The sequence below is a fragment of the Pelophylax lessonae genome, assembly GCF_965119305.1.
Source record: "Pelophylax lessonae genome assembly, chromosome: 10".
In the NCBI taxonomy this organism is placed as follows: Eukaryota; Metazoa; Chordata; class Amphibia; order Anura; family Ranidae; genus Pelophylax; species Pelophylax lessonae.
This window is the reverse complement of record NC_138777.1, coordinates 210,840,720-210,912,808: the sequence shown is the minus strand read 5'-3', so window position 1 is coordinate 210,912,808 and position 72,089 is coordinate 210,840,720. Positions and strand designations below refer to the sequence as shown.

The window sequence follows — 72,089 nt, the reverse complement described above, 5'->3', positions numbered from 1 at the left end:
TCTGATCAGTCTTCTTCTTGTATGAGCTGAAAGTTTAGAGGGACGGCCAGGTCTTCGTAGATTTGCAGTGGTCTGATACTCCTTTCATTTCAATATTATCGCTTGCACAGTGCTCCTTGGGATGTCAACATTGGATCATCCTCACTGAACTTCTGGAGAGAGTTTGCTGCACTGAAAGTAAAGGGGCTGAATAATTTTGCACGCCCAATTTTTCAGTTTTTTATTTGTTAACAAAATTTGAAATATCCAATAAATTTCGTTCCACTTCATGATTGTGTCCCACTTGTTGTTGATTCTTCACAAAAAATTACAGTTTTATATCTTTATGTTTGAAGCCTGAAATGTGGCAAAAGGTCAAAAAGTTCAAGGGGGCCAAATACTTTCGCAAGGCACTGTATATGGTTCTACCAGAGATAAGCTGAAACCAAGTTGCTCCGGGTCTTCTTCTAATGTAGAGGAGCTACTATTGTCTACAGGCTGCACACTCACTAGGGAAGCAGCATTAAGTGGCTAAGCGCTGCCTGCAGAGGTGCCACTCCTCCTGCGGCGATTCCTGACTGGCACAGCTAGGGAGTTGCCCTGCTGGGATAACTGAAGTGAGGTTAGAAATTATTGCACCCCCTTCTTAAATGAGGATGACACGTGGGCATTCTCCTGTTCTTTATCAGCTGCAAATTCTTCCAGGCAGCCGTTACAAACTAACTTATTTGGCATAGGTACTGCGATACCCAGGCCCAGCAAAACCTTTGCTGGGGCACTGGCGTTGCTCAGGAGAATAGGAGGTATGAAGTCTCTTTTTGAATTTCCTCCTAGAGTGGGAGCAGCAGGGCTATGCTCCTCTGAAGAACATCTGTCCTCTCTAGCTCTTGATCTTTGAAAGCATGAGCACGCGGGGCTGAAACAAATCAAAGAAACCCGCATAAGAAAACTTACAGATACAGTGGTCTCCACCTTAGATGTTGATGGTCTTTGGCAGGAGGGCCCATGCCTACCGGACGCCAGGGGTCTGTGGCGACGTCGGAAACATTTTGGAAACACAGACCACGGAGTCTGACGCGTGAGTGAGTCAGAGGGCCTCTCGCACTAACCCTGCGGCACAATTAAGGTGAGGGCCGGGGCGCACCGGCTGAGGTGGGATCCCCCCACCGGCTGTCCAGCTGACCAGCTTTATGGAGATGCTGTCCAGCAGGACTTGGCACCTGCCCACACTGCCAAAAGTACCAATACCTGGTCACATGATCATGGTATCACTGTGCTTGATTGGCCAGCAAACTCGCCTGAACTAACCCCCTTAGAGAATCTGTGGGGTATTGTCAAGAGGAAGATGAGAGACACCAGACCCAACAATGCAGATGAGATGAAAGCCGCTATCAAAGCAACCTGGGCTTCCATAAACACCTCAGCAGTGCCACAGGCTGATCGCCCCCATGCCACACCGCATGGATGCAGTAATTCGTGCAAAAGGAGTATTGAGTGCATACTATACTGTACATGGAGATACTTTTCAGTAAGCCAGCATTTCTGTATTCAAAAGCCTATTTTTTTATTGGTCTTATGTAATATTCTATTTTTTTGAGATACTGAATTTTGTGTTTTCACTAGCTGTAAGCCATAATCATCAAAATTAAAAGAAAGAAATGCTTGAAATATATCACATCTATATGACATATATGAGTTTCACTTTTTGAATTGAATTACTGAAAAAAAATTAACCTTTTTGATGATATTCTAATTTTATGAGATGCACTGCACACACACACACACACATATATATATATATATATATATATATGTATGTGTGTGTATATGTATGTGTGTATATATATATATATATATATATATATGTGTGTGTTTTTGTATATATGCTATACCTGCAACAAGCAGCAGAGAGCGCCAGAGGGAAGTCTGCCTGTGCAGGGACCAGAAGCCTAGAGCTATGGTAAAGACTCCTATCATAGCCTATAAACATATACTGTACATAATAAAGCCATTTAAACTGTCCTGGGAGAAAGAGAAACCTCCCCCAGGACTCCTCCCATTAATGGCAAGTAGGCACTTTTTACCCTCAACCTAAATGGTGCCCGGCCTCCAGGCTGGCCAGTGGGCATGTGTGAGCCGGCACACCCCAATTAAGTCACCGTGTGTGCCCCTGGCAGAGAAAAACAGAGCTGGGGGGCTGCGCTCGCCCTATAGGGATGCCAAGCTGCCTCGAGCAGCGAGGAACAGAGTCTCCGCTGAGGAAAAAAAGGTAATGATTTACCGCAGGTGGAAGTGAAAAAAAAAAAAAAAGACTATGGTGTTGGTATGCTGCCATGTTGGCGCCAGGAAAATGAAATTCAATGAATAAAAGGGGCGGGCGAGAGATGGTTTAGTAGACTGGGGTGGAAAGGGCTAGATAATGCTAAACATCCTGCGGCCAGGAAATGAGGCAGGGCTCTATCTGACTTGCTGCAGCTTCTAATGCACATTGTGAGAAGCTCACAGTGTGCAGTGAAATCAGAGTAAACCATTTCAGTCCAGGAGAGGAGCCGCTACAACTGTGCAAGACTGAAAGATAAAAAAAAAACAGCTATGTGGTGGAAGGACCTGTGTGATTGAATACATATTGAATGGGTAGATCAGGTAGGTCCTCACATTACATAAAGATTTTCTAAACCTGGTGCACTAGGAATCTATGCATGGTAGCCAATCAGCTTCTGACTTTAGGTTGTTCAATTAAGCTTTGACAAAAAAAAAAAAATCTGGAGGCTGATTGGCTACCATGCATAGATGCACCAGATTTTGCGCTCTCCAGTTTTAGTAAATCAACCTCTATAATTTTTACAGGTTGTACAGAGATTGAATGGTCAGATTGGTGGTGTGCTATAGACAATGTAATAACTTGTATCCATGATAGAAGTGATAGACCCCCCTGGTGATCTCTGTGCTGGTCTCCTGTCTCTAGGTCTTCAGATCGGTCACAGAGGTGAAGAGACGTCCTCTGGACACCTGAAGGTCCCGGATATAATCATCACCCCTCCCACCCCAACCGGCACCATGAACTCCAGGACGTCAACTCCGCAGGTGCGGCCCGCCTTACCCACCATGAACTGCTGCTGATCTGATAACTACAGTCATTATGATGTGTGACAGCCATGTGAAAGGTGACAGTTCAGATCCGATATCACAGACTGATTGATTGCTACAGGCAACAAGAAATCACATTTTTGAAAAACTTTTCCTACACGACTGACAAGGAAGGAAGAACACTAAGAAGTCCGAACTGTGTTCAGAAGTCGGCACACTGGAAGGGAAGACGGATGTCATTCACACTCGGGGGACTTTCCCTTTAAGTGACATTGCTGCACTGAATTTTAGATGTCACTTTATCACAGAGTGGAAGGATCTGAAATGTGACAAGATCCCGAGATGAGATGACAAATGTCACTTCCCTATAATACAAATCTCTGTACTGGGGGGATGGGAAATGCAACAAAATAAAATGTGAGACATCAAATATATTACAGTGTTATCTATTTCCTTCTTTGTTTTTTACTTTCCCCTCGTCACCATCTTTCCCTCTATCTTTCTCTCTCACCCCCACTCTATCCTGGATCCTTTTTTTCCCCTTCTCTGTTTCTTTTACCCTCCCCCCCCATCCCTAGCTATCTCTCCCCCATCCCTATCTCTCCCCCATCCATATCTCTCCCCAATCTCTCTCTCTCTCCCCCCCCCATCCCTATCTATCTCTCCCCATCCCTATCTCTCCCCATCCCTATCTCTTCCCATCCCTATCTCTCCCCCACCCCTATCTCTCCCCAATCCCTATCTCTCCCCAATCCCTATCTCTCCCCAATCCCTATCTCTCTCCCCAATCCCTATCTATCTCTCTCCATCCCTATCTCTCCCCCATCCCTATCTCTCCCCATCCCTATCTCTCCCCAATCCCTATCTCTCCCCAATCTCTCTCTCTCCCCATCTCCCTGTCCCCCCCCCCCTCCTCTTTTTCTTGCTTCCCCCAATCTCTCTCTCCCCAATATATTTCTCAAAATTGTACCCCTCTGCCTTTCTCCTTTCATCCTTCTCTCCCATCCTCTTTTTTTTTGTCTCCACCTCTTCCCCATCTATCACTGTATCTTGCCCCCCCCCCCAATCCCTCACTGTCTACCTCTCTCTCTATCCTCCCATCTCTCTCTATCCTCCCATCTGTCCCTATCCTCCCATCTCTCCCTATCCTCCCATCTTTCCCTATCCTCCCATCCCTCTCTATCCTCCCATCTGTCCCTATCCTCCCATCTTTCCCTATCCTCCCATCTCTCCCTATCCTCCCATCTTTCCCTATCCTCCCATCTCTCTCTATCCTCCCATCTCTCTCTATCCTCCCATCTCTCTCTATCCTCCCATCTCTCCCTATCCTCCCATCTTTCCCTATCCTCCCATCTCTCTCTATCCTCCCATCTTTCCCTATCCTCCCATCTCTCTCTATCCTCCCATCTCTCTCTATCCTCCCATCTCTCCCTATCCTCCCATCTTTCCCTATCCTCCCATCTCTCCCTATCCTCCCATCTTTCCCTATCCTCCCATCTCTCTCTATCCTCCCATCTGTCCCTATCCTCCCATCTTTCCCTATCCTCCCATCTCTCTCTATCCTCCCATCTGTCCCTATCCTCCCATCTTTCCCTATCCTCCCATCTCTCTCTATCCTCCCATCTGTCCCTATCCTCCCATCTTTCCCTATCCTCCCATCTCTCTCTATCCTCCCATCTTTCCCTATCCTCCCATCTCTCTCTATCCTCCCATCTCTCTCTATCCTCCCATCTGTCCCTATCCTCCCATCTTTCCCTATCCTCCCATCTCTCTCTCTATCCTCCCATCTGTCCCTATCCTCCCATCTTTCCCTATCCTCCCATCTTTCCCTATCCTCCCATCTCTCTCTATCCTCCCATCTCTCCCTATCCTCCCATCTCTCCCTATCCTCACATCTCTCTCTATCCTCCCATCTCTCCCTATCCTCCCATCTTTCCCTATCCTCCCACATCTCTCTCTATCCTCCCACATCTCTCTATCCTCCCACATCTCTCTCTATCCTCCCACATCTCTCTATATCCTCCCACATCTCTCTATCCTCCCATCTCTCTCTATCCTACCACATCTCTCTATCCTCCCACCCCCCCCCCTATGTCTCTCACTCCCATCTTTCTTTCTCTATCCCTTCCTTTCTAGCTCTTGAATTGTTGCTCTACATAAAGATGGCCTAGGGCTAGGCTATAAGCAGATTGCCAAGACCTTAAAACTGAGCTGCAGCACAGTGGCAAAGACCATACAGCAGTTTAACAGGACAGGTTCCACTCAGAACAGGCCTCGCCATGGTTGACCAAAGGAGCTGAGTGCACATGCTCAGCGTCATATCCAGAGGTTATCTTTGGGAAATAGACATATGAGTCAGTGCTCAGACCATACGCCGCACACTGCATCAAATTGGTCTGCATAGCTGTTGTCCCAGAAGGAAACCTCTTCTAAAGATGATGCATAAGAATGTATACAGTATTTCACAAACGTGAGTACACCCCTCACATTTTTGTAAATATTTTATTCTATCTTTTCATGTGACAACACTGAAGAAATGACACTTTGCTACAATGTAAAGTAGTGAGTGTACAGCTTGTATAACAGTGTAAATGTGTTGTCCCCTCAAAATAACTCAACACACAGCCATTAATGTCTAAACTGCTGGCAACAAAAGTGAGTACATCCCTAAGTGACAATGTCCAAATTGGGCCCAATTAGCCATTTTCCCTCCCCAGGTGATGTGTCATGTGACTTGTTAGTGTTACAAGGCCTCAGGTCTGAATGTGGAACAGGTGTGTTACATTTGGTGTTATCGCTCTCACTCTCTCATACTGGTCACTTGAAGTTCAACATGGCACCTCATGGAAAAGAACTCTCTGAGGATCTGAAAAAAAAATCGTTGCTCTACATAAAGATGGCCTAGGCTATAAGAAGATTGTCATACCCTTAAACTGAGCTGCAGCACGGTAGACAAGACCATACAGTGGTTTAAAAGGACAGGTTCCACTCAACAGACCTCGCCATGGTCGGCCAAAGAAGTTGAGTGCACGTGCTTAGCGTCATATCCAGAGGTTGTCTTTGGGAAATAGACGTATGAGTGCTGCCAGCATTGCTGCAGAGGATGAAGGGGTGGGGGGTCAGCCTGTCAGTGCTCAGACCATACGCCGCACACTGCATCAAATTGGTCTGCATGGCTGTCATCCCAAAAGGAAGCCTCTTCTAAAGATGATGCCCAATTAAGCCCGCAAACAGTTTGCCGAAGACAAGCAGACTAAGGACATGGATTACGGGAACCTTGTCCTGTGGTCTGATGAGACCAGGACAAACGTATTTGGTTCAGGTGTTATCAAGTGTGTGTGGTGGCAACCAGGTGAGGAGTATGAAGAAAAGTGTGTCTTGCCTGTCTTGTCCTGTGACATACTGAAGCAGAGCATGATCCCCTCCCTTCAGAGACTGGGTCGCAGGGCAGTATTCCAACATGATAACGACCCCAAACACACCTCCAAGATGACCACTGCCTTGCTAAAGAAGCTGAGGGTAAAGTTAATGGACTGGCCAAGCATGTCTCCAGACCTAAACCCTATTGAGCATCTGTGGGGCATCCTCAAATGGAAGGTGGAGGAGCGCAAGGTCTCTAACATCCACCAGCTCCGTGATTTCGTCATGGAGGAGCGGAAGAGAACTCCAGTGGCAACCTGTGAAGCTCTGGTGAACTCCATGCCCAAGAGGGTTAAGGCAGTGCTGGAAAATAATGGTGGCCACACAAAATATTGACACTTTGGGCACAATTTGGACATTTAGGGGGTGTACTCACTTTTGTTGCCAGCGGTTTAGACATTAATGGCTGTATGTTGAGTTATTTTGAGGGGACAGCTAATTTACACTGTTATACAAGCTGTAACACTCACTACTTTACATTGTAGCAAAGTGTCATTTCTTCAGTGTTGTCACATGAAAAGATAAAATAAAATATTTACAAAAATGTGAGGGGTGCACTCACTTTTGTGAAATACTGTATATATAGGGGACATGTTTACCATCTTTGGTGGGTCTGATCGCGCAAGGAGGAAGTCAATAATCTTCCTTCTCCCCCCTCAGTTCTCCCCCGCTTCTCTCTTCTCTCCCCAATTCTCCACCTCTTGGCTGGTGAATCTGGGGGTGTGAAATCTGGCACAGATCGCCAGGGAAGTGCGGAGTTCACAGCTTCATAAACTGGCCGTGTCTGTGTCTGTCAATGACAGATTCTCTGTGTGTGGAGTTGATCAGCGGAGAATATGTTCTCCCCGGATCATCTGTTTTATAAACCAAAAATGATCCGAGATGAGCTGCGATCATCAGGATCGCTGCTCATCTTGGTTTCAGAAACGGACACCTTTATCTTCTGTTTCTCACTCTACCTCCCTCTCCAATCCTCCACCCCCATCTCTCTCTCTCTATTCTTCTCTTTCTCTCCCCTTTCTCCTTGTTACATCGACCATTTCTATCTCTCCCTTCGTCTCTCTCTCCTTTCCTTCCTCCTCTTTTTATCTTTTCTTCCCTTACTTTCCTCCTCCCTCCTTTCCTCTCTCTTTACTCCTTTCCTCTCCTCCATTTCTCTCCCTTTCCTTCCCCCTCAATGTCCTCCCTTCCTCTCCCCATCCCTCTTTCTCTCTTGCTGTCTGTTCCCCTACTTCATTCCTCTCTCTCTTTTTCTCTTTCTGATTCTCTCTTTCCTGCCTTCCTCTCGCCCACCTATATCTCCCTATCCTTCCTCTCTCTCTATTCCTCTTCCTCCTTTCGTCTTTCCTTCTCTCTTTTTCTTTATCCCTCTCTCTCGTTCCTCTGTCTCCCTCTCCCCCCCCCCCACATCCTTTCCTCCCTTCTTTCTTTCTCTTTCATCCCTTCTCTCTTTATTTTCCCTTCCCTTTCCCCCATCCCTCTCCCTTTCCTCCCTTCCTCTCCCCCATCCCTCTCTTTTTCCTCCCTTCCTCTCCCCCATCCCTCTCTCTTTCCTCCCTTCCTCTCCCCCATCCCTCTCTCTTTCCTTCCTTCCTCTTCCCCGTCCCTCTTTCTTTCCCTTTCCTCCCTTCCTCTCACCTATCCCTCCCTCTCTCTTTCCTCTTCCCTATCCCTCACTCCCCCCCCCCATCCCTCTCTCTTTCCTCCCTTCCTCTCCCCCATAGCTCTTTCTTTCCTCCCTTCCTCTGCCCCATCCCTCTTTCTTTCCTCCCTTTCTCTCCCCCATCCCTCTCTCTTTCCTCCCTTCCTCTTCCCCATCCCTCTTTCTTTCCTCTCCCTATCCCTCTCCTTTTCCTCCCACTTCATTCCTTTCTCTTTCCTCCCTTCCTCTCTCCATCTCTCTCTTTCTTCCCTTCCTCTCCCCCATCCCTCTCTCTTTCCTCTCCCCTATCCCTCTCTCTTTCCTCCCTTCCTCTCCCCCATCCCTCTCTCTTTCCTCTCCACCATCCCTTTCTCTTTTCTCCCTTCCTCTTCTCCATCTCTCTCTCTTTCCTCCTTTCCTCTCCCCCATCCCTCTCTCTTTCCTCCCCTCCATCACTCTCTTTCCTCCCTTCCTCTCTCCCATCTCTCTCTCTTCCCCATCCCTCTCTCTTTCCTCCCCTCCATCCCTCTCTTTCCTCCCTTTCTCTCCCCCATTCCTCTCTTTTTTCTCTTCCCTATCCCTCTCTCTTTCCTCCCTTCCTCTCCCCCATCCCTCTCTCTTTCCTCTCCCCCATCTCTCTTTCTTTCCTCCCTTTCTCCCCCAACTCCCTCTCTCTTTCCTCCCCTCCATCCCTCTCTCTTCCCTCCCTTCCTCTCCCCCATTCATCTCTCTTTCCTCCCTTCCTCTCCCCAATTCCTCTCTCTTCCCTCCTTTCCTCTCCCCCATCCCTCTCTCTTTTCTCCCCTCCATCCCTCTCTATTTTCTCCCCTCCATCCCTCTCTCTTTTCTCCCCTCCTTCCTTTTCTTTTCTTCACTTCCTCTCCCCCATCCCTCTCTCTTTCTTCACTTCCTCTCCCCCATCCCTCTCTCTTTCCTCCCTTCATCTCCCCCATCCCTCTCTCTTTCCTCCCCTCCATCCCTCTCTCTTTCCTCCCTTCCTCTCCCCCATCCCTCTCTCTTTCCTCCCTTCCTCTCCCCCATCCCTCTCTCTTTCCTCCCTTCATCTCCCCCATCCCTCTCTCTTTCCTCCCCTCCATCCCTTTCTCTTTTCTCCCTTCCTCTCCCCCATCCCTCTCTCTTTCATCCCTTCCTCTCCCCCATCCCTCTCTCTTTCCTCCCCTCCATTCCTCTCTCTTTCCTCCCTTCCTCTCCCCCATCCCTCTCTCTCTTCCTCTCTTCCTCTCTTTCATTTATCTCAATAAAGGGACAATTTGCACAAGGAAAATTTGTAATCAGAATAAAAATCCATTTCCTTATCATTGCAGCAGATTGTTGCTCCCCCGCTGGGAGAGCTGATGGTGCCAAACAATTTCATTACAGATACTAAATTTTATACTGGAATTGTGCAATGTAAGAACAAATATTCTGGATCCTTCCCAGCAGTGAGGTTACAGATGACCTCATTGACATTATCCATAGGTCACAAATCTTCTGGCTTCATGGGGGAAAACATTGAAGGGTTAAATGTGCTACATCTGAATACGGTTACATCTCGGTACCCAGAAACATCAATTTCTTCACATGTAAGAGACCCTGGAAAAGAACCCCACCATTTCACATACATTACATACGTTTCCAGGAAAATATATATGTGTATGTGTGTACGTTATGTGTCCCCTTGGGGAGATTTCCTTTCACTTCCTGTCTCAGAGACACAAAAGGAAGTGAGAGCAAATCTCTCTAAAGTTAGGAAATACCCCTTTTAGACAGTTGTCACCAGAAAACGTCCCCATTGGAGGATTCCCCTCTGGTGCTGTTTCGGGGGCACTTGTTACATTTTGGATTTCCCCCACTTTCTGAGCGGATGGTCACCAGGACAAAAAGGAACAGGAGAATCCCATAAGTGGGGGCACAGCAATACCTAACCTGTACACACTCCATCCACAACTAGACAAAATGTTGGCCTTAGATGCTCTAAACGATCATCTTGTAAAACAAATTTTGATGAAAATTTTTTTTAATAAATGAAAGGCAAAATATATGTGTATAGATATATAAAAAAAATCATAAATACCTTTTTTTTCCCTTTTTTATAAGTGATCACATTCCCTCTGTTCTCAGCTGCATATGAGCTGAGGGGAGGAGAAGCAGCAGTACACTGCTCTTCCCAGTGAGAGGCTATGCAGAGGGGGCGTGTCACGACAAGTCTGATCATTGGAGGAGAGCAGCCTGAGTTCCCAGCACAGCTAGTGAACTGACAACAAGTGCTCTTTCCTGCCTAGTGTGGTCAGTTTTTAATTGGAAAGCAAGGGGACTGTCAAGAACACCAGAGATTTCAGATAAAGGAAGCAATAGGTACAGGAGACTTTCTCATACAAGTTCATGTCACAGCAGACACAGATCATGAATATGAAATGTTTGGGTAACAAACACTTTAAAGGGTAACTCCACTTTAGTGGGGGGGAAAAATTAGCAAATAAAGAAAAAAAAAACAATATAGCGTATACAATTATGACACAAATCATATAGTAATAGAATGTTATTAAAAAATGACTTTTCCTTTTCAATCTGCAGCTGTTGTAATTTTCTGAAAATGCAATGCAATATGGCCTCCTGGAGCTGTTCTGTACACAGAATGTATACTGACCACACCCCCAGAAACATCATTTCCTGATTGTCTGATTGGCTCACCAATTTTCCCAGAAGTCTGCACTAAGATACAAGTCAGATTTCTGGCATCCCCTGCAACACAAATGTCATTTTTGGTGAGATACTCCCAATAGGAACACGTCTAAAGGGATGCAGGCCCAGCAGATTTCCTCATTAGTACCCTGCAGCTGCACAGCTGATAGATAATTATGAAACCACTCCCATTAGACCCACTCAGCACAGAGGAACAAACAATGATTTCTTCAGAATAACAAAAGGAAGGAATCTGCAACAAAGTTTGTTATAATCCTTGTAATGTACAGAGATCACCCAGAGGGGAAAGTTTTTTCTCAACAAAAGTGGAGTTACGCTTCAACTCTGACCTTCAGTCTTGCACAGTTGTAGCGGCTCCCCTCCTGGACACAATGTGCATTGAGTGCAGGGGATCTATTTTACTGCTTTTATTGTTATCATTGTCGAATTGCTTAACACCACGAAATTATACTTAGCTCCGTATTCTCTAAAGGGGACGGTACTGGAAGGTGTGTAGGGGGTGGAACCAAGGGACGGTGCTCAGGGGTGGGCAGGGGGCGATGACAAGGGGTGACTCAGCGGGGTGAGGGGGGGGGGCTGGGTTGGAGTACCTGCACCTATTCCCTGAGAAAAAAATCTCTGATTAGGTGTGCAGTTTCCGACAGTCCTTATATTCATTACATATACAGGCATACCCCGCTTTAAGTACACTCACTTTAAGTACACTCGCGAGTAAGGACACAGCTTGTTCAGCTTGGCATGACACTGCTCCCGGTTTTTAACATTGGCGTCTATAGGAAATCTTGGTCAGCTTGACATGTGACTGCTCCCAAACCATAAGTGACAGGGATACCAAACTTAGGGAGCACCGAGAGGGGACCCAGGACTGCAACATATCCTGTTTGTGGCTGGCCAGCTTGCCTAGGTAATCTACCATGTCATAGTCCTGGATCCCCTTAACATGCTCCCCAAGCTTGGTGTCCTTGTCACATGGTTTGGAAGCAATGCCATGTCAAGCTGACCAAGATTTCCTATGGAGCTAGTGTATATACATGCATTGAGAAATGAAAAAAGGTATTGCTTCACTTTAAGTACATTTTCATTTTACATACATGCTCTGGTCCCATTGTATACTTAAAAGTGGGGTATGCCTGTATTAAACATTGTGTTTGGTGACATCAGGGACCACTTTTGAGGCCCCCTTTAGCTCAAAACTTGACAATCACTGATGTACAATCTGATCACTGGGGGAAAAGAGACTGAGGAAATGCTTACCCCTACCCACAGCCAGAGTTGTATAAAGTACTCAAAACCCAAACTTGAGTAAAAGTACAAGTGCTCGATCAAAAAGTGACTTGAGTAGAAGTGGAAGTGCTTGATCAAAAAGTGACTTGAGTAGAAGTACTAAAGTATTCAACATTTTTTGTACTTAAGCGTTGCAAGTAGTTTTTTTTTTTTTTCAATTTTGCTACTCAAGTACTGAAAGTAAAAGTACAAGTACTGTGTTATGTAGTTATTAAAGAAAGAAGTCAAAAGTTTATTAAAGTTAAAGTTAAAGTTATTAACCACTTTACCACCGGAGGATTTTGCTGTCTTACGTCCAGGCCACTTTTTGCGATTCGGCACTGTGCAACTTTAACTGACAATTGCGCGGTCGTGCAACGCCGTACCCAAACAAAATTTACGTCTTTTTTTTCCCACAAACAGAGCTTTCTTTTGGTGGTATTTGATCACCTGTGCGATTTTTACTTTTTGCGCTATAAACAAAAAAAGAGCGTAAATTTTGAAAAAATAACAATATTTTTCACATTTTTTTATATGAAATACCCCCCCAAAAAAATGTAAAAATCAAAATTTTTTTAAATTTTTGGCCAATTTGTTTTCTGCTACCTATGTTTGGTAAAAAAAATCACAATAAGCGTATTTTGATTGGTTTGCGCAAAAGTTATTGCGTTTAATAACTAAGGGAAAGATTTCTGTCATTTTTGGTGTTTTTTTTTTAACGAGTAATGGCGGCGATCTGCGTTTTTTTTGCGTGACTGCGACATTGCGGCGGACAGATCGGACCCTTGTCTGACATTTTTGACACTTTTGGGGGTACCAGTGACATTACTACAGTAATCAGTGCTAAAATATGCACTGTTACTGTAAAAATGACACTGGCGGGGAAGGGGTTCATTTTATTGGAGAGGGAGGGGTTAATGTATGCCTGGTGCTTACTAACGTGTGTGGGGGGAGGTGACTGAGTGACACAGGGACAGATCGCATGTTCAGCTATGCTGCAATCTGTCACTGTCTGTCACTTAGGAGATCCGCCTGCTTGTGTTTACACAAGCAGGTGGATCTCCAGACTCGATTCCCCGACGATCGGGGAAGAGCAGCGGCGATCGCCGCTGCTCCTCCCCTGGCCCGACTCCCGCTGTGAATGAATACAGCGGGAGCGAGCCTCCGGCGGCACGCGAGCGCCGCCCACAAGGGGAGGAGTCCAGCGACGTAGGTCTACGTCGCTGGACGATAACGAACCACTGTGCCGCAGTAGAGGCACAGTGACTGGTCGTAAAGTGGTTAAAGAAAGAAGTCAAAAGAAGTCAAAAGTACACATGACATTATACATATTTTTTTGAGCTTCATAAAACCTGCCATCTACTGTTCTGGCAGTGGTAATTTTTATAATTGTAACGAGTAACTATGCAGCACAAAAAAAAAAAATATCGGAGTAGAAGTATTGAAATCATCGAAAAAATGTAGTGAAGTAAAAGTGGAAGTAGGAGAAAAAAATTCTACTCTAGGAAAGTACAGATACCGCCTTTCGGTACCTAAGTACAGTAGTGAAGTAGTTCTACTTAGTTACTATACATCTCTGCCCACAGCAGACTGATGACATCATCTCAGCCTAGGCAAAGTCACTGGACTTGAGCTCAAGAACACTTTTTAATGATAAAAGTTGGATCTTTCCTGAACAATGATCCTGTTTCTGTACTTTGTGACATGTTAGGAATTTACTCAGACTTGTGAAGTTAGTGACAGGTCCACTTTAAACTAAACCCGAGCGTTCCTTTAATGTAGTTCAGGATTTTAGTGCCGGGAGATCATCCGTCATTCGCGGCGTGTAAAGATGGTGGCAGCCGCTCCCCGTTTATAATAATTACAGCAGAGATGAAGCGAGCGCATTATACTGAGTGACGCCGTTCGCTGGGAATTCAGAGGTGGCGGGGAGATAAGATTGCGCAGCAGATGGGTGTTCAGATTTAATGATGAGAACAGCAGATGGCAAAAGACAACAGAAATGCTTGCTGTACGCCGGGTCATTCACAGGCGAGCTCGTCACATCTCTGACTATGCGTTATCATTGTGCAATGTTATGTGTGCGCGGCGCCCACGGAATTATCCTGCGAGGGCGGCTCGCTCGCACCCGTCACAACTGTTGCATTGTGTCTTTTCTTCTATTTCTGATTGTGATGTTTGGAGAATCAGCCTGAATATGTTTGAATTCGAGGGGAAAAAGAAAGCCCAACAAAATGGCAAACTGCGCTTTTTATAACTAGCTATGGAGGTTCAAAGAGGGGAGAGGGCCACAACAGGATATCAAACTCCCCAGAGCCCCGACCTGCCTGCAACAGAGGACCTAATAAAGCATAACTTCTATTATATTAAAGTAAGGTGACCAGATTTTTAAAATGAAATCCGAGGACATTATTTGTTATTGACAAACGTGGGTTTTGAATTGTTTTTCTCACAATCCTGCGAGCTGTTCTGTCTGATATTTTTCTTGATCTTCCAGATCTTGCTTTAACTTCCACTGTTCCTGATGACTGCCATTTCTTAATTACATTCCGAACAGAGGATATTGACATCTGAAAACGCTTTGCTATCTTCTTATAGCCTTCTCCAGCTTTGTGAGCGTCAACTATTTTCAGTTTCAGTTTTCTAGGCAACTGCTTAGAAGATCCCATGGTGCTGATTGTTGGGGCAAGGTCAGATGAGTCTGGGCATTTAAAACCTTTGAGAGTGACATCACCTGGTCTTCCCAGACGATGATTGAGAACAATCCATGACACTGGCAGGTCTCAGCCTTGCAAAAGGGGCAGTGCATGGTAAAAATTCTGCAGGGTGCCCAAACTTTTGCAGACACCATTTTTTTGTTTTCTGTAATTTTGAAAGTGTCAATGATGGAAATAAAATCTAACTTTTGTTGACATATTATAAGAATGTCTAATCTGTAATTTGATGCCTTTTGGAGATTTTTCCATCTTTCCTTGGCTTCTTTTTTGCACATTAATACAAATTTTTACTTGGGTTTCCCAAACTTTCGTTCCCCACTGTCAGTGTTGGGGGTAACGAGTTACAATGTAACATGTTACATTAACTACATTACTTTTTTTGGTAACGTAGTAACGTAACGTGTTACATTCCTAACATTTGTAACTGCACTACTTTACTCGGCTTGAGTAACGCGCTTTCCTGCGTTACCCAAGCCGTTGACATCTCGTGCGGGGCCGAGGAGGAGGCGGGAGGACTCGTCGAGGAGACGCGGGGAGGAGGAGGCGGGAAGACACGTCGAGGAGACGCGGGGAGGAGGAGGCGGGAGGACTCGAGGAGAGCAGGAGACTGAGGAGAAGACGCCCGCCACTGCAGGTAAGTGCACTGGTGGTCAATCTGGGGGCACACTGACTGTGGTCACTCTGGCATTGAAAGGGGACACACTGTGGTCAATCTGGGGGCACACTGACTGTGGTCACTGTGGCATTGAAAGGGGACACACTGTGGTCAATCTGGGGGCACACTGACTGTGGTCACTGTGGCATTGAAAGGGGACACACTGTGGTCAATCTGGGGGCACACTGACTGTGGTCACTCTGGCATTGAAAGGAGACACGCTGTGGTCAATCTGGGGGCACACTGACTGTGGTCACTCTGGCATTGAAAGGGGACACACTGTGGTCAATCTGGGGGCACACTGACTGTGGTCACTCTGGCATTGAAAGGGGACACACTGTGGTCAATCTGGGGGCACACTGACTGTGGTCACTCTGGCATTGAAAGAGGACACGCTGTGGTCAATCTGGGGGCACACTGACTGTGGTCACTCTGGCATTGAAAGGGGACACGCTGTGGTCAATCTGGGGACACACTATGGTCACTCTGGCATTGAAAGGGGGCACGCTGGGGTCACTCTGTCATTGAAAGGGGACACACTGTGGTCAATCTGGGGGCACACTGACTGTGGTCACTCTGGCATTGAAAGGGGACACGCTGTGGTCAATCTGGGGACACACTATGGTCACTCTGGCATTGAAAGGGGGCACGCTGGGGTCACTCTGTCATTGAAAGGGGACACACTGTGGTCAATCTGGGGGCACACTGACTGTGGTCACTCTGGCATTGAAAGGGGACACGCTGTGGTCAATCTGGGGGCACACTGACTGTGGTCACTCTGGCATTGAAAGGGGACACACTGTGGTCAATCTGGGGGCACACTGACTGTGGTCACTCTGGCATTGAAAGAGGACACGCTGTGGTCAATCTGGGGGCACACTGACTGTGGTCACTCTGGCATTGAAAGGGGACACACTGTGATCAATCTGGGGGCACACTGACTGTGGTCACTCTGGCATTGAAAGGGGACACGCTGTGGTCAATCTGGGGACACACTATGGTCACTCTGGCATTGAAAGGGGGCACGCTGGGGTCACTCTGTCATTGAAAGGGGACACACTGTGGTCAATCTGGGGGCACACTGACTGTGGTCACTCTGGCATTGAAAGGGGACACGCTGTGGTCAATCTGGGGACACACTGACTGTGGTCACTCTGGCATTGAAAGGGGACACGCTGTGGTCAATCTGGGGGCACACTGACTGTGGTCACTCTGGCATTGAAAGGGGACACGTTCTGGTCAATCTGGGGGCACACTGACTGTGGACACTCTGGCATTGAAAGGGGACACGGCGCTGTGGTCAATCTGGGGGCACACTGACTGTGGTCACTCTGGCATTGAAAGGGGACACGCTGTGGTCAATCTGGGGGCACACCAACTGTGGTCACTCTGGCATTGAAAGGGGGCACACTGTGGTCACTCTGGAATTGAAAGGAGCACACTGTGGTCACTCTGGAATTGAAAGGGGGCACGCTGGGGTCACTCTGGCATTGAAACGGGGCACTCTGTGGTCAATCTGGGGGCATGCTGTGGTCACTCTGGCAATGAAAGGGGGCACGCTGTGGTCACTCTGGCAATGAAAGGGGGCACACAGCGGTCATATATATATAAATAAAACAATAAATATTGTATTGTTTTTTTGTGCACTACAAGTAAATATGCGCCTTGGAATTTGTTCATATTTTTTTCAAAAGTAAAGTAAAGTAATAAGTAGTGAAGTTACTTTTCAAATGTAGTAAAGTAATCTCATTACAATTTACAGAAGTAACTAGTTAAATTTTTTGAGTAACTACCCCAACACTGCCCACTGTATACCATAGTCTGTGGACTCTATAGCTTTCCTACAGACTAAATAATATACACTGATTTGGGTTATTTTCACCGAAGAAATGTAGCAGAAAACGTTTTGGACTAAATTTATGAGGAACAATAATTTATTTGCAAAATTTTATAACAGAAACGGAAAAAAAATGCATTTTTGTCACATTTTTTAGTATTTTTTTCGATTATTTAGCAAAAAATATAAAACACAGTGGTGATTAACCACTTGCCGACCAGTCACTGGGACTGTACTGCGGCAAAGTGTCTCGATTCCGTCCAGTGACGTAGACCTACGTTGCTGGACTCCTCCCCCTGTAGGCGGCGCTCACGAACCGCCGGAGGCTTGCTCCCGCTGTTTTCAGTCACAGCGGGAGTCGGGCCAGGGGAGGAGCGGCGGCGATCGCCGCTGCTCTTCCCCGATCGTCGGGGAATCGAGTTTGGAGATCCGCCCGCTTGTGTAAACAGAGCGGGCGGATCTCCTAAGTGACAGACAGTGACAGATTGCAGGATTCAGCATAGCTGAACATGTGATCTGTCCCTGTGTCACTCAGTCACCTCCCCCCACACACGTCAGTAAGCACCAGGCATACATTAACCCCTGAAATGTAAACAAATCCGCGCTTAGGATAATTCTAGATTCCTGGTATTTAATATTGGCTGCAGCCCACCTTTATACTATATTACTAAGAATATAGTGAGAATGAAGAGAAAGGAGGGGGAAGGTGTATGGCGCTGCCAAAAACTGCTGATGTTTCTATATGTCCAAAATTTAGGCGTTATAGATACATACAATATAAATCACCACTATGAATAAAGTGTCCAGTGCATCCTATGTGTCTTCCTATTGAATGTGCAATACTAAAAGATAATACAAATAAATAATAAATATTTGTGCTGAAAAGTGGATATAGAATAAGTGAGAATTGGTATGATGAGAAAATTAGATGAAATGTATGAATTAAAAAATAGATAAAGGGGTGAATTGTACAGAATAAAAATAAATATATAAAAAATAAAAAATATATAAAAAATATAAAAATGGATCCACTTAAAGTATGACTTAAATAAGGTGCACAATAGGTAGATAAATATTATAGCAGCAATGATACAAGAAAAAATAAGTCCGTTACACCTAAGAAAGAACAAATAGTCCCACAATGCAAGAAAATTCCTAAAAAACTTGGCAAAAAAAGGTGACTTGAGTGCAGGTGTTCTGATGAAATATTAAAGGTGCTCAGGTATATGGTGACCGTTCAGTGCTCCCCGCACCCCTTGGACCGCACTCACCAGAACTATGTACCCCTGCAGGGGTATCAGGCCTTGTCTATAATCCTGGATCTCCTCCACTGACCATCAAAGTGGTTGGGTGGTCCGATTATCTACCCGAATCTTGTGAACCAGGTTCCTTGATGTTAGGGTCCGAAGGTGTATCGATATATGGGGGAAGAAGGCTCACATAGAGTAGTACTGCTAAGTTTTAAAATACTTTATTGTATATAAAAATTAGGTACTCACAAAGGGAATAGAGGGTAATGGCATAGAAAGCAATAATAGCGCACTTCCGGGACGCCGTGCGTTCCACAGGGCGGATGTGCGTTCCACTTAGGCGGATGTGACGCGATGACGCTCTACGTACGTTTCGTCGTGATGACGTCTTCAGGAGTAGCGTCATCACGCCATCTCCGCCTATTTATACCAGCATGGTAAACAAGGCTCGATGCGTGCTCCAATCGGAATGCCGGGCAAGACATCCAATAGAAAAAAGAGAGAGGACGCACGCTGTTGCCGGGTAGAACTATATATTTTGGAACTTAGGGAATTTGCATACTGGCAGCTGCGTACTTAAGAGATGGACATATCTGACCTCAAAAGTCCGTGGTATGCCTCATTTAAAAAAAAAAAAAAAGGAGAAAAGGAAAACCGGAGAGCCAAAAATTGGACTTTAGGAGGGTCAGGTCCTACTCTGTTGCCGTTGATACAATAACAGTGTAAAATTCTATACTTAGATATCGGGTCTGTTTACCATCTAGTGTACAGCATATTACATAAAATACATACGTTAACATTAAACTGATAGTAAAATAAATCCTAAATATAAATAATCTTACGACCAATCCCAGACTTAACCCTTTCATAAAAAGCTTTAAATAATTTAATAGGTGACCTAGAATTATGATAGTAATGAAAGATAAAATAATATTGGTGATAAAATTGGTGATTAAAAACGTGATGGTGATAATGAATTAATATTAGTGACGGGGATTCAGAAAAATAGCAATGAACTAAATATGATAAATATTCTTTTTGGTCACTATGTAAAATATTTTAATAGATGGCCTAAGTTCATGGTGATAATAATAAATAAATGAAAATAAATAGATTAGTGGCTAAAAAAAGTGAAAATAGATAGATTGGTGGCTAAAAAACGTGATCATGTAATTAATTAATATTAGTGATAGTGAATACATACAAAATGGAGGTGAAATAAAATATGGTGTATACTCTTTCTAATCCGTAATAAAGGAAAAAATATATATTGTGAGAGCTATGGTTCGTAATCATTTGCTAGGTATACATTATAGGGCTAAAAAATATATATAGCACTAATGTTATATATTCAAACATGATAGGTCTGATAACTTAATATAGGTGACTCTAATCAGTGTGGAGTCAAAGAGAACAACATATAGATGCGGGCCGCATTAAGATACAAAAAGTGCAGGTAACAGAATACTTAGTGTCTGGTCAGTGGGGGTAAAAACATCAACCCAATTAAAAGGAACCTAAATGCAGAGAATAGGAAGAATATATAAAGGAAACATAGATGGGAAAATTCTTTGACTATCTTTCCGAAAAAATTATTGAATGAGGGTGGAGAAACAACAACCTGTATGACCCGTGGGTCTGTAATTAATCCTTATAGACATATGATCAAACTTTGACGGGTGATCCCATGGTGATAACCAGAGGAAGAGAATTAAATATCTCATAGGATTAAACCTGTTGTTTTAGACTTAAAATATCTAAAATATAAATATACTGTATGTTAAAAATTAGAAATAAAACAGTTCAAATCAATATCCAGGTTAAGTCCTTTGGGCTGAAGTGAATCGAGTAAAAATATCCACTTAGTTTCATTTTGGGAGATTTTCTTCCTCTTATTTTCACCTCTCCAGTGTCCCTGGATTGAATCTATACCATAAAAGACTAGCCCTTCAGGGTTTTTATGATGAACTTCAAGGTAATGCCTGGAGAGGCTGTGTTTCGGGAAGCCGTTTTTGATATTGGTTATATGTTCTCTAATTCTGACATGAAGAGGTCTGGTAGTGCGTCCTACATATTGCAGATTGCAAGTGCATTCGACAATATAGGTGACATGCGTAGTGTTACATGTGATCAAGTTATTGATCTTAAATCTTTTGTGATTTGCTTTTGATTTGAAGTCCATTATTTTTCTTGGCTGGGTAGGATTATTCTTACAGGCTACACACTTCCTGCATCTAATAAACCCCCTCATGTCAGGAAAAATTTTTATATTTTTTATATTTCATTGCTGCTATAATATTTATCTACCTATTGTGCACCTTATTTAAGTCATACTTTAAGTGGATCCATTTTTATATTTTTTATATATTTTTTATTTTTTATATATTTATTTTTATTCTGTACAATTCACCCCTTTATCTATTTTTTAATTCATACATTTCATCTAATTTTCTCATCATACCAATTCTCACTTATTCTATATCCACTTTTCAGCACAAATATTTATTATTTATTTGTATTATCTTTTAGTATTGCACATTCAATAGGAAGACACATAGGATGCACTGGACACTTTATTCATAGTGGTGATTTATATTGTATGTATCTATAACGCCTAAATTTTGGACATATAGAAACATCAGCAGTTTTTGGCAGCGCCATACACCTTCCCCCTCCTTTCTCTTCATTCTCACTATATTCTTAGTAATATAGTATAAAGGTGGGCTGCAGCCAATATTAAATACCAGGAATCTAGAATTATCCTAAGCGCGGATTTGTTTACATTTCATCTTCTCCACCCCTGGGTGTTTACATCTGCAGCTATGGATATTTTTAGTTTCACCACCACCAGGAAAGTTGATATTGAACAGATTTTTAGTAGTGAAAGGGTGTCTACCAATTATGATGTCAACAGCCTTTTTAGGCAACTTAAGCATGCACTTGAGAAGCAAGTCAGGGTGTGGTGGGATATCACCACCCTGGAGATGTACTTAAAAGAGAAGATCACACCCAGAAGGTTACGCTGGGATGTACATCCCAATGATGGACTTAATGACAAAACCCTAATGGATAGTTGGTTCATTTTTTTCAATAGATGTGAATCAGAACTCCTAGAAACAATCATTACTAGGAGGAAACATAAACTCACGGAAGTAGAGAAACTGATTAAACAATTAAAAGAGTCCCTAACACCCTTTTCACTAACCAATGAGTATAAGGATAAAGAAAAGGAAATTCAAGAAAGCATCACCAAATATGACTTAGAAATACAAACTAAAAAACAGAAGAAATACAGTAGGGATACATTGGATTATAAAAATAACAAAATCTATAACTGGCAAACCACTATGGGAGAAGAACCTATGGAACTACAGGAAACAACCTTAGTAGCAGATTCTAGGGAAACCACACCGGAAATAGAAGATCAGGACGTGTATCCAGACACCCCCACTCAAAGGACCCCTCGGAGTGTCAATTTTGACAGAAGAACTAGGGAAGAAGAACCCCAGACCCCTAGGAACACTGGACAATACAGAGATGTTAGATTTAGAAGTGCAGGCAATAATGAGGAAAGAACAACTCAGGATTTGAGATTTACATCACCTGGATATAGAACTCCCATACAACAGAGACGCAGAGTGATGCAAGAACCCAGATTTCCCTCACCAGGTTATAGGATTCCTATACATAATAGGTTTTCCCCTCTGAGAGATGAAAGAATGTACACTCCTAGAGATGAAAGAAGAGGTGGCTACAATCAGCAGGGAAGGGATTTTTTTCAGACCAACCACTTTGGGAGGCCCCCAAGACAACAGAATTGGACAAATCAGTACAGAAGACCAGGAGGGAAGGGCCCTCAAGGATACAACTACCGAGGAAGATTTCCAGATCATATGAACAATCGTGGGGGGAGACAAGGACCCAGGAGGGATCACACATCCCCACAGAGAGAAGAATGGAGGAATTACGCACCTTACCAGCAACAGAACTGGAACCACTGGAACGGATATGGGGCAAGAGGCAACGGGCAAGAGGCAAACGAGGGGGCAGGAAGAAAGCGAAGAAGGGAGTTTTAGGAAAGGGCATTTTTAACCTTAGCAATCAAGTTTTTAGCAAAGAGGAGATGGCAATTTTGGATTTGGGACTTAAATTCGCACCTTCAAAAGATATAGATAAATTTGAAACTTATATAGATCTTCAAAAATTCATCCGGAAATTGAACATTAAGAAATTCTTTCAAATTAAAGGCGAATATACAAATCCCATATCCACACGTTTTAAGCATACGGTTTTAAGGAACAATTCAATTTTTAACCCCAAGGTACCAAACAATGACTGTATTAAAGCTTTTAAAATAATGGTGGAGGAAGATATCAAAAAATTAAAGATTCATGGTAAAGACAGCAAACGGATTTGGAAAGCCATACGGAATTTAGAAAAAAATAAGGAAGTGGTTATTAGACCAGCTGACAAGGGAGGAGGACTTGTCATTTTAAGTAAGAGAGATTATGAAGATGAAATGGAAAACCTTTTGAAAGTGCCAGATACCTATAAGAAATTAAAAAAGGATCCAAAAAGTGAATACACTAAGAAACTCAAAGAATATGTACAGAAGGGTAAAGATATTGGCATTTTAACAGAAAAGGAAGCCAAATATTTAATTCCGGCATCCTCCAAAACTCCTGTAATATACCACATTCCTAAAATCCATAAACATTTGGAAAAACCACCTGGGAGGCCCATAGTTAGTGGGGTCGATTCTTTGTTTTCTCGTCTGGGTGAATATTTAGATAAGTTCCTTCAACCTTTGGTATCCAAAGGAAGGTCCTATTTGAAGGATAGTACCCAATTACTCAAAGAAATTAAGAGTTTGAATACAGATGAATCTCAGTTTTTGGTTACAATTGATGCCAACTCGTTGTATACCAGCATCAAACAAAAGGATGGGCTTAGTGCAATAAAAAAAGCACTTTATGAGGATAACAGCTTAAAAAGAACTCAGATACAGTACATACTTGAAGGCCTTAAATTAGCCATGGAAAGTAATTACTTCTGGTACAATAAATCCTTTTATGTACAAACAAAAGGCGTGGCCATGGGGGCAAGATATGCCCCCAGTGTAGCAAATGTTTTTATGAACATGTGGGAGGAACAGCATATTTATAATCAAAACTTACCGGAAATTAAATTTTATAAAAGATACATAGACGACATTATAATGATTTGGGAGGGGACAAGTGAGTCCTTACAAGAATTTCTAGAAGAAATCAATTCCAACCCATACGGACTGACCTTCACTGGACATTGGAACCTGCAGAAAATTGACTACCTTGACCTACAAATATTTAAAGAAGAGAATCGTTTACAAACAAGGACTTTTTTCAAGACAACCGATAAGAATGGTTACATTCCGAAAACCAGCTGTCATCATCCGAAATGGAAAAATAACATTCCGAAAGGCCAATTCATGCGGATGAGGAGAAACTGTGGGAAAGTAGAAGACTATGATCAACAAACCTCTGTTTTAATGCAAAGATTTGAGGAAAAAGGGTATCAAAAGGATCTTTTAGAAAAAACCAGGGAAGAAGTTAGGAATATGAATAGGGAAAGCCTATTGGAAACCAGACTAAAGGAAAATAAGGGATCATTTGAAGGGGCTTTCATTTCAGGATACCATAGACAATACAAGGAGGTAGAAAGAATATTTAGAAGATATTGGCCAGTGCTGAAAAGTGATAAAACACTTGCCAAGATACTTCCAGAAAAACCGAAATTCATCTACCGTAGAGCACCTACCCTGAGAAATCGATTAGTCAAAAATGTGATTGACCCTCCTAAAAATATAAAAATTTTTCCTGACATGAGGGGGTTTATTAGATGCAGGAAGTGTGTAGCCTGTAAGAATAATCCTACCCAGCCAAGAAAAATAATGGACTTCAAATCAAAAGCAAATCACAAAAGATTTAAGATCAATAACTTGATCACATGTAACACTACGCATGTCACCTATATTGTCGAATGCACTTGCAATCTGCAATATGTAGGACGCACTACCAGACCTCTTCATGTCAGAATTAGAGAACATATAACCAATATCAAAAACGGCTTCCCGAAACACAGCCTCTCCAGGCATTACCTTGAAGTTCATCATAAAAACCCTGAAGGGCTAGTCTTTTATGGTATAGATTCAATCCAGGGACACTGGAGAGGTGAAAATAAGAGGAAGAAAATCTCCCAAAATGAAACTAAGTGGATATTTTTACTCGATTCACTTCAGCCCAAAGGACTTAACCTGGATATTGATTTGAACTGTTTTATTTCTAATTTTTAACATACAGTATATTTATATTTTAGATATTTTAAGTCTAAAACAACAGGTTTAATCCTATGAGATATTTAATTCTCTTCCTCTGGTTATCACCATGGGATCACCCGTCAAAGTTTGATCATATGTCTATAAGGATTAATTACAGACCCACGGGTCATACAGGTTGTTGTTTCTCCACCCTCATTCAATAATTTTTTCGGAAAGATAGTCAAAGAATTTTCCCATCTATGTTTCCTTTATATATTCTTCCTATTCTCTGCATTTAGGTTCCTTTTAATTGGGTTGATGTTTTTACCCCCACTGACCAGACACTAAGTATTCTGTTACCTGCACTTTTTGTATCTTAATGCGGCCCGCATCTATATGTTGTTCTCTTTGACTCCACACTGATTAGAGTCACCTATATTAAGTTATCAGACCTATCATGTTTGAATATATAACATTAGTGCTATATATATTTTTTAGCCCTATAATGTATACCTAGCAAATGATTACGAACCATAGCTCTCACAATATATATTTTTTCCTTTATTACGGATTAGAAAGAGTATACACCATATTTTATTTCACCTCCATTTTGTATGTATTCACTATCACTAATATTAATTAATTACATGATCACGTTTTTTAGCCACCAATCTATCTATTTTCACTTTTTTTAGCCACTAATCTATTTATTTTCATTTATTTATTATTATCACCATGAACTTAGGCCATCTATTAAAATATTTTACATAGTGACCAAAAAGAATATTTATCATATTTAGTTCATTGCTATTTTTCTGAATCCCCGTCACTAATATTAATTCATTATCACCATCACGTTTTTAATCACCAATTTTATCACCAATATTATTTTATCTTTCATTACTATCATAATTCTAGGTCACCTATTAAATTATTTAAAGCTTTTTATGAAAGGGTTAAGTCTGGGATTGGTCGTAAGATTATTTATATTTAGGATTTATTTTACTATCAGTTTAATGTTAACGTATGTATTTTATGTAATATGCTGTACACTAGATGGTAAACAGACCCGATATCTAAGTATAGAATTTTACACTGTTATTGTATCAACGGCAACAGAGTAGGACCTGACCCTCCTAAAGTCCAATTTTTGGCTCTCCGGTTTTCCTTTTCTCCTTTTTTTTTTTTTTTAAATGAGGCATACCACGGACTTTTGAGGTCAGATATGTCCATCTCTTAAGTACGCAGCTGCCAGTATGCAAATTCCCTAAGTTCCAAAATATATAGTTCTACCCGGCAACAGCGTGCGTCCTCTCTCTTTTTTCTATTGGATGTCTTGCCCGGCATTCCGATTGGAGCACGCATCGAGCCTTGTTTACCATGCTGGTATAAATAGGCGGAGATGGCGTGATGACGCTACTCCTGAAGACGTCATCACGACGAAACGTACGTAGAGCGTCATCGCGTCACATCCGCCTAAGTGGAACGCACATCCGCCCTGTGGAACGCACGGCGTCCCGGAAGTGCGCTATTATTGCTTTCTATGCCATTACCCTCTATTCCCTTTGTGAGTACCTAATTTTTATATACAATAAAGTATTTTAAAACTTAGCAGTACTACTCTATGTGAGCCTTCTTCCCCCATATATCGATACACCTTCGGACCCTAACATCAAGGAACCTGGTTCACAAGATTCGGGTAGATAATCGGACCACCCAACCACTTTGATGGTCAGTGGAGGAGATCCAGGATTATAGACAAGGCCTGATACCCCTGCAGGGGTACATAGTTCTGGTGAGTGCGGTCCAAGGGGTGCGGGGAGCACTGAACGGTCACCATATACCTGAGCACCTTTAATATTTCATCAGAACACCTGCACTCAAGTCACCTTTTTTTGCCAAGTTTTTTAGGAATTTTCTTGCATTGTGGGACTATTTGTTCTTTCTTAGGTGTAACGGACTTATTTTTTCTTATATCATTGCTGCTATAATATTTATCTACCTATTGTGCACCTTATTTAAGTCATACTTTAAGTGGATCCATTTTTATATTTTTTATATATTTTTTATTTTTTATATATTTATTTTTATTCTGTACAATTCACCCCTTTATCTATTTTTTAATTCATACATTTCATCTAATTTTCTCATCATACCAATTCTCACTTATTCTATATCCACTTTTCAGCACAAATATTTATTATTTATTTGTATTATCTTTTAGTATTGCACATTCAATAGGAAGACACATAGGATGCACTGGACACTTTATTCATAGTGGTGATTTATATTGTATGTATCTATAACGCCTAAATTTTGGACATATAGAAACATCAGCAGTTTTTGGCAGCGCCATACACCTTCCCCCTCCTTTCTCTTCATTCTCACTATATTCTTAGTAATATAGTATAAAGGTGGGCTGCAGCCAATATTAAATACCAGGAATCTAGAATTATCCTAAGCGCGGATTTGTTTACATTTCATCTTCTCCACCCCTGGGTGTTTACATCTGCAGCTATGGATATTTTTAGTTTCACCACCACCAGGAAAGTTGATATTGAACAGATTTTTAGTAGTGAAAGGGTGTCTACCAATTATGATGTCAACAGCCTTTTTAGGCAACTTAAGCATGCACTTGAGAAGCAAGTCAGGGTGTGGTGGGATATCACCACCCTGGAGATGTACTTAAAAGAGAAGATCACACCCAGAAGGTTACGCTGGGATGTACATCCCAATGATGGACTTAATGACAAAACCCTAATGGATAGTTGGTTCATTTTTTTCAATAGATGTGAATCAGAACTCCTAGAAACAATCATTACTAGGAGGAAACATAAACTCACGGAAGTAGAGAAACTGATTAAACAATTAAAAGAGTCCCTAACACCCTTTTCACTAACCAATGAGTATAAGGATAAAGAAAAGGAAATTCAAGAAAGCATCACCAAATATGACTTAGAAATACAAACTAAAAAACAGAAGAAATACAGTAGGGATACATTGGATTATAAAAATAACAAAATCTATAACTGGCAAACCACTATGGGAGAAGAACCTATGGAACTACAGGAAACAACCTTAGTAGCAGATTCTAGGGAAACCACACCGGAAATAGAAGATCAGGACGTGTATCCAGACACCCCCACTCAAAGGACCCCTCGGAGTGTCAATTTTGACAGAAGAACTAGGGAAGAAGAACCCCAGACCCCTAGGAACACTGGACAATACAGAGATGTTAGATTTAGAAGTGCAGGCAATAATGAGGAAAGAACAACTCAGGATTTGAGATTTACATCACCTGGATATAGAACTCCCATACAACAGAGACGCAGAGTGATGCAAGAACCCAGATTTCCCTCACCAGGTTATAGGATTCCTATACATAATAGGTTTTCCCCTCTGAGAGATGAAAGAATGTACACTCCTAGAGATGAAAGAAGAGGTGGCTACAATCAGCAGGGAAGGGATTTTTTTCAGACCAACCACTTTGGGAGGCCCCCAAGACAACAGAATTGGACAAATCAGTACAGAAGACCAGGAGGGAAGGGCCCTCAAGGATACAACTACCGAGGAAGATTTCCAGATCATATGAACAATCGTGGGGGGAGACAAGGACCCAGGAGGGATCACACATCCCCACAGAGAGAAGAATGGAGGAATTACGCACCTTACCAGCAACAGAACTGGAACCACTGGAACGGATATGGGGCAAGAGGCAACGGGCAAGAGGCAAACGAGGGGGCAGGAAGAAAGCGAAGAAGGGAGTTTTAGGAAAGGGCATTTTTAACCTTAGCAATCAAGTTTTTAGCAAAGAGGAGATGGCAATTTTGGATTTGGGACTTAAATTCGCACCTTCAAAAGATATAGATAAATTTGAAACTTATATAGATCTTCAAAAATTCATCCGGAAATTGAACATTAAGAAATTCTTTCAAATTAAAGGCGAATATACAAATCCCATATCCACACGTTTTAAGCATACGGTTTTAAGGAACAATTCAATTTTTAACCCCAAGGTACCAAACAATGACTGTATTAAAGCTTTTAAAATAATGGTGGAGGAAGATATAAAAAAATTAAAGATTCATGGTAAAGACAGCAAACGGATTTGGAAAGCCATACGGAATTTAGAAAAAAATAAGGAAGTGGTTATTAGACCAGCTGACAAGGGAGGAGGACTTGTCATTTTAAGTAAGAGAGATTATGAAGATGAAATGGAAAACCTTTTGAAAGTGCCAGATACCTATAAGAAATTAAAAAAGGATCCAAAAAGTGAATACACTAAGAAACTCAAAGAATATGTACAGAAGGGTAAAGATATTGGCATTTTAACAGAAAAGGAAGCCAAATATTTAATTCCGGCATCCTCCAAAACTCCTGTAATATACCACATTCCTAAAATCCATAAACATTTGGAAAAACCACCTGGGAGGCCCATAGTTAGTGGGGTCGATTCTTTGTTTTCTCGTCTGGGTGAATATTTAGATAAGTTCCTTCAACCTTTGGTATCCAAAGGAAGGTCCTATTTGAAGGATAGTACCCAATTACTCAAAGAAATTAAGAGTTTGAATACAGATGAATCTCAGTTTTTGGTTACAATTGATGCCAACTCGTTGTATACCAGCATCAAACAAAAGGATGGGCTTAGTGCAATAAAAAAAGCACTTTATGAGGATAACAGCTTAAAAAGAACTCAGATACAGTACATACTTGAAGGCCTTAAATTAGCCATGGAAAGTAATTACTTCTGGTACAATAAATCCTTTTATGTACAAACAAAAGGCGTGGCCATGGGGGCAAGATATGCCCCCAGTGTAGCAAATGTTTTTATGAACATGTGGGAGGAACAGCATATTTATAATCAAAACTTACCGGAAATTAAATTTTATAAAAGATACATAGACGACATTATAATGATTTGGGAGGGGACAAGTGAGTCCTTACAAGAATTTCTAGAAGAAATCAATTCCAACCCATACGGACTGACCTTCACTGGACATTGGAACCTGCAGAAAATTGACTACCTTGACCTACAAATATTTAAAGAAGAGAATCGTTTACAAACAAGGACTTTTTTCAAGACAACCGATAAGAATGGTTACATTCCGAAAACCAGCTGTCATCATCCGAAATGGAAAAATAACATTCCGAAAGGCCAATTCATGCGGATGAGGAGAAACTGTGGGAAAGTAGAAGACTATGATCAACAAACCTCTGTTTTAATGCAAAGATTTGAGGAAAAAGGGTATCAAAAGGATCTTTTAGAAAAAACCAGGGAAGAAGTTAGGAATATGAATAGGGAAAGCCTATTGGAAACCAGACTAAAGGAAAATAAGGGATCATTTGAAGGGGCTTTCATTTCAGGATACCATAGACAATACAAGGAGGTAGAAAGAATATTTAGAAGATATTGGCCAGTGCTGAAAAGTGATAAAACACTTGCCAAGATACTTCCAGAAAAACCGAAATTCATCTACCGTAGAGCACCTACCCTGAGAAATCGATTAGTCAAAAATGTGATTGACCCTCCTAAAAATATAAAAATTTTTCCTGACATGAGGGGGTTTATTAGATGCAGGAAGTGTGTAGCCTGTAAGAATAATCCTACCCAGCCAAGAAAAATAATGGACTTCAAATCAAAAGCAAATCACAAAAGATTTAAGATCAATAACTTGATCACATGTAACACTACGCATGTCACCTATATTGTCGAATGCACTTGCAATCTGCAATATGTAGGACGCACTACCAGACCTCTTCATGTCAGAATTAGAGAACATATAACCAATATCAAAAACGGCTTCCCGAAACACAGCCTCTCCAGGCATTACCTTGAAGTTCATCATAAAAACCCTGAAGGGCTAGTCTTTTATGGTATAGATTCAATCCAGGGACACTGGAGAGGTGAAAATAAGAGGAAGAAAATCTCCCAAAATGAAACTAAGTGGATATTTTTACTCGATTCACTTCAGCCCAAAGGACTTAACCTGGATATTGATTTGAACTGTTTTATTTCTAATTTTTAACATACAGTATATTTATATTTTAGATATTTTAAGTCTAAAACAACAGGTTTAATCCTATGAGATATTTAATTCTCTTCCTCTGGTTATCACCATGGGATCACCCGTCAAAGTTTGATCATATGTCTATAAGGATTAATTACAGACCCACGGGTCATACAGGTTGTTGTTTCTCCACCCTCATTCAATAATTTTTTCGGAAAGATAGTCAAAGAATTTTCCCATCTATGTTTCCTTTATATATTCTTCCTATTCTCTGCATTTAGGTTCCTTTTAATTGGGTTGATGTTTTTACCCCCACTGACCAGACACTAAGTATTCTGTTACCTGCACTTTTTGTATCTTAATGCGGCCCGCATCTATATGTTGTTCTCTTTGACTCCACACTGATTAGAGTCACCTATATTAAGTTATCAGACCTATCATGTTTGAATATATAACATTAGTGCTATATATATTTTTTAGCCCTATAATGTATACCTAGCAAATGATTACGAACCATAGCTCTCACAATATATATTTTTTCCTTTATTACGGATTAGAAAGAGTATACACCATATTTTATTTCACCTCCATTTTGTATGTATTCACTATCACTAATATTAATTAATTACATGATCACGTTTTTTAGCCACCAATCTATCTATTTTCACTTTTTTTAGCCACTAATCTATTTATTTTCATTTATTTATTATTATCACCATGAACTTAGGCCATCTATTAAAATATTTTACATAGTGACCAAAAAGAATATTTATCATATTTAGTTCATTGCTATTTTTCTGAATCCCCGTCACTAATATTAATTCATTATCACCATCACGTTTTTAATCACCAATTTTATCACCAATATTATTTTATCTTTCATTACTATCATAATTCTAGGTCACCTATTAAATTATTTAAAGCTTTTTATGAAAGGGTTAAGTCTGGGATTGGTCGTAAGATTATTTATATTTAGGATTTATTTTACTATCAGTTTAATGTTAACGTATGTATTTTATGTAATATGCTGTACACTAGATGGTAAACAGACCCGATATCTAAGTATAGAATTTTACACTGTTATTGTATCAACGGCAACAGAGTAGGACCTGACCCTCCTAAAGTCCAATTTTTGGCTCTCCGGTTTTCCTTTTCTCCTTTTTTTTTTTTTTAAATGAGGCATACCACGGACTTTTGAGGTCAGATATGTCCATCTCTTAAGTACGCAGCTGCCAGTATGCAAATTCCCTAAGTTCCAAAATATATAGTTCTACCCGGCAACAGCGTGCGTCCTCTCTCTTTTTTCTATTGGATGTCTTGCCCGGCATTCCGATTGGAGCACGCATCGAGCCTTGTTTACCATGCTGGTATAAATAGGCGGAGATGGCGTGATGACGCTACTCCTGAAGACGTCATCACGACGAAACGTACGTAGAGCGTCATCGCGTCACATCCGCCTAAGTGGAACGCACATCCGCCCTGTGGAACGCACGGCGTCCCGGAAGTGCGCTATTATTGCTTTCTATGCCATTACCCTCTATTCCCTTTGTGAGTACCTAATTTTTATATACAATAAAGTATTTTAAAACTTAGCAGTACTACTCTATGTGAGCCTTCTTCCCCCATATATCGATACACCTTCGGACCCTAACATCAAGGAACCTGGTTCACAAGATTCGGGTAGATAATCGGACCACCCAACCACTTTGATGGTCAGTGGAGGAGATCCAGGATTATAGACAAGGCCTGATACCCCTGCAGGGGTACATAGTTCTGGTGAGTGCGGTCCAAGGGGTGCGGGGAGCACTGAACGGTCACCATATACCTGAGCACCTTTAATATTTCATCAGAACACCTGCACTCAAGTCACCTTTTTTTGCCAAGTTTTTTAGGAATTTTCTTGCATTGTGGGACTATTTGTTCTTTCTTAGGTGTAACGGACTTATTTTTTCTTGTATCATTGCTGCTATAATATTTATCTACCTATTGTGCACCTTATTTAAGTCATACTTTAAGTGGATCCATTTTTATATTTTTTATATATTTTTTATTTTTTATATATTTATTTTTATTCTGTACAATTCACCCCTTTATCTATTTTTTAATTCATACATTTCATCTAATTTTCTCATCATACCAATTCTCACTTATTCTATATCCACTTTTCAGCACAAATATTTATTATTTATTTGTATTATCTTTTAGTATTGCACATTCAATAGGAAGACACATAGGATGCACTGGACACTTTATTCATAGTGGTGATTTATATTGTATGTATCTATAACGCCTAAATTTTGGACATATAGAAACATCAGCAGTTTTTGGCAGCGCCATACACCTTCCCCCTCCTTTCTCTTCATACATTAACCCCTCCCTCTCCAATAAAATTAACCCCTTCCCTGCCAGTGTCATTTTTACAGTAACAGTGCATATTTTTAGCGCTGATTACTGTAGTAATGTCACTGGTACCCCCAAAAGTGTCAAAAATGTCAGTCAAGGGTCCGATCTGTCCGCCGCAATGTCGCAGTCCCGCAAAAAAAAAACGCAGATCGTCGCCATTACTCGTTAAAAAAAAAACACCAAAAATTACATAAATCTTTCCCTTAGTTAGTAAACGTAATAACTTTTGCGCAAACCAATCAAAATACGCTTATTGTGATTTTTTTTGCAAACATAGGTAGTAGAAAACAAATTGGCCAAAAATGTAAAAAAATTTTGATTTTTACATTTTTTTGGGGGGAATTTCATATAAAAAAATGTTAAAAATATTGTTATTTTTTCAATATAAACGCTCTTTTTTTGTTTATAGCGCAAAAAGTAAAAATCGCACAGGTGATCAAATACCACCAAAAGAAAGCTCTGTTTGTGGGAAAAAAAGGACGTAAATTTCGTTTGGGTACGGCGTCGCACAACCGCGCAATTGTCAGTTAAAGTTGCACAGCGCTGAATCGCAAAAAGTGGCCTGGACGTAAGACAGCAAAATCCTCCGGTTGTAAAGTGGTTAAATACCCGCAATAGAAAGCTCTATTTGTGTGAAAGCAAAAAAATAATAAAAAACATATAGTGTTGCATGACTGTGCAATTGTCATTCAAAGTGTGACAACGCTGAAAGCTGAAAATTGTCCTGGGCAGGAAGGGGGTGAAAGACTATTGAATCGGGTATTGAAGTGGTTAACTAATTTATTTTTAGCATTTTGTTATATATGTTTATTATGTTGATCCTGCCAGAAATCCGGTGAACTGATAACTTCCTGTGCCGTCCATCATCAGTTATAATGTCCCTTCTAGGGACTACAGAACATCCCGCCTTCCCATATTATGAAGATGAGGAGAGGAGGAGGGGTTCTGTAGTCTTCATAATAAACTTCTTGTCCTGGGGTGACCACTCTGTGCCCCCATAGATACAGTTTAGTGAACGTTGTCACCCCAGTACAGAATAAAGTATTCAAAATCTATGAAATTTGGGAAAAATCTTAAGTGTGAAAAAAAGAGTGAAATTCAGCTTTAGTGGGAACACATTATGGGGAGGGGACATCATTAATTTGGTGAGGTATTGCCCTGCTGCTCCCCAACATCCACGCTGCAACATTGTATCCTTCGCCGTCACGTGACACAGTCCAGCGATGCGCCCACAGCTTCCGGGTTTTCCATGCGTTCCACGCCTCGCCGAGCCCGCCCCTGCTCTGGAACGCATGCGGCCCGTGATTGGCTGGAGGGGTGAGCGCGGGAAAAGAAGCTGTGGAGATGGACGCCTGCGAGGTGGAGTTCCTAGCGGAGAAGGAGATGGTGACCGTCATCCCCAACTTCAGCTTGGACAAGGTCTACCTCATCGGGGTGAGCTTCACCGGCTGGGCGGGGGTAGGATAGCTGCGCTACGGACAGTGTTGGTGACATAGAAGGCAACTATTATAATGGGAGCCCTCATAGACCTGTGCGTCCTCGCTTTGTACAACGCTATGGACTGTGCAGGCGCTATAGGGGGCGTGTCTAATCATTGTGCTCCAATACAATAATTGTGTGCCCCCCCCCCACTATATACAGCGCTATGGACTATGCCAGTGCTATAGAGGCCTGTAACCATTCTACTGCGCCTGTTCTATATCCCCCTGGGGGGTGATCAGGGATTTTTTTTTTACACTTTGATTGCTGTTAAAATTGTAAACTCTAACAGGAATGTTTTGAGCTATCATGAATTTAATTAATTTATAACCGCTTTGTTGTGATCGCATGATCCCCTGGCTGCGTCTGCTGGACGCATCGGTCACGGGAGCAGTGGGCTGTGTGCCCTTGGCTTAACCACTTTACCACCGGAGGATTTTGCTGTCTTCCGTCCAGGCCACTTTTTGCGATTCGGCGCTGTGCGAATTCAACTGACAATTGCGCGGTCGTGCGACGCCGTACCCAAACTAAATTTACGTCCTTTTTTTCCCACAAGCAGAGCTTTCTTTTGGTGGTATTTGATCACCTGTGCGATTTTTACTTTTTGCGCTATAAACAAAAAAAGAGCGTTTATTTTGAAAAAATAACAATATTTTTAACATTTTTTTTATATGAAATTCCCCCCAAAAAAGATGTAAAAACCAATTTTTTTAAAAATTTTTGACCAATTTGTTTTCTGCTACCTATGTTTGGTAAAAAAAATCGCAATAAGCGTATTTTGATTGGTTTGCGCAAAAGTTATTGCGTTTACTAACAAAGGGAAAGATTTCTGTCATTTTTGGTGTTTTTTTTTTTAACGCGTAATGGCGGCGATCTGCGATTTTTTTTTTTTTTTTTTTTTTTTTTTTTTTTTTTTTTTTTTTGCGGGACTGCGACATTGCGGCGGACAGATCGGACCCTTGACTGACATTTTTGACACTTTTGGGGTTACCAGTGACATTACTGCAGTAATCAGTGCTATATATATGCACTGTTACTGTAAAAATGACACTGGCAGGGAAGGGGTTAATTTTATTGGAGAGGGAGGGGTTAATGTATGCCTGGTGCTTACTGACGTGTAGGGGGGGAGGTGACTGAGTGACACAGGGACAGATCGGATGTCCAGCTATGCTGAACAGTCCGATCTGTCACTCCCTGTCACTATGGAGATCCGCCCGCTGTGTTTACACACAGCGGGCGGATCTCCAGACTCGATCCCCGACGATCGGGTAAGAGCAGCGGCGATCGCCGCTGCTCCTCCCCTGGCCCGACTCCCGCTGTGAATGAAAACAGCGGGAGCGAGCCTCCGGCGGCGCGCAAGCGCCGCCCAGAAGGGGGAGTGTCTGACGACGTAGTACTACGTCGTCAGACGATAACGAGCCACTCTGCCGCAGTAATATTACTGTAAGCAGAGGTAAAGTGGTTAATGATGTACATGTGTGTCTTCCAGCCTGCGCAGTAAATGCACTGTGATTGGGCTGCAGTTAGTTAATAATATAATGGGAGACTAAAGACAGATGTACCGTTACAGTGCCTTGCGAAAGTATTTGGCCCCCTTGAACTTTGCGACCTTTTGCCACATTTCAGGCTTCAAACATAAAGATATAAAACTGTAATTTTTTGTGAAGAATCAAAAACAAGTGGGACACAATCATGAAGTGGAACGAAATTTATTGGATATTTCAAACTTTGTTAACAAATGAAAAACTGAAAAATTGGGAGTGCAAAATTATTCAGCCCCTTTACTTTCAGTGCAGCAAACTCTCTCCAGAAGTTCAGTGAGGATCTCTGAATGATCCAATGTTGACCTAAATGACTAATGATGATAAATAGAATCCACCTGTGTGTAATCAAGTCTCCGTATAAATACACCTGCACTGTGATAGTCTCAGAGGTCCCTTTAAAGCGCAGAGAACATCATGAAGAACAAGGAACACACCAGGCAGGTCCGAGATACTGTTGTGGAGAAGTTTAAAGCCGGATTTGGATAAAAAAAGATTTCCCAAGCTTTAAACATCCCAAGGAGCACTGTGCAAGCGATAATATTGAAATGGAAGGAGTATCAGACCACTGCAAATCTACGAAGACCTGGCCGTCCCTCTAAACTTTCAGCTCATACAAGGAGAAGACTGATCAGAGATGCAGCCAAGAGGCCCATGATCACTCTGGATGAACTGCAGAGATCTACAGCTGAGGTGGGAGACTCTGTCCATAGGACAACAATCAGTTGTATACTGCACAAATCTGGCCTTTATGGAAGAGTGGCAAGAAGAAAGCCATTTCTTAAAGATATCCATAAAAAGTGTCGTTTAAAGTTTGCCACAAGCCACCTGGAAGACACCAAACATGTGGAAGAAGGTGCTCTGGTCAGATGAAACCAAAATCAAACTTTTTGGCAACAATGAAAAACGTTATGTTTGGCGTAAAAGCAACACAGCTCATCACCCTGAACACACCATCCCCACTGTCAAACATGGTGGTGGCAGCATCATGGTTTGGGCCTGCTTTTCTTCAGCAGGGACAGGGAAGATGGTTAAAAATGATGGGAAGATGGATGGAGCCAAATACAGGACCATTCTGGAAGAAAACCTGATGGAGTCTGCAAAAGACCTGAGACTGGGACGGAGATTTGTCTTCCAACAAGACAATGATCCAAAACATAAAGCAAAATCTACAATGGAATGGTTCACAAATAAACATATCCAGGTGTTAGAATGGCCAAGTCAAAGTCCAGACCTGAATCCAATCGAGAATCTGTGGAAAGAACTGAAAACTGCTGTTCACAAACGCTCTCCATCTGACCTCACTGAGCTCGAGCTGTTTTGCAAGGAGGAATGGGCAAAAATTTCAGTCTCTCGATGTGCAAAACTGATAGACCTACCCCAAGCGACTTACAGCTGTAATCGCAGCAAAAGGTGGCGCTACAAAGTATTAACTTAAGGGGGGCTGAATAATTTTGCATGCCCAATTTTTCAGTTTTTCATTTGTTAAAGTTTTAAATATCCAATAAATTTCGTTCCACTTCATGATTGTGTCCCACTTGTTGTTGATTTTTCACAAAAAATTAGTTTTATATCTTTGTTTGAAGCCTGAAATGTGGCAAAAGGTCAAAGTTCAAGGGGGATGAATACTTTCGCAAGGCACTGTATCTCACGTTGTACGGCGCCATGGTACATTCCAATATGACAGACGTGTGAATGCGTGGCTCTGAAAGCAGACAGTGGCATTTGGGGCCGCACAGCTGTCAAAATTTGAGCAGCAGCTGATTTGTCCCACCTGATATGAATGGGATGAGATGCATGGAACACCTGTGCATCCCCACGTAGGTAAATGCGGCCCCTCCACAGATGTATGCTGATATTGAACGGTAAACGTTGGATTTCCAGTAAGACTGACGGTTTTCCCTTTCCAGGGTGATTTGGGTCCATTCAATCCTGGGCTGCCTGTCCAGGTCCCGCTCTGGATGGCCATCAATCTGAAGCAGAGGCAGAAATGTCGCATCGTCCCCCCAGAGTGGATGGATGTGGGTAAGTGATACTTTGTATCCTTTCACTGGTAGAGAATGACTGCAGCCCAGTGCACAGATCTCCACTGGAAGTGGTATCAAACTGGCGGCCTTCCAGCTGTTGCAGAACTACAAGTGCCATCATGCCTCTGCCTGTGGGAGTCATGCTTGTAACTGTCAGCCTTGCAATGCATCATGGGACTTGTAGTTCCTCATCAGCTGCAGGGCCGCCAGTTTGACACCTTTGCATGGTTTTGATTTTAATTTCCCTAGTTGGCATGTCTGTGTGTCATTCTTTTGTAAATAAGTGAGTCTAAAGCTGAAGGATCAACCCTATGATATCCAATTGTCCTCCGGAAGTTTTACCCCCCTTCGTGAGCAGGCCATTTTTTGCGATACAGCACCGCGTTACTTAAAGTGGTTGTAAAGTCAGAAGGTTTTTATTTTAATGCATTCTATGCATTAAGAAAAAAAAAAGCCTTCTGTGTGCAGGCACCCCCTAATACTTACCTGAGCCCCTCCCCCTCTCTATCCAGCGATGTCCACAAATGCCTTAGCAATCCGTCACTCTCCCTCCTGATTGGCTCCCGCTGCTGTCAATCAAACTCAGCCAATCAGCAGAAAGAGGGGATGGGTTGAATGTCAGCTCCATGTCTGAATAGATACAGAGCTTGGCTCGGGTGCCACCACAGCAAGCTGCTTGCTGTGGTGGCCACTCAACAGGAGGGAGGGAGGGGCCAGGAGCTCCAGCCAGCCACCTGAGAAGAGGAGGATCCGGGCTGCCCTGTGAAAAACCTACTGCACAGGGGAGGGAAGTATAACATGTTATTTTAACTGACAAAAAAAAAAGACTTTACAATCACTTTAAACTGACAATTGCATGGTCATGCAACTCTGGAGCCAAATAAAATTTATGTTCTTTTTTTTTCCCCCACAAATAAAGCTTTCTTTTAGCGATATTTAATCACTTCTGCAGTTTTATTTTTTGCGCTATAAACAAAAAAAAAAGACAATTTTGGGAAAAAAAAAATATATATTTTTCCTTTTCTGCTATGAAACATATACAATAAAAAAGAATCTAATTTCTTCATCAATTTAGGCCAATATGTATTCTGCTACATACTTTTGGTTAAAAAAAAAAAATGTAAAAAGGTTAATATTGGTTTGTGCAAAAGTTGTAGCACCTGCAAACTTTTTGTAAATATATGTAGGTAGTTTCCAAGTACTGTGTTACCATAATCCCTATAGAGTTAGTGACAAAAAACCCCCTTGAGGAATGGTTGGGACTTTAAAGGTAACTATATATATATATATATATATATATATATATATATATGTCAAATATAGTTTACTTTAAAGTCCCAACCATCCTGCAAACTTTTTATTCTCATTGACAAACGCAGACTGGGACTGCCCATAGGCGTAGCCAGAACTTTTTTTCTGCCTAGTGTCCTACTCCTGTAGGGGGCAGTATAACCCTACTGATATCAATCAAGAAGTCTACGTCTCTCAATGGGCGTAATGGTGGCGATCAGCGACTTATAGCAGGAGTGCGATATTGTGGCGGATATTCTGACACTTTTTGGGGACCAGTGACACTAATACAGTAAGCAGTGCTAATAATATGCACTACTAATTACACTGGCTGGGAAGGGGTTAACATCAGGAGCAATCAAAGGTTTAAATGTCTGCCTAGCCAGTGTTTTACTGTACTGTGTGAGGTGATCTTACTAGGGGAAGAGATGGAATTTATTCCTTGCTTTGCAGGGACACAAACTCCATCCTTTCCCTCCTGTCAGAACGGCGATCTGCCTTGTTTACATAGGCAGATCGCAGTTCTGTCCTTTCTGGCTGAAGACCGTTGTGTGCCAGAGGACATTGTGTACCCTGCTTCTGTTGTGTGCTGCTGAAGGCGCGTATGCGCGTCCCCAGAAGTGTACAGTCCATATTCCCATCGCACACGTTCCTGGAATGAGCTCTTAAGGTACCGGGTGCTGTAGCGACCGCCAGCTGGATATTGGAACATGCACAGTAATGTAGATATTTGCCAGCATGCTAGGGATCTTCAATTTAGTCCAAGCGCTTTTTTTTTTTTTTTTGTTAAAGAAAGATCACATCACAAACCAGAGTAGTGCAACATTTTGGACCCCGCAGGACCCCTTCATCAGGCATGTGACAAGTGCATGCAGTAGTATTTAAGTGAAAATCCACCAATCGGAACCAGAGAGCAAGTGGCCCCTCTGAACCAATAACAACATATGACATCATCAATCCTGCTAAAAATACATATACAAATGTTATATATATATATATATATACTGAGTTTGTCAGCTGCTGAGCATTGACTGCTGTCACTTTGGAGTGCCTTGGCTTTCCTGGCTGGTTGCTTGGCAACCAGCAACGCCGACATGGCTCATTCGATTGGGCGCATCTGCCGATCAACACGTGTAGTATATGTGGAATTATTTAAAGGGCCAAAGAGAGCCGCAGCATTGCTATATTGCCATACTGCCACAGCTGACAAACTCTTTATGTATAATATATATTGTGTGTGTGTGTGTGTGTGTGTGTGTATATATATATATATATAATATAATGTGTGTAACAATTGCATATGTATTTTTGGCAGGACTGGTAATGTCATGTGGGGTGGGAGGGGCCATATGCTCTCTGCTGGTTCTGATTGGTGGATTTTCACTTAAATAACTTTGCACGACTGCATGCACTTATCACATGCCCGATGAAGGGGTCCTGCATGGCTCTGGAACGTTGCACGACACTGCTTTGTGATCTTTCTTTAATAAAAAAAAATGTTTGGACGAAATTGAAGATCACTGTGTGCTGGCGAATATCTATATTACCCGTCTCGGAAGTGTTGGATAACGTATATACGCATGATCTGGTACACAGGTTCAACCCCGTGGGCTTAAAGTGGATATTCCAGGCCCGAATCAAGTTTTTTTCCAAAGATAAATTGTTTGCCAATCAACACGTTTTCAGGGGCTCTGCTCCCTTCATCGGGGTTTGAAAGAAATTAATTGAAACAATGTCTGCGAACTTAAAAAAACTATTTATTCTGGTGTTATAACAGTGAGGGGGGTTTGCACAGCATCCATCAGCCATTTGTTAATTTTTAAATGTATCCATTTTCAGAAAAGCTGGAGCAGATCCGGGACAACGAACGTCGAGAGGAGACCTTCACCCCCATGCCGAACCTGCATTACATGGAGCTCACTAAATTGCTGCTGAACCAGTAAGTCAATATAGAGAACTCGCCTTACACTGAAGGTGATACTGTATGTGGAATTGCACATTTATCTCAGTGGGATGTTAAAGGACACTCGGTTGGGATAAAAGAAGCTTAGCAGCCGCCTTGCGTTAAGGTAAATTGTTAGTTAACCTCTCTGCACTTTAAAAACCCCCAATACACTGCAAAGCTCTGTTCTGGGTTTAACAAGCTGCAGCTTTCCCAATGCATACCTCCTGCACAGCCTGTCTTGCTACAAGCTCTAAGTGGCCATAGGTGTGACCCAGCCCTTACATCCTGCCCAGGTGATTTGATATTTGCATAACTTCCTCTAAGCGCCATCTCGCTGCTTACATTATTAGGGCTGAGGACTCGGGGCGCTGTGATATTTTCAGGAAGCTACAGTGGCTATAAAAAGTCTACACACCCAAAGTCCTCATTGGGTCTGTATGCACTGCAGGCAGATCATGGCTGGTGGGAGGGGCCAGCAAGGTGCTGTACATACAGTGGATATAAAAAGTCTACACACCCCTGTTAAAAAAAATTAGACCAAGATAAAAAATTTCAGAACTTTTTCCACCTGTAATGTGACCTATGAACTGTACAACTCAGTTGAACAACAAACTGAAATCTTTTGGGTGGAGGGAAGTCAAATTAAAAAAACTAAAATATGATTGCATAAGTGTGCACACCCTTTAAACTAATACTTTGTTGAAGCACCTTTTTGATTTTATTACAGCACTCAGTCTTTTTGGGTACGAGTCTCTCAGCATGGCACATCCTGACTTAGCAATATTTGCCCACTCTCTTCTTTGCAAAAAACCCTCCAAATCTGTCAGATTGTGAGGGCATCTCCTGTGCACAGCCCTCTTCTGATCACCCCACAGATTTTCAATCGGATTTGGTTCTGGGCCATTCTAAAACTTTAAACTTTCTTCTGGTGAAGCCATTCCTTTGTTGATTTGGATGCTTTGGGTGGTTGTCATGCTGAAAGACGAAGTTCCTCTCCATGTTCAGCTTTCTAACAGAATCCTGAAGGTTTTATGCCAATATTGACTGATATTTGGAACGGTTCACAATTCCCTCTACCTTGACTAAGGCCCCTGTTCCAGCTGAAGAAATACAGCCCCAAAGCATGATGCTGCCACCACCATGCTTCACAGTGGGTATGGTGTTCTTTTGGTGATGTGCAGTGTTGTTTTTGCACCAAACATATCTTTTGGAATTATGGCCAAAAAGTTCAACCTTGGCTTCATCAGACCAGAAAACATTTTCCGACATGGGTTTTGTGAGACTTCAGATGTGTTTTTGACAATTTAGCCGGGCTTGGATGTTTTTCTTCATAAGAAAAGGCTTCCGTCTCCCCACTCTAGCCCAGACATATGAAGAATATGGGAGATTGTTGTTGCATTTACTACACAGCCAGTACTTGCCAGATATCTCTGCAGCTCCTTTAATGTTGCTGTAGTGAACAAGGCCCACAAGGCTGAAACACGTTTACATCTGCTGTCTGTTACTGTGTCTTTTTATGGAGCATCAATACATTTTGAAGATTTTAAAGAGCAAGCAAGGAGTTGCAGACTATATTTCCTTTATGGTTGCTGTAGGCCTCTTGGCAGCCTCCCTGACCATTTTTTTTTCTTGTCTTTTTATCAATTTTGGAGGGACGTCCAGTTCTTGGTGATGTCACTGTTGTGCCATATTTTTTCAACTTGATGACTGTTTTCACTGTGTTCCATGGTATATCTAATGTCTTGGAAATTCTATTGTTCCCTTCTCCTGGCTGATACCTTTTTAACATTGAGATCCCTCTGATGCTTTGGAAGCTCTCTGCAGACCATGGCTTTTGCTGTAGGATGCAACTAAGAAAATGTCAGGAAAGACCTACTAGAACAGCTGAACTTTGGGGTTAATCAGAGGCACAATAAATGATGGCAGGTGTGTACTGACTCCTATTTAACTTGAATTTGAATGTGATTGCTTAAAGCGGACTTTCAGCAGTTTGTGTTTATTAAAAGTCAGCAGCTACAAAAAGTGTAGCTGCTGACTTTTAATAAACACCCACTTACCTGTCCCACGACCCAGCAATGCAGCCACCCGAAACCTCGGCCCTCGGCTCTCTCCCCTCGGCTCTCTCCCCTCGGCTCTCTCCCCTCGGCTCTCTCCCCTCGGCTCTCTCCCCTCGGCTCTCTCCCCTCGGCTCTCTCCCCTCGGCTCTCTCCGGTGCTGGTATCACTAGTGCTGGCAACAGGCTGTGATAGCTTGCAGCTTCACAGCCTGGTGCGCGCTATGCATTCTGAATGGCCGGAAGATTGCAGGGTGAAGGGAGCACTTCCGCTCGAGCCGGCCCCTCCCACCAGCCATGATCCGCCTGCAGTGCATACAGAAGCACAGAGACCCAATGATTACTTTACTGGATCTACATTAAGGTATGTAATAAGAATGGAAAAATTTTATTTAGAAATTTCCTTTGCGTGTTGGGGGGGAACGATATATAAAACAATATATATAAATTACTGCTTTTTATTAGCGCAATAGAAATCTACAGACGGGATGCCACTTAACATAAGACACTTTTTTTTTTTAGCTGGCTATACCTATAATTTTATATGCGATTTGATTTATCGCAGCAGTTTAGTGGGGGTGGAGGCTGTGCTGTAGCAGTGAGAATTGTCACCTACCGACTCGCACACAATAAGCCTCTGAATGTGAATTGGCAAGTAGGTAAAACATTGACAGGCTTAACTAAATGTATTCTTAGGTGAACATCAATTAAAACAAGTGTACTGTCTGAAAATACCCCAGAGAGGTTTTTTTTTATTTTTTAGCACACTGTTTTTGTTCACAGCGCCTCAGACAACATTCCAAAAGCTGATGAGATCAGGACGCTTGTTAAAGACACCTGGGACACGCGAATCGCCAAACTCCGGCTGTCTGCAGACAGCTTTGTGCGGGAACAAGAAGCTCACGCTAAGGTACCAACGTGTTTTACTATGTCATGCCCAGCGGTATCGCTGTCAAGGCAGTTCTGAGGCTTCTGTATTCGTGATCTGAATATCTTCCAATTATTTTTTTTTCTTTTTAAATTCCACCTAACAGGACAGAATTTTATCTTGAAGCTGAACTCTGGGAGATTTAAAAACGACCCTTTCAATGGGGTTCTTATGGCGCTGCGAGGGTTACATACATTCTTGTCTAGGGTAATGTTAAAAATTGTTTTACTTACCCTATCCCTTGACCTACCCCCCCAGGACAGCAGGTTTTCCATCATACATGGTGACGTTACAGTGCGTTGAAGAGGCTTCAGGGAAAACTGTCCACACAAAGTAAAGGATCCTGCGGCAGCGAGGGTCGGGGTGAGTACTGGTTTTCTAGTACCAGTCTTTTTCTACCAGGGTACCTTGAGGTTTCTTCAGGGGTGCCCAGGCAAAATGCTTTGAAATTGCCCCAAAATTGTATACAAACTTGTGGGTGGATGAAACCAGCCTGTTACACAAAGCCACAGGTTTACATTGTAGACCATTACAACCTTCTAGCTGCCATTAGCTTTGGGGGAGAAGAGAAACATTGGAATACTAGTCAGTACTAGTCAGTACCAGTTTGCAAAAGTGTATTTGCTTTGAAAGAATACATTTCCTTTAGAGCCCATTCACACTAGCACGACTTGTGTGCCCTCAAGTCGCCCCAACTCGCTTGACATAACAAAAGCAATGTTAATCAATCAGTGCCGTCTTAATTGGCCCTACTGAAGTCGCTCCGACTTCAGAAAAGGGTCCTGTACTACTTTGAGGCGACCTGTGATCCGACTTGTCCCATATACTTCAATCGGAGTCGCCTCCTTGTCTTATTTGAAGCGACTTGTGATCCGACTTTCCATAAAAATGGTCCAGAACCATAAAAAAAGAGCATTTTTCTTATAATTATTAATACAGCAGTGTGGTGGCTTCTCTACACCTTGCATTTTTTATTGCTGGCATTTATCGGGCATTTTTTGGGAGTCTGAAGGCAGGCATGTCTTTTTTTGGATTTAGTGTCTGGGGGGTCTAAAAAGTGTACCTGTGAAGTTTCATCTCTGTAGCATGTCCAGAACCAGAAAAAAAGCATTTTTCTTATAATTATTAATACAGCAGTGTGAGTTCTGGACATGCTACAGAGCTGAAACTTCACAGGGACACTTTTTAGACACCCCAGACACTAAATCCAAAAAAGACATGCCTGCCTCCAGAGACGCCCAAAAAATGCCCGATAAATGCCGGCAATAAAAAATGCAAGGTGTAGAGAAGCCGCCACACTGCTGTATTAATAATTATAAGAAAAATGCTCTTTTTTTTCTGGTTCTGGACATGCTAGAGAGATGAAACTTCACAGGGACATTTTTTAGACCCCCCAGACACTAAATCCAAAAAAAGTCATGCCTGCCTCCAAAATGCCCGATAAATGCCTGCAAGAAAAACGGCCAGGTGGAGAGAAGACCTATTCATGTGCTAATAAAAATTATAAGAAAAATGCTTTTTTTTTTTTTTTTTTTTTTTGCTGGTTCTGGACATGCTACAGTGATGAAACTTCACAGGGACACTTTTTAGACCCCCCAGACACTAACATCATATTCTGATTGGCCAAATACAAAGTTGTACAAAGTCGTCTATCATATAAGTCGTGTAAAAAAATTCATAAGTCGCGCTAAAAGTCGCCCCTTATGAGGCGACTTAGAGGTCGCAGCAGTGTGAACCGGCACTTAATGTTGGGTGTCCATGTATTGATGTTGCTGCCTGATGTAAAACCATCAGAATAGTTTTTACATTTTAGAATGGGGTGCCTCAGGATTGTCCATAGTTTTAATGGTTGCCTTGATTGAAAAAAACATTGAAAAACACAGTTCTAGACAAAAGTGAATGTTTAAACCTTGCAGTGCCCCACTGCAAGTGTCGTTCTTTAAACTTACCTGGAGTTCAGCTTTAAAATGTATCCGAAGCAGTACCAGAGCAGTAAAAGGTTAAATGATTCACCTTTTTCAGGAAACAAAGTGAATTACACTTACACCCAACTGACCCCCCCCCCCCCCCCCATTGTTCTCCCCATTTACTTACCTTGGTGATGAGCAGTCAGCCTCCATGCAGCCGGCACAGTGGTCTGGGGATTCCCCGCTCTTCTCTGTGCAGCACTTCCAGGATGGATTAGAATGATTCTGATTAGCCAGGGCCAGCACAGAAAATAGGTGTGATCCATACTGGAAGCTCTGCAGAAAGAAGGGGCGAAGAATGGGGATTTCTGATCCTTGGAGGTGCTGCGTGTGCACTGACAGCTTCATCATCCACGGATTTATGTACCGTGCAGTCTGGGGAGTGGGAAAGGGTGTACAGTGTTTACCTTTTTCCTTTTCTTTTAAAAGGTGAACATACGCTTTAAAACTATAATTTATTTGCCATTTGTGCCCTATTGGGGGGGGGGGGGGTCTCCCTTCACTTCCTGACTTTGGGACACAACAGGAAGTAAAAGGAAATTCCCACTTATTTGTAACTGGATATCCTCCAAATTCATCTCTATAGCAGAATTCCAAACTTACTCTTTTTTTTTTTTTTTTTCTTTTTCCTTTTGTACTTCAATGAGCTGCAGAATGAATCATTCCCTCCTATTTGATGATCTGACCCTGCAGCTAATTGGAGTATAAAAAGCACGTACATTTGGCTACAGAGGAGGCTACAAATGAGTTTGGAGGATGCCCGAGCTTCTGTCTGGTAGTAAACTAAAGCTGAACATAACACAACTCTATTCCTGTAATGGTAACAGCTGAAAGTTTTGGATGTTCAGTCTTGGTGATAATGGTCACCAGGATAAATAAACATGGTGAATCCCCAGCAGATTAGAAAAAGTCTGGACATCCTAATTAAAATGTCTAAAATATGGCATGCAAAGCATAGGTGCTAAAGCCAAGTAAAGGGACTTGCTGAATGGTCCCTCAACACACTATAAAGTAAAGAATATTAATGCTAGCACGCTTAAATAGCTTTTAAATAATTATTTTTCCAAGATCTCTAGTATTCAAAGCAATAGATATATTTACAAATGATCACACCAGCCATCCCAGGAACATAGACGCGACTTCACATAATGCAACTCAAATAAACTATACATTCCTTATACAGTCCATGATAGCTGCGGGGCCAGGGGCTCAATCCTTTCACCGCCACAACTGTACATAGCAGTGTAAATCTGACAAATCAGTTGTGGAGCTATCAGGTTGATTTCCCACACACCCGTATGTGTCTGCCACCCCAGCCCTCCTGCGCACCCATTGGTGGACCTGGGACCGACATGTCCGATCACTGATCTACTTTGCCTGCTAAGGCCCCAGAAGGAACATGTAAAACTCCACTTCGGCTCCTGGTGTCACTCTCTCCATTCAGCATGGCCAGGGAAGAAGCTAATGGAGCAGGACAGATAAGACCCCAGACCCCTGATTTCTCATTTAAGAGAACCTGTCCACTAAGGATGCATTACATAGGGGACTCTTTATCTACTATGTGATGGGGAAAAAAGTGTAAAAAATCAGGATGTGTTGAGGTGGCCTGAACACAAAAATGTTGGTTGCGCTACACTTATTGCTGCGCCTACCAGACTCAGATGAATAATTCTAGACCCATTAGTCATGGTCAGCTCTAAACTGATGACCTATAGGGGCTTTTAAAGGGTAAATGTCGTCAGTTCACAGGTGTATGCAATTTTAAGGCTTAACATGTTGGGCATCCATTTCATCAACGCAACCTCATCTTTTATATTTTACCAAAAATGGTTAATGTTTTGAATTTATGTACCCCAAAATAAACTTTAGTGTAATTTTTTTGTTTTTAATCAAAGTTTTGCATTTCATAAACTGTTGTATAAAAAAAAATTGGAACTACAGTAAACCCCCCTCCATTGCGGGGGTTACGTTCCGGACCCAGCCGCGAAAAGTGAAAATCCGCGAAATAGAAAAACCCTATTAAAATGCATTGTAGGCATGTTTTTTTTTACTGTCACTGTACGTGTAAAAGCATTTTAAGGTCTCTAAACACACTTTTAAAGTGGAGTTCCGGCCTATTTTGCAACTTTAGTGATTCCTGGAGCGCTCGCTATGCTGATCAACAATTGGGCATTTTCAGTTTTTTTCGGGGGTCCCTTACCTTATTTTCAGGGCATTTTTAATTGTACTTCCTCCTTCTCCCCCCCTCTGTGGCCACGGACATCACTTCCGCCTTTGCATTGCATCCTGGGAGCGGTTTGTCATCACTCCCAGGAGGCTGGAATCAGGAAGAACTCCCAGAACACTCCCTGGAATCAGGAAGAAGGACACAGCAGATTACACTGCGGCTTCAGATGCCCACATCTAAGATGGCCGCACCCAGACAGCGTTTTTAAAAGTTAGATTTTAACTAAAATCCAATACTGTACACCTTGTAAGTATGAGAATAGCGGTTCTGTAAAGGGCGATGGATTAGTATTCTAGGGGTATTTTTTGTTAAAAAATGTATTTGAGGCCGAAACTCCGCTTTAAAACAATAGAAACTCATTTAAACACATAAAAGATACTGAGAGACATAGCAAGAGCTATGGAAAACACAAAAATATTTCATTTTTAATGATTTATATAGTAAAATAACATTACAAAAAAAAACGCAATATACCGGGACCGCAAAAACTGAACCGCGATGGAGCGGGGGTTTACTGTATCATTATTTTATTCTAATCTCCAGCCCTAAAATATTTATTTTAATTGTGCAAAAATGGCTATGGCAGTTAAAAGGTTAAAGAGGTTTTAAAGTAGAATGTTTTTTACCTTCATTCATTCTATGCATGAAGGTAAACCTGAGTGCGCTTCCCCCACCCAGCTTCCCCTTATACTCACCTGAGCCTGATCTCTATCCAGTGATGTGCACTAGAGCTGCGGCGCTCACACAATGCATTGGCTTAGAAACAGCAATTGGCTCTCACTGCTGTCAATCATGGCTAGTGTGGAGAGGGCGGGGCCGAGCCATCCTCTGTGCGTCTGAAGCAGTGGTCCTCAACTCCGGTCCTCAGGGCCCACTAACAGGCCAGATTTTAAGTATTACCTTGGGGAGATGCAGACTAGAGTACTGCAATCACTGAGCAGCAAATGATATCACCTGGGATGTATTTCAGTTATCTTGCAAATCTGGCCTGTTAGTGGGCACTGTAGGCCAGGGTTGAGGACCACTGGTCTAAAGGACACAGAGGCAGCTCAGGAGCAAGCACCACACGAGTGCCCCCATAACAATCACTTTAAACACCATATGTGGCCATACATACAGAAGACCAAAGCAATAGCAATGCATTGACAACTGGTGTAGCTAGAGGGTGGGGGGCTCTGGATACCCTTTTAGGGCATAGCCCTTTTTGTCAAGTCAATTTCCATTTTATTGCCCACGTTTTGCTATTGCCTTTGTCTTCTGTATATATTGCTATGTCTTGTGTTTGAACCCCTGGCCTCCAAGCAGTCATGAGCTTTATGATCAAATGTATATCTCATTACAGTTGTCTTGTGTATAGTGGCATTAATGTCACTGGGAGGCTGGTGTGGTCATTTGTACATATATGTGTGCTGGGGGAGGGACATGACCTGTAAATGTTTTTCTGCTGCAATCCAGCAACAACCAGGTCTGGTCCCCTCCCAGAACTGGATAACTAGGTAACCATTCCTTTTGGCAGGTAAACCAGTTCCATGTATGTATTTTATTTGTCTTTAGCTTCCTGTGTGGAGTTCAGCTTTGCAATTTACAACAGTATGAGCCATTGAGGACTGGAAAATGCCACGTGCGTGGAAATATGTCCATGCCGAGAGCCAAGGCATCTTTGCACACATTTGCAGAGCAGAAGCTGTTCTTTTTATTCTGGTTTTGTAGCTACAACTGTTGTCCTCTGTCCCCGCGTCCAACTTGGCTCAGCAATTTCCCGGCCAGCTTGGCCTCCTCTGATCCACCTGCTTGTGTGCTCCCGACTGTGACGCTTCTCTCTTTTTTTTTTTTTTTTTCTTTGCCAGCTGGACAATTTGACGCTGATGGAGATTAACACAATCTCGACGTTTTTCACTGAATCCCTAAACCACATGTACAAACTACGGACCAGCCTGCAGACCCCGGAGAGCGGACAGACTCAGGAATACTGACTCACCCACCGTGTCAACCCAATTAAAGAGGTTAGGGTGGGGGGGGGGTGTGTCTTTAATTAGTTGCGTGCTGGCGAGGAGCAAGTTCATCTGTGCCGAACAGACTGCAAGCGCAAAAAGTCACCCTACGTCTTCTCTCGCTGCCTGAACGTTTCTGTATTTTTATTGCGGTCGCAGCTCCAGGTGAGAGCGATCTCAGTAAATTATTAGCTCCGCAGGCCAGTTTAGGAGGAGCTCCTTGTAAATAGATCTGGATACAGGCACCATGACAATGCTGCTTTATTAAGCCTATAAGGCATCAGCGAAGTCGGCGGAACTCAATTACTTCGGTGCCCGCGACATGCGTTCATTCCAAGAGGAGCCTCAGGACCTGGATTTATATCTTTACCCAGAGCTGTCCTGTGTACCGGAGCCTAAGAGATGTCCCCAGTACTGGAATTCAAAGGAAAATGAAACTCCCTTGTCTTTTTCACTAAAGTTTAATAAAAGATCTATTTACAGTTCTCTTCTTGCCTCTTCTGTGAAAGACTGGAACATTAGGGTACCTACTGGTTAGTAATATGCTGCAGTAAAGGTCATATAGTCATCTGGTGGACTACAAAACACACTGAAAGGAGCGCTAGGCCAAAAAAAGGATGAAAAACTCCTAAGATGTCGTTAATTGTTGGAAAAAAAGTGTGTATATCGCGCTAACCAAATCAACAAAGGGCTACCAGCACTGAACAACTGAAAATACAGGTTGCAAAGATAAATGGATAAATGTTAAGTGCAGCGCTAAATGTGATAAGTGAACCAAAAACATTCACAAAAAACATAATGAAATCACATAGACATATAATCACATTGAAAGTCCCATAAACACATAAGGTAAACCAACTTAAGTGAAAATATTAAATCATAAAATAAAGTCCCATATAAGATAATATATAGACCATAGAAAGTCCCAAAAAAGTGAAGGAATGATCCAGCTCAGGAAAAAGATGGTAGAACAAATATTCAGATCCCGTCACCAGATGGAACAAATAAAATGGGCGCTCACCAGATGGTATGGACCTATAATGTCGTATGACATGCAGGTCAAAAAGGCTTCACAGATAAGCTCCCAGATTCCTCCTTAGGATGACCTTGGATGTTCTTCCGGGCTCACAATGAGTGGAGAGGAGGAAGAATGAATCCCTCATTCACCATATCACACAAAAGCCAAAAGAAAAGGCACCTAGTATAAAACTGCTTAAAAGGAAATGTATTAAAAAGCAGGTGTGCACTTACAGACATCCAATGGTAAACCAGCAATACAGTCAAGACAAGCGGTCAAAAGGGATCTCCCTAAATATTTATCCATGTCATTAATTGTTGATTGTCATAAAAGCACAATACACGTTCGGAGGGGAACCCTTGGGGGAATCAAAAATGGAGAAAGATCTGGGAGTCTTGGTTGATGATAGACTAGGCAATAGCATGCAATGTCAAGCGGCAGCTGCCAAAGCCAGCAGAATATTAGCATGCATAAAGAAAGGGATGTATTCCAGAGATAAGTCTATAATCCTTCCACATTATAAAACTCTGGTCCGACCGCATCTGGAGTATTCTGTCCAGTTCTGGTCGCCAGTCCTCAGGAGGGATGTGTTGGAGCTGGAGAGAGTCCAGAGAAGGGCAACTAAACTGATTAGGGGATTGGAGGACCTTAATTATGAAGAGCATCTGCAATCGCTTGATTTATTCTCCCTGGAGAAGACGCCTGAGGGGGGACATGATAGCAATTTATAAATATCTCAATGGTAATCTTGGCATAGAAAAACAGCTATTCAGTCGAAGAGATTGCATGAGGACTCGAGGGCATACAATGCGATTAGAGGAGAAGCGTTTTAACCTCAGGCAACATGGGGGGTTCTTTACTGTTAGGGCTTCAAGATTATGAAATTCTCTACCACAAGAGGTGGTCACTGCGGGAAGTATGGTGGCTTTCAAAAGACTCTTAGACTTACATCTCAAGGATCAGAACATTTAGGGGTATGAGAGATGATTACAGCCACACACACCTACACAGGTTGAACTGGATGGACTATTGTCTTTATTCAACCTCACCTACTATGTAACTATATATAAAAAGTGAGCCAATATATTTCAGTAGCCAGACCACTCCCCCCTTTATTAGGGCTTATTAAAGGAGTAACCTTGAGCGCACTTAGTGGAACCCTATTGCTGCTCAGTAACTGCTATACCGTTATTCCACAAGGGAAAATTTGATTTTGACCCTAATGTTGATCAGTGTGGTCACTGACCACTCTTCCCTTCAATATTATGGACAACAAAGGATAAAACCTGAATAGCGCTCAGCAATACTGTTGCTCCACAAGGAGTTTTATTCAAATTTATTCTCTTTAATACCGGGCACTAGAACTCCCTTCCGGCCCGGGCCAATTTTCTGCTTTCAGCGCTGTCACATTTTAAATGACAATTGCACAGTCATGCAACTCCTGTACCGATTTGAAATTATCATTTTTTTCCCACACAAATAGAGCTTTCTTTTGGTGGTATCTAATCGCTACTGGGTTTTATTTTTTTGCTAAATAAACAAAAAAAGACGGAACATTTTAAAGAGAAAAAAGTGTTTTTCTTAGTTTTTTTTTTTTTTTTTTTTTAATAAAATTTTTTTCTTCCTAAATTTTAGGTCAAAATGTATTCTGCTACATTTCTTTGGTGAAATTAACCCAAATCAGTGTTATTTAGTCTGTAGGAAAGTTAGTCTACAAACTATGGTATATGCATCTGAAAATTGATCCGTCCTGATGTACTGACGGACTGTCTCATTTCTTGATGCCCGAAATGCCAGGACAGTACAAATATATTCCCCCCCCCCCCCCATCACCTTTTTTTTTTTTTTTTTAAACATGATTGCATATACCAATGAATTTCATAGGTATAAGCAACCGTTTTTATTGAATGAAACTGGTTCATTCAGTGTCATTCCCCCTTCGTAAGGGCTCACCAAAGGTTTGGCCAGCCCGTTCCCCCTTCGTGAGGGCTCACCTCACCTATGGTTTGGCCAGCCCGTTCCCCCCCCCCCCCCCTTCGTGAGGGCTCACCAAAGGTTTGGCCAGCCCGTTCCCCCCCCCCCCCCTCTTCGTGAGGGCTCACCAAAGGTTTGGCCAGCCCGTTCCCCCCCCCCCTTCGTGAGGGCTCACCAAAGGTTTGGCCAGCCCGTTCCCCCCCCCCCTTCGTGAGGGCTCACCAAAGGTTTGGCCAGCCAGTTCCCCCCCCTTCGTGAGGGCTCACCAAAGGTGTGGCCAGCCCGTTCCCCCATTGGTGAGTGCTCACCAAAGGAGAAAACTCTTATTACTGCTCAGTAACTGCTATACTGTTACTCCATGAGGAGAGTCTAATTTTGGCTCTAATGTGGATCAGTGTGGTCATTGACAACTCTCTCAAACCACTCTCCTTCAACAAAGGGGACACCAAAGGATAAAACTTTTTCTCTATCGCTCATTGACAGACGTAGTCTTCTTGATTCTCAAGAGCTGGGTTATGTTGTCTCCGCAGGAGTAGGACTAGGCAGAATGACAAAACGTTCTGGCTCCACCCTAGGGGGCAGTCCCTGAGGGTATATCCTCCCTCTCTCTGCTACAGGGAATCAGTTTTTTTCTGTCTAGTCAGGAGTAAGGACCTAAGTTCCTTGCTAGGATCTTTTGGTCCTGGCAAGACTTTTTTTTTTTCCTTAAGAAAAAGACATTTTTTAGGTAGTTTTCTCCAGTGTTTTTTTCCTGTGAGATCTTCAAGCAAAAATGCCGGACTGGGCGACACTTGTGGTCACCCCAGCCGGCCTACGAGCGCGTGCAGACCATGGCATTGCGCTTGGTCGGCCGCGACATATTCAAGTAAGTATGCGGGGCCGGGCGACGGGCTGGATGTTGAGATCCAGTGGTCACCCCGGTTTCTGCCTAAAAGCGCGTGCAGACCAGTGCGCTGAGTCGGCCGCGATGGAGTCCCAGTAAAGGGACTGACTTTGCGAGTTAAAAGCTCGCTTGGACGCCAGGACCAGAGAGTCGAGGCGTCCACAAACCCCCACCCCGGTGGAGAGGGTATTGTGAAGAGAGGGTGCCTGTCGGTTCGGTATGGTGAGTAAACGTTCCCTTTTTTCCTCATTTATGAGGCAGTATATATTATGGGCCCCTCCATATATGGTCAGTATATATCTGATACTTACAAGTCCCCCTTGTAATACAGCATGTGTTTGTGGGAAGTGGACTTGGTTCAAGAGCTAACACTCTACCCAGCAGACTGTAACATTACAGCAGACATAGGAGGTATAATCCTACCTTATGTGTAGTGTATCTTCTGTAGATCCATATATCGCCTCTTAGCAGAGATGCAGGTGGATGTGCTGGGAATACGATTTCGGCGGTCCGCCGCCATTTTGCCATAGACCGAATGCATGTATGTCCTCAGGTCACGTCGGCCGCCATGTTTTTGGAGTCTTATGTCTCTTCTATGGGGGCGGCCATGTTTTGTGAGCCCAGCTACCTCGTGGAGGGCTGGGAACGCCGGAAGGCGTACACAGGGGGCGGAGCCACGCCTTCTGCCCGGGAAAAAGCAAACAGCTCCTTCCAGTCTGTGTAAGACAGACGCTGGCTGCAGTTTGTTGGAAGCTGCACTGCATCGGTTGGTGAGCCTTGGGGGTCCCTCTCTCTCTGGGATCGAGAAGCAGGTACTCTGAGGGGCGCTATTGCGCTAGGGGGAGACACACAAAAAAAAAAAAAAAAAAAAGAGAAAAAGTTTTTTGTTTTTGCTGGCAAAAGTGTCCTGTATTAACATGGACCCTGCCACTCATGTATCTCCTCCGGATCCCCTCGAGGGGTCTGCGGGATCCTCCAGCACCCCATTGACAATTGAATCTTTGTCAGCTATTATGGAAACTTTTGTGTCCCGGGTGGAAGTGGCTTGTCAGGGACAGGGCGCAAGAAAGCGACCCCCGCCTAACCCCTTATTATCTGAAACCTCGGATGCAGACTCTGAGCCTATTTCTGCAGTTGCAGGTACTTCATCTGGTATTGGTGTCTCGGGTCCTGTCTCTTCAGACAGTGAGGAGGATGTTTCGGCATCCGCCATAGCCCGAGAGGAAGCGTTGGTAAACGCACTCATTGTATCTGTTCAAGAGACTTTAAGGTTACAGGGTATTCCATCAGAAATAGCTGAAACTGAGATCCCCTTTGGGACTAAAAAGCGCATCAAAGTAGCAAAGGTTTTTCCATTGCCCAAATGTTTTGGCAATCCAATCGATGAAGAATGGCGTCTGCCAAAACGCACTTTTAATATTTCTAAACGCATTGACAGGCGTTATCCGTTTGAGGAAACCCTTATTAGAAATGGACAGAACCACCTGTGGTGGATTCACCTATTGCTAGATTGAATAAAGCCACGGTTATTCCTTTAGAAGACGCTCCGTCTTTTAAAGATCCAGTGGATCGCAAGATAGAAGCTATGTCTCGCACCATGTTTTCCTTGATTGGATCAGCTTTCAGGCCAATAATTGCTATTGGTCTGGTTTCGCAGGCTGTAACTGAATGGACCAAGTGGTTACGCCGGGACTTAGAAGAAGTCCCTCAGGCGGTATCAGATTTGTTGGAACAAATGATACAGGGGTTACAGTTTGTATGTGATGCGGCGTTAGACGCCACTCCATTAATGGCGCGAGCATCAGTCTCGGCAGTGGTTCTCAGGCGTACACTGTGGCTAAAAGATTGGTTAGCCGACCAAGGTTCCAAAAAAGCATTGGCTAATATCCCCTTTTCAGGAGAGCGTCTATTTGGAGCCAACTTAGATGAGATCATTAAGGATCTCACCGGTGGAAAAAGCACCTTTTTACCGCAAAATTTTAAAGGTAGAGGAACTCGTCAAAGACGAGGGCCTTCTTTTTCTGCTCAACAAAGGGGACACCAAAGGATAGTTTTTTCGTCCAGCGGGTGAAAAAACTAAGTCCTCCAAAGCTCCTGCAGGAGGCGTCAGGGGTCGTTGGTCGGGCAAGCAAAAGCCCGCCCCCTCCAGACCTGAAGATAAACCATCCAAAGCCTGAAGGTGCGCCCCCACCCATAACTGGGGTGGGGGGACGTCTTCGCCGGTTCCTGGATCCATGGCTTTCCAGAATCCCGGACAAATGGGTTTGCGAAGTCATAAAGTCAGGGTACAAGATCGAGTTTCGATCTCTCCCACCGGCGCGATTCTTCCCTTCCAATATCCGACTATCTCCGGATCGTCTAGAAGATCTGCGGAGAGCAGTCACAGATCTACTACAACAAGGAGTGGTAGTCCACGTTCCTTGGACAGAACGGTTTCAAGGGTTTTATTCAAACCTGTTTACAATACCCAGGAAAGAGGGCAAAGTGCGTCCAATTCTGGACTTAAGAGCGCTCAATTCTTTCGTCAACATAAGAAGATTCAGAATGGAGTCCATTCGCACGGTAGCAGCCTTCCTGCATCCAGGGGATGTCCTAGCGTCCATAGACATCAAGGACGCCTATCTTCACATTCCCATTTTCGCAGGACATCAGCGTTTTCTACGCTTTTCCGTAGAGGAGAACCACTATCAGTTTGTGGCGTTACCTTTCGGTCTCGCCACGGCTCCGCGGGTCTTCACAAAGGTGTTGGCCCCAATGTTGGCACTTCTGCGCCAAAGAGGTATATCGATTCTAGGTTACCTAGACGATCTTCTGCTTCATGCAGAGTCTCCTCAGACCTTGCTACAAAACATAGAAATTACTATGATTTCTTTACAGGAATTCGGGTGGCTGGTGAACCAGCAAAAGTCATTTCTGGTTCCCACCCAGAGGCTCGAATATCTGGGTCTAATTCTAGACACAGTCAGGACAAGAGTTTTCCTTCCGGTAGGGAAACTCCGAAAGATTCAATCAGCAGTCCAGTTGTTACTGTCCAACAGCTGGTCTTCCCTTCGGACTTGCATGAGGGTTCTGGGGTTGATGGTGGCTTCATTCGAAGCAGTCCCATTTGCCCAGTCCCATACCCGAATTCTTCAGCAAGAGATTCTTCTCAGATGGAATCGGAATCCGGAATCCCTGGACAATCAGATCCGATTGAGCAAACAGACCAGAGAGTCTCTGGTTTGGTGGCTTCGGTCTCCAATGCTCAGCCAGGGAAAGTCATTTCTGCCAATATATTGGACGATAGTGACCACGGATGCCAGTCTATCCGGATGGGGAGGAATTCTCGGTCAGTTATCTGTCCAGGGACTTTGGTCCCCGGAAGAATCCAGATTACCGATAAATGTATTGGAACTGAGAGCGATCAGACTTTGTCTGATTCACTGGACCGAGCAGCTCCAGGGCAGCCCGGTTCGGATCCAGTCGGACAATGCCACGGCCGTGGCTTATGTCAATCATCAGGGGGGCACCAAGAGTGTCCGAGCGGCCAAAGAAGTGGCTTGCATTCTTCGCTGGGCGGAACGATTTGTTCCAGCAATCTCTGCGGTGTTCATTCCGGGGGTGGAGAATTGGCAGGCAGATTATCTCAGCCGTCAGACCCTGGATCAGGGGGAATGGTCCCTCCATCCAGACGTTTTCCACCAGTTGTGCCTACGGTGGGGCACCCCGGATGTGGATCTGTTGGCATCACGATTCAACAGGAAAGTTCAGAGATTCGTGGCTCGCTCCCGCGATCCTCTAGCAGAAACCGCAGACGCACTGATCGCCCCGTGGGGGCAATACCAGCTAATATATGCCTTCCCTCCTCTCGCGTTACTGCCAAGACTTCTTCGCAGGGTAGAGGAGGAAGGAATCCCAGTAATCCTGGTAGCTCCGGACTGGCCTCGTCGAGCTTGGTACGCCGACATGGTCAGACTGGTGGCGGACGTCCCATGGAGACTTCCTCTCAGGGAGGATCTACTGTCTCAGGGACCGATCTTCCATCCTGCTTTACGATCGCTGGCTTTAACGGCCTGGCTATTGAGACCCAGGTGCTGAAGGACAAAGGTTTGTCAGCTTCAGTTATTCCTACTCTAGTTGAAGCAAGGAAAGCGACTTCCAGAAAGATTTATCATCGCACATGGAAGTCCTACATTGCATGGTGTGAACCTTTGGGGTTCCGTCCTCGGTCTTATTCGATTAGTCGAATATTGGCTTTTCTGCAACAAGGGGTTGAGCAGAAACTGGCCTTGAGTACTATCAAGGGTCAGGTCTCAGCATTAGCCATCTTCTTTCAGAAGCCTTTGGCTACTCATTCCTTGGTGCGGAATTTCATCCAGGGGGTGCGACATCTGGCTCCGCCAGTGCACGCGCCGTTACCCCCCTGGGATCTTAATTTAGTGTTGTCGGTTCTTCAGAAACCTCCCTTTGAAGATATTAGGGAGATTCCTCTACCCACGTTGTCCCAGAAGGTGGCCTTCTTGGTGGCTATTACTTCTGCACGCAGGGTGTCAGAACTGGCCGCATTATCTTGTCGTTCACCATATCTGGTGGTTCATAGAGATAAGGTGGTTCTTCGTCCGAATCCATCCTTCCTACCAAAAGTGGTTTCAGAATTTCATCTGAATGAAGAGATTGTATTACCTTCCCTGTGTCCTAAGCCCAGTCATCCTCGGGAGTTTGCGTTACACTCCTTGGATGTGGTCCGGGCGATCAGGGTATACTTGAAAACGACAGACTCGTTTCGCAAGACGGATTCACTTTTTGTGATCCCAGATGGACCCAAAAAGGGGTTGCCTGCATCTGCCGCGACCATTTCCAGATGGATCAGACAGACGGTAGTACAGGCTTATTCTATTAAGGGTCGGGAGCCCCCGTTCCCTGTTAAGGCGCACTCCACTCGGGCACTTAGTGCGTCATGGGCCTTTCGCCATCAGGCGTCAGTGGTCCAGGTGTGCAAGGCGGCTACCTGGTCGTCGGTGCATACCTTCTCTAAACATTATAAAGTTGATGTAATGGCATCGTCTGATGCCTCATTTGGCCGCAAGGTTTTGCAGGCCGCAATTTGAGGAGACCAGCGGTCTACCTCGAGGGTTTTTTTCCGTTGGAAAATTTTTTTCTTTTAGTCTCATTCTTTGTTTATAATGAGCCTTTAAAACTTCTAGTTTGGCACCGGTTGGGCCTTCTAGATTGGATTTGATTTTGTCAATCCCACCCCTCATTTGTGGCACTGCTTCTGGATGTCCCAGCTCTTGAGAATCAAGAAGACTACGTCTGTCAATGAGCGATAGAGAAAAATGGATTTTTTGTAAGAACTTACCGTAAAATCTTTTTCTCTTAAGCTCATTGACAGACGTAGTACCCGCCCCTCTATCATTGAGTTGGGTTGGGTTAAATTCTCTGTACTGCTTTAAACAGAACTGATTCCCTGTAGCAGAGAGAGGGAGGATATACCCTCAGGGACTGCCCCCTAGGGTGGAGCCAGAACGTTTTGTCATTCTGCCTAGTCCTACTCCTGCGGAGACAACATAACCCAGCTCTTGAGAATCAAGAAGACTACGTCTGTCAATGAGCTTAAGAGAAAAAGATTTTACGGTAAGTTCTTACAAAAAATCCATTTATTGGCTGAATTCTATTACCGCTCAGCAGTCTTGTTTCTTCACAGGGCATCCATTCAGGTTTAATCCTTTGGTGAGCCCTGATGAAGGAAGAGTGCTCTGGCCACTGAAACTCATTGGTTGGTATAAAATGTGTTTTTTTTTTTTTTTTTTGGGAGTTAATCCGTTGGTGCGCCATGATGGAGGGAAAGTGAGCTGGCCTATCCCCCCCCAAAGACAATTAATGCGTTTTGGGGGACAGCCCACTCTCCCTTCATCAAAGCTCAGCAAAGGGTAAGACTTGAATGCACTCATTGCAACTGTATTACTGTTCAGTAACTGCTATACCGTTATTGTACGGGGAGAGTCTAATTTTGATCCTAAACTAAATCATTGTAGTCCTAAACCCCTCTCCCTTCATCAAGGGATACAAAAGGATAAAACTTGAATAGACTCAGCAATATTGTTGCTCCACAATCAGTCCATACAAGTGTGTTCCTTTGAGCACCCAACGAAGGTACAGTGGTCTGGCTCCCAAAACATGTTACTCCCTGATGCAAGGAGAGTGGGTTGTCCCCCAAAATGCATCGCTTGGCTTTGGTAATATAAAGACAACGCTGCATTTTGAGGGCTAGACCATTCCCTCTTCATGAGGGCCCCCCTTAAGGATAAAACGTGAATGGACTCCAGTGTACCAATTACTGCTCTGGCTCTGTGGTCAGTGTTCCATTCAAGTTTTACCCTTAACAGGTAACTCCACTTTCATGGGGGAAAAAAAATAGCAAATAAAGCAAAATCAATATAGCATTTACAATTGCGACACAAATCATATTGAAATTGATTGTTATTAAAAGATTACCTTTCCTTTTTAATCTCCAGCCATCAGATTTCTGGCATTCCCTGGAACAAAAATGTATTTTTTTTGGTGAGATACTCCCAATAGACACATGTTTAAAAGGATGCAGGCCCAGCAGCTTTCCTCATTAGAGCCCTGCAGCTGCACAGCTGAATGAGAATTATGAAACCACTCCCATTAGACCCACTTAGAACAGTGGCACAGAGGAACAAACGGTGATATCTTCAGAATAACAAAAGGTAGGAATCTGCAATGAAGTTTTTTTTTTTTTTTAAATCCTTTCAATCTACAGAGATCACCTAGAGAGGAATATTTTTTTTCTCAAAAGTGGAGTTATGCTTTAAGCCTAGTAAAACGCTACTAGTTATTTTATTTCTGTGATTGAAGAAAAAACCTGACCTCAGGTTGGAGCCGCTGTACTAACAATCCGTTGTTAGAACATAATAGATCTGTAGGGGAGATCACTGTACAGATAGGGGACGGCCCCCGCCAAAGCACTCCAGTCAGCGCCCTCAGCCATTGGCTGAGAGTGTTGATTGGGAGCCAGGCAGCAGTCCTTTTTTGGTCATGCCCCTTCGGCAGAAGCTGGCCGAATGGCCTGCTTCTGTCAGACCGGCTGCGGTACCCACGGGCCGAATGTCCGCTGGTTTCTATTGAACCGGCCGATGCCGCCCATGTGTATTTAGGCTTTAGAGCTCTGATGAAAGGAGAGTGGTTTGGCCCCCAAAATGCGGATGTCTTTGGTGATACAAAAAGACAAGGAACGCATTTCGATTGCCAGACTACCCACTTCATCGGGGCTCACCAAAGGCTAAATTTTGGACTCGGTAGAATCATATTACCATGCAGTAATACGGTTACTCTACAAGGGTAGTCCTAATTCTGGTCCTAACACACATCTGTGTGGTCACTGTTTCACTCTGTCCATTCAAGTTTTATTCTTTGGTGAGCCCTGAGGAAGGGAGAGTACTTTGGCTTTTGAAATGCATTGGTGTTTGTTTTTTTTTTTTATCACCACCAATCTGCTTAAAGTTATCTTGGATGCTTGAATCCTTCTTTTGGCCTGCTGACGAGATTGAAGTTTTCCTCCACTCTAATAATCCCAAAATCCAGGCACCTTTTGAATACATGTTCTTCTGGTCTACGGCAAGCATGCCCTTTATAAGGAGATGATGAGAGGTGGAGGTGTTGTGTAGTCCAGCAGGGAAGATCTCAGGCAGGGGCTGCTTGTGATTTCAGCACCGTGGAGGCAGTGTTGTTGACTCACTGCAGGACAGCATGAGCTCACTGGGTCTTTTCCAGGTCAACCGGTATTTTTCAGTACTTGCATCAAAAGACAAAAACATGGGGAATGTGCCTGTATGTAATGGATATGGTGATTTATGCTGCCCATACACTCTTTTATTTCGTAGCTTTTAAAAAAAAAAAAAAAAAATCATGAGATTGAAACTATTCAAAGGGGGGGGGGGGGAGGGATAACTCTGCCACAAATGTAAGAATATGGAAGGGACCTTTGTGCGGTCCTGTGACAGGATAAGACCCTTCTGGTCCCACGTCAATATGTTGATCGCAGGCAATTTTCCAAAATCTGCGGTCAAGAGAGATGCCTACTGCAAATAATAGAGGATGAAGAAATGACCAATGCAACAAAATTGTTTCTTCGCCTATTTATATTATTATACATGGAAATTATTAGTGATCGAAGGGTTCCAGTCAGACTGGACCGGTATTAAGGCATGGAAAAAATTGATTCAGATTTGACAGGATCTAGAAGAGAATAGGGGTCTCCAAACTTTAGTTCAAGGGCTACATTCTATATTTTACACGTTTTCACGAGCCAGGAAAATCATTTGTAAATAAATCCACAGTAGAAGAATAGAATTTGACCGACTGACAGTGGGGCTGGATGGTGCTCCTGTATCCTTTTTCCTGGCACCTAAACGCTGGAAAACTATAGGAGTATCCCCATACATCTGTGTCCCCATCAGTCTCCCCATACACTTGTGCCCCCATTGCCCATCGGAGTCTCACTGCACATTTGTGTCTCCCACAGAACCCCCGCACATTTGTGTCCTCATCTCATCGCACCCCTGCCTGCATATTTGTGTCCCCATCAGCGCTGTCAGCCCCCCCACACCTATGTGTCCCCATTAGAGGCACCAGCTCCTCCCCCACATTTGTGTCTCTATTAAAGCCATCAGCCCCTGTAGAACTCCAGTTTTAGTGATATTGTCTTTAAAGTGACATTAAAGGTTTGTTTTTTTGTTTAAAAACAAGAAAAAGTATAACACAAATTCTACTTACCTGCTCTGTGCAGTGTTTTTGCACAGAGCAGCCCTGATCCCCCTCTTCTCAGGTTCCCCACCAGCGCTCCTGCCTAGTGCCCCTATAGCAAGAAGCTTACTATGGGGGCACCCGAGCAGGCTTACTCCTGAGTTGCTGCTCCATCTGTACAATCACATATGGAGCTTGGCTTGGCCCTACCCTTGCTCTCTCCTCATTGGCTCATTGGCTGTGATTGACAGTAGCGGGAGAAAATGGCAATGAGGAGGGAGGCAAAGGCCCATGAGAGCTGAGGCTCTCGTGCACATCGCTGGATTGAGATGGTGCTCAGGTAAGGCAGGCCATGCGTGGTTTGCAGAAACCGGCCGAGATTTGAACCATGTATGGGCAGGCTGATCAATTTGGGTATAACCAGCATGCTGGGTTTTACCTGCGATTATGGCTAGTGGCTGTTATAGCCGCTAGCGATAATCACTGTCTTCTCCCGGCAGGGACGACTTCCCGCATTCTCCCCTGCTGGGAGAAGACCATGGCCCAGAAGGAGGGATTCTTGCATCAACACTGTCAGTGTTGATGGGGGAATCAAGTGTATGGCCGGCCTAACAGTAGATAGGGGGAGCTACTGCACACAGAAGGGTGTTTTTTTTACTTTCATGCTTAGTATGCTTAAAGATAAAACAATCCTCAGCCTTTAGAACCACCTGCTGGTATATGTTTATTAAACAATGGAGTTTTATCTCAGTTCAGTTCTCAAGAGGAAAATGATCTCCTCTGCAGCCTGTTTATGAAGCTGAGAACTTCAGTGAGAGAACAGAGAAGTTTTTCCTGTAACAATGGCTGAAATCTTGTAGAAGGGAGCGGGGCTGCCTGTGATCTTACAGTGCAGCCAAGTTTAAAAAGTGAAACCAAAGAACATTGTAGTTGCATAAAAATAATAAGCATTATGCATGTCTGTAGACACATAGATAACTATATATATATTTATATATATATATATATATACACACACACACACATAGAGACACTTCCCTTTCCAATTATAATTCTTCCTATTATTCTTATAATTATATTACGTTTTAACCAACTGGTGCTGATATAGGAGGAAAGAAGTAGTCATCCTCTGATCGCACCAGCTTTTCTCCCAGATTCTCCACCTCTGAGCTGGAGGATCTGGGATGGATATATTTCACAGTAATGGCCCATGAGATCTTCAGATCTCACTTTCATAAACTGGCAGAACGGTTTTATGCTGTAAAGAGAAACCAAAGAACATGTTCTCTGCTCCTCATCTCCGCTACATAACCTGGTACGTGAGAGATCAGCTGTGATCCTAAGGATCATGTCTTTTTTCTCTATTTTGTAAATGGATACTTAAAATTAACCTCCAAGTGACAGCAACATACCAGAATACTTACCCTCAGCCCAGGGCTGGGCCAAGGAGTAGGAAAAAGAGGCAGCTGCCTTGGTGCTTCAGTAGGAGCTAGGATGCCATGAGGGCAGAACCTGCAACTTATTATGCCTGACACTTTGGCCTTTTTGCCTTGGGTGCCAAATGACTTTGTCCCACCATTGCTTCATTCCCTTTACCAATGTTCTTTCCTGTTTGGTACCAGACAGCCTTTGCAGAAAAAAAACCCCAGCCCTGGCCAGCTCCTTTCTGTGGCACTATACCAGTATGCTGAAGCCGCAGCGTTTTTGAAACTTTACTGCTCTACATTCTGATGCAAGTACCTGTTTACAATAAATTCACCCTTTATAATATGGACTTCACCAGGGACATCTTACCGAAAAGGCACGCTGGGCAGTTGCCCAGGGGGGCCCCACCTTCCCAGCAACCCAGTCAAGCATTAGGCCCGATTCCCGCGTGCATCCCGCTGCCAAACGTAGCAGGTGGCAAGCGCCTGTCGGCCCTACGCTGCTGTCAGGCCACTTGGGCCGTGGAGGGGGAGCCCACAACTACAGGAATGCCTGTCTGCCTCCACGGGAACAGACCCACACAGCATAGTCGAGTCTGACTCCCGTCCGTGTGTGTGTTCACCGGACCCACCCGCCGATCTTGGAAGCTGTGATTAGCCTGGCACTGCTGTACCAATAAATATCACCTTATCGATAATTTGCATTTTTATTCTCGTGGGTGATTGTGTAGGCAGGGCCCCAGTACACTGCATTTCCCGGGGCCCTTTAATGCTCATAAGAGGGCACTGGACGTCTTCACTATGAGGCTTTTCATTTAAGCCCCGTACACACGTAGCGATTGTCGGCCGAACGATCGGCCGTCTTTTGTCCGGTGCTGTCCTGTCGGCTGAAAAGTGCTAAAGACTGCACACGAATTTTGTCTGCCAACAACAACCAACTGCAGAAGTGATGTCATGTGATGGTTAACTTTCCGTGTGTTTTTTTCTTTTCTGAGCATGCCCAATCTTGCTAATCTGCTGTTTGTCGGCCGAATTCTGTACTGACTGGCGAACAATCGGCCGTTCTGGTGACGGCCAACAAAAATTTTAAAGTCTGCACAACAGATTCTGTTGGGCCGAAAATTTGCTGTCGGTTGTCGGAAGCATCATACTAACAAGCGACAATCGGCCGATCGTTCGGCAGCCGAATATTTACGGCCGACAATCGCTACGTGTGTACGGGGCTTTACTTTTGATGATGCTCATTGTCGGGTGGAGTGTAAGAGGATTGGATTCATTAGAAGTTTATATTTCTATCTCCTGAGGCTGCAGACTCAGATCTAGGACTGGAGCATTCATATTGCTTTACCATTCTGAATTGCTGTAAGTTTGGTTGATATCCAGTTGCAAGATATATTATACACTGCCTATCGCATTCCGTTGTCTGGTAAGGAGATTGGAGTGCTTCACGGTGGTGTAGTGCTTTTCTCTGCACTGAAGTTGGTGGAGAAACTTTCATCTCTGCATTTATTCACACTGATGTGTGCTAGTGCTGCATATGGACCTACAGTGATTATATTTTATATTACAAATTGATGCTGGCTGCTTGGTTATTTATTATATACTTATAGCATAGCGCAGATTACTCCCTTAATATTTGCAGCTCCTTTCTGTTTGTGTGCACAAAATTTAGGAGCAGGCGAGACCCGATTACGGGCAAGGCCAGAGAAGGGACATGTCCCCTCACCCCACTCCTAACACAGGGGTCTTCAAACTATGGCCCTCCAGTTGGTCAGGAACTACAATTCCCATCATGCCTAGTCGGGTCTCTGAATGTCAGAGTTTTACAATGCCTCATGGGATGAGTAGTTTAGCAACACCTTGAGGGCCGTAGTTTGAGGATCCATGTTCTAACAGATACGGGAGTTGTCTGGCTTAGGTATACATGTGTTTTCAACAACCTGCACCTTTTGCAAATGTTTATTTGTAAAATAAGGATTTTTTTTTTAAGTATACATTCAAATAGAATATAAACCAGCCTGGAAATTAGAAAAATATAAAAAAATATTAAAATGGTCATCTTTTTCCAGCTGAAGATAAAGGTAATTTTTTTTGGGGAGTTCTTATGAGACTCCATGATGGCAGCGGAGAGAGCACAGCAGAGGGTTTAGCTAGCTCTCCTATTCATATGTTAAAAAAAGATTTGTATCCTCATGAGTTATTCATGAAATGCTATGCAGATCTCTCTCCGGATGGAGATCACACGCAACTATAATTTTACTTAATAGCCCATTTGTAACAGTGGGCTGATTGCGGACGCGCTTCTGCCGCTATTCTGAGCCATGCAAATCGGCTCTGCCCCTGCAGCCAATCCCACGGAGTAGGATGAGGGTGTGTCTGTCCTTCATTTGCTTAAAAATGAAAACTGCAGCCCCCTTTTACTCAGCAGAGAGGTTAATTAGCATTGTTTGGAATGAGATCAGTGCACTGACTAATGGTCTAATTTAAAGGGCTGTTCCACCATTGGGGTACATGGCGTTTGCAAGTCAGGGCTGATGGTATTTATTACTCTACTCCATGTTGCGTCCTATGTATCCAAGCTGCAAATGATTCAGATTGAACAACACTTTCTGAGAAGAGAAAAAAAACAAATACCACTCCAGTATAACTGTGCACATTGAGAGAATTTCAGCAGATTGCATTCCACATCATTCCTGCTTCAGTGCTGTAAACACTCAGGAAGCTAAGTCCACCTTTCGGACGGTGTTGAATAGTACACCAATAGTTAGAGTGGAACCTGAAACCAAGCACAACCTTCATGGATGGCAGGTGCAGCTCCAATGTAAAAAAAAAAGAAAAACTTTTGGGAAATGGTGGACTCATTCTGTAATACATATATACCTTCAATCTCTTTAGCCCTCTGTTTATACCACAGGTAAAGCTCCCAGTAATGTAACCCAAATGATATCAGTAGCGATGCCACTTCTTTGGAGACTCAGTGACCCAATAACAGGCTGTCAACGTTTTCCAGCATGCACTGCAAATTAAAACTTGCACAATTGCAAAGAAGTGGTTTTGTACTTTTTTTCAAAAAGTACTTGTATAGAAATTACTTTTAGAGCTCAGTTATATGGGTGCAAAGGCCCACCCATTATGCAGGATGCTGTTTGTGCATCTGGAGCTACATCCAAGCAGTTTGTTAATTTATAGACACGGTGACTGTAAGAACTCACCTGCACATCTGAGCTTGACAAGTGTGCAGGAATGAGTGCATGGCCCTGAATGCAAACATTGTCAGTATTTAGGGCTTTGTCAAACTCACAGATGCAGATGAGGCCATAAAGTCGCTGCATCTCCCTTGACTAACAGGCTGCCTGCATGTAGCACATGCTGTGTGGGCCTATGCTTGAACCTTTCAAGCACTTTCAAAAGCCCATTTGACAGTCTTATCAAATACAGTTACTAAAGCGTGTGTGTGTGTATATAATACACCGATCAGCCATAACCTTATGACCTCTGACAGGTAAAGTGAATAACATGGATTATCTTGGTACAGTGGCAATGGAAATTCAGTGGGATATATTGGGCAGAAAGTGAACATGTTGTCCCCTGAAGTTGATTTGTTGAAAGTGCGGGGGAAAAAAAAAAGGCCAAGAATAAGGGATTGAGCAAATTTTGACAAGGGCCAAACTGTAATGGTTAGACAACTTAGACAGAGCAACTCTAAATCAGCAGCTCTTGCAGGATGTTCCCAATCTGCAGTTCTCAAGGCCGACATAAGTGGTCCAAGGAAGGAAATCTAGCAACAGGGTTATTTGGGGCGGGGGTGCTAATATTCATTGATAAGGGGAAAAAAAAAACTTGGCCACTCTGTGCCATAAAAATCCACAGTAATATGAATGGACATTTACAGTACATGTGCGCTGTGGTTTTTGGTTTTCTTTAAGCCTTTCGCTGCCAGGTCCTGCGCTCCACTTTTAAACTCAGCTGGCTGGACAATTTTTGCAATTCTTCCATTTCCTTTAAATTTTTCACTTATAGCTTTCAGAGTTTAAAAAAATATTCCCCAAACCATATATTTTCTGAAAGCACAGGACCAGTAAAATAAAAATAAAGGTGCTTACTGACTAAGGCCCCACAATATTTGTGCAAATGTTTATCAAAACAATATTTTTGCTAAAAATATACTAAAATCATTATTGGCAGATAAAAACAACACATTTCACAAAATTATTACTAAATATAAAAGCTTAACCTGGAATGGGTTAATAAAAAATATTTAACTTTTAAATTGCGCTTTTTTGCGAACTGGTGAAAATTGAACTATCCAAATTTCTCTAAAGATCTGGAGGTTTTCATTTTTCCCTTATAACCTTAAGAATTTGTGAAAGACCCCCCGAACCATATATTTTCTGAAAGCGCATGACTTGTACAATTAAAAAAAAAAAGAAAAAAGGTGCTACTACTGATTTTTAAGGCTCTGCAATATTTGTGCAAATGTTTATCAAGTCAAAAGGTTCACTAAAAATACACTAAAACCACTATTAGCAGATAAAAACACAGCTAATTTTACAAAATTCATGCTAAATCCCTACTAAACATAAAAGCTTAACCTGTATGGAGTTAATAAATAACTAACTAATATTTGTAATTTTTACATTGCGCCTTTTTTCAAAATGGTGAAAATTGAACGTATGCAAAAATGTAAATATCCAAATTTTTCATATTTCCCTTTACAGCTTTAAGAATTGTAAAAAACTACCAAACCATTTATTTTCTGAAAGAACATGACCTGTAAAAGTAAAAATAAGGTGCTACTGATTTTTAAAGCTTGGCAATAATTTGCATAAATGTTTATGAAAACATTTTCACTTAAACCATTATTAGCAGATAAACACAGCTAATTTCTCAAAATTCCTGCTAAATTTCTACTAAATATAAAAGCTCAAACTCTATTGAGGTAATGAATAACAAATATTTGTAACTTTTACAAAATTGTGAAAAGCGAATGTACGCAAAAAATGTAAGTATCCAAATTTCTCAAATCTGAAGGCACATGACCTGTAGAGTAAAAATAAGGGGCTACTGATTTTTAAGGCCCCATGATATTTCCGCAAATGTTTAATAAAACAATATTTTGACAAAAAGTATACTAAAATCATTATTAGCAGATACTAAGCCCCCGTTCACACTAAGGCGACCTGGTCGCCTCACAGGTCGCCTCCCATAGGGAAGCTGCGGACCCGTTCTAATAGGAGCGACACAAGTCGCTCCGACTTAGAAAAAGGGTCCGGAGCTTCTTTGGGGCGACCAGGAGGCGACCGCCATAGACTTGATGTTATGAAGTCCGTGGCGGCCGCTCCGAGGTCGCGGTGCGAAGTAGCGTCGCTTGCATGTGAACGGGGGCTAACACAGCAAATCTTACAACATTTCTGCCAATGTCTTACTAAATAAAAAAGCTTAACCTTTATGGAGTCAATAAATAACATATTTGTCAATTTTAAATTGCACCTTTTTGCGAAATGGCAAAAATCAAAAAGGTCTCTAAAATTTTGGAGGTTTTAATTTTTCACTAATAGCTTTCATAATTTGAAAAAGACACCCCACCATATATTTTCTGAAAGCATATGACCAGTAGAATAAAAAGAAGGTACTACTGATTTTTGTTAGCCCCACAATACTTGCATAATATTTATCAGTTTTCTATTTTCAATGAAAGCTAACAAAAATGTTTGCACAACATAACTTACATAATTCCTACTAAGGCCTCACACAATGGGGTGTGCTGCTATCTTGTATGCCCATGGAGGGCTGGGTTTACCCACATGCGGATGCACAGGTGTTCTGTGCAGGCAGTCCTATTCATATCAACTGGGACGCAGAGGCAGATTTGACATCCATGCAGGTGTAGGTGCATGGCCCCAAATGCAGACAGGGCGAGATCAGGGACATGCACCCAACATGGATGTCAAGTTAGGAGCAATGGCTGTCTCGATACACCAACTGTGTCCCAATTGATAAGAAAAGGACTGCCTGCACAGGAATACACAAAACACTTTTGCAGCCGCTCTGTCCCAATTTTCATCAATGGGATTGCTACAGAACACCTATGCATCCCTGTGCAGCTAAACATTTCCTCCCTGTAGTATGCCCCATGTGAACAAGGCCTTTTGCGGTTAGGAGCAGCAAAATAGCGCGGTTGAGCTTTGTTTTTACCGCTTGCCATATGCCTCCCCCCAAAAAAAATTAGTCGGCTACATATACTGTAGCTGCTGACTTTTCATACAAGGACACTTATCTGTCCAGAGATCCAGCAGCAGGGGGGTTTGTGTCACAAAGGCTGGTCTATGTAGTCTGATCCAAGAGCCACTGTAGCTCAAATTGCTGAAAAAGGTAATGTTGGTTCCGATAGAACCTGTGACCACAGCCCAAAAGCTGTGAGCATCAGGACTGTACTATGGGAAAAAGTGGCCTGGTCTGATGAATTCAAGCATGGTTTGAGGAACACAACAATGAGTTCAAGGTGGTGATTTGGCCTCCAAACTCTCCAGATCTCAATCCATAATCAAGTAGCTGTGGGATGTACTGGAAAACAAGTCTGATCCATGGGGTCCCCACCCCACAAGGTTACAGACCTAAAAGGAAAAGTTTGGCCGAAACTCTTTTGGGCATATTTCTTCAGTGGGTCAAAGAGAAGCTGCTTCCGCTCCCTCCACAGCCGGTCACTGTAGGGGCAGAGCAGTGAGCGGTGACTGTCACCACTCTGTGCTCAAAGTGGACAAGAATACTGAGCAATCAGCAGTCTGACCGTTCAGTTCTTTATTTAGAGCTGGTGGGGGGAAAGCTACAGTTTGCATCGATGCTGCAGCCATCTAGGCCATTATGAATATATTTCTTATCTTGGAATCCTGCAGGGTGGCCGCTCCGTGCTGGATCACGTACCTAGTATGCGATCAGACACTTCCAGGTCTGGGGTGCGTATGCCCACCCCCGGCATAGTTAGACACAGCGGTAGCTGATCTGCGGGTGCCACAGTCTCCATGTCCACCAGCACCCGCTGATAGTTAGCAAGCCAGAATAGTGGTCTGCCTACGTAAACTAGGCAGATCACCATTCTGTCAGTAGGGAAGGCATTGATCCTTTGTGCCTGCAAAGTAGGGACAAGGTTTCACGTCTTCCCAGAGTAAAAACACCTCCAATACATTACACAAACACACAGTTAACAGTGTGATAGATAGACCCTGATGTTAACGTCTTCCCAGCCAGTGTCATTAGTACAGTGACTGCTTTTTTTTTTTTTTTTTTTTTTTTTTTTTAGCACTGATCCCCGTTTTAGTGTCCCTGGTCCCCAAAAAAGGT

General features: G+C 43.0%; 1 protein-coding gene and 1 long non-coding RNA gene across 2 annotated transcripts in view; both read left to right on the top strand.

Moving 5' to 3' along the window:
- LOC309565844 overlaps positions 1-3,500 on the top strand; it is a 21,907-nt gene extending 18,407 nt beyond the window's left edge. The window contains exon 2 of the long non-coding RNA XR_014225838.1: positions 2,945-3,500. This is a non-coding gene — a long non-coding RNA (uncharacterized lncRNA). The remainder of the gene's footprint in view (positions 1-2,944) is intronic.
- A 31,054-nt stretch (positions 3,501-34,554) lies between these two features.
- On the top strand, positions 34,555-51,195 carry GINS2 (GINS complex subunit 2). The gene is made up of 5 exons (XM_082270551.1): positions 34,555-34,693; positions 38,190-38,304; positions 41,436-41,535; positions 44,378-44,504; positions 50,564-51,195. The coding sequence occupies exons 1-5, from the start codon at positions 34,604-34,606 to the stop codon at positions 50,687-50,689; spliced, it is 558 nt and encodes a 185-aa protein (XP_082126677.1). The 5' UTR covers positions 34,555-34,603; the 3' UTR covers positions 50,690-51,195.
- The last annotated feature ends 20,894 nt before the right edge of the window (positions 51,196-72,089 follow it).

Coding starts and splice junctions, on each gene's coding strand:
- GINS2 (XM_082270551.1), top strand. CDS start 34,604: ATGGACGCCTGCGAGGTGGAGTTCCTAGCGGAGAAGGAGATGGTGACC. Junction 34,694..38,189: donor ACAAGGTCTACCTCATCGGG/GTGAGCTTCACC, acceptor TTCCCTTTCCAG/GGTGATTTGGGTCCATTCAA. Junction 44,505..50,563: donor AACAAGAAGCTCACGCTAAG/GTACCAACGTGT, acceptor TTTCTTTGCCAG/CTGGACAATTTGACGCTGAT.